At 46.3% G+C, this 72,089-nt stretch overlaps 1 protein-coding gene across 1 annotated transcript; it reads left to right on the top strand.

Moving 5' to 3' along the window:
* Positions 1-21,674: 21,674 nt before the first annotated feature.
* PIK3R3 (phosphoinositide-3-kinase regulatory subunit 3) lies at positions 21,675-49,627 on the top strand. Its single transcript, XM_075832554.1, is given in 11 exon segments — positions 21,675-22,083; positions 42,134-42,245; positions 42,329-42,427; positions 42,665-42,845; positions 42,928-43,053; positions 43,875-44,017; positions 44,095-44,271; positions 44,641-44,715; positions 44,802-44,969; positions 48,369-48,562; positions 48,565-49,627. Coding segments are annotated over 11 exon segments (1,524 nt in total). The 5' UTR covers positions 21,675-21,947; the 3' UTR covers positions 48,678-49,627.
* The last annotated feature ends 22,462 nt before the right edge of the window (positions 49,628-72,089 follow it).

The following is a 72,089-nucleotide window of genomic DNA, read 5'->3' on the forward strand; positions in this document are numbered from 1 at the left end:
CTCCGTCACCACATTATAAGTGCCCTGTCTCCTATATAAGTAAAGAGGCTCTGTCACCACATTATAAGTGCCCTGTCTCCTATATAAGTAAAGAGGCTCCGTCACCACATTATAAGTGCCCTGTCCCCTATATAAGTAAAGAGACTCTGTCACCACATTATAAGTGCCCTGTCTCCTATATAAGTAAAGAGTCTCTGTCACCACATTATAAGTGCCCTGTCTCCTATATAAGTAAAGAGTCTCCGTCACCACATTATAAGTGCCCTGTCTCCTATATAAGTAAAGAGTCTCCGTCACCACATTATAAGTGCCCTGTCTCCTATATAAGTAAAGCGTCTCCGTCACCACATTATAAGTGCCCTGTCTCCTATATAAGTAAAGAGTCTCCGTCACCACATTATAAGTGCCCTGTCTCCTATATAAGTAAAGAGTCTCCGTCACCACATTATAAGTGCCCTGTCTCCTATATAAGTAAAGAGTCTCCGTCACCACATTATAAGTGCCCTGTCTCCTATATAAGTAAAGAGTCTCCGTCACCACATTATAAGTGCCCTGTCTCCTATATAAGTAAAGAGACTCTGTCACCACATTATAAGTGCCCTGTCTCCTATATAAGTAAAGAGTCTCCGTCACCACATTATAAGTGCCCTGTCTCCTATATAAGTAAAGAGTCTCCGTCACCACATTATAAGTGCCCTGTCTCCTATATAAGTAAAGAGACTCCGTCACCACATTATAAGTGCCCTGTCCCCTATATAAGTAAAGAGACTCTGTGACCACATTATAAGTGCCCTGTCTCCTATATAAGTAAAGAGACTCTGTCACCACATTATAAGTGCCCTGTCTCCTATATAAGTAAAGAGTCTCTGTCACCACATTATAAGTGCCCTGTCTCCTATATAAGTAAAGAGTCTCCGTCACCACATTATAAGTGTCCTGTCTCCTATATAAGTAAAGAGTCTCCGTCACCACATTATAAGTGTCCTGTCTCCTATATAAGTAAAGAGGCTCTGTCACCACATTATAAGTGCCCTGTCTCCTATATAAGTAAAGAGTCTCCGTCACCACATTATAAGTGCCCTGTCTCCTATATAAGTAAAGAGTCTCCGTCACCACATTATAAGTGTCCTGTCTCCTATATAAGTAAAGAGGCTCTGTCACCACATTATAAGTGCCCTGTCTCCTATATAAGTAAAGAGTCTCCGTCACCACATTATAAGTGTCCTGTCTCCTATATAAGTAAAGAGTCTCCGTCACCACATTATAAGTGCCCTGTCTCCTATATAAGTAAAGAGTCTCCGTCACCACATTATAAGTGCCCTGTCTCCTATATAAGTAAAGAGGCTCTGTCACCACATTATAAGTGCCCTGTCTCCTATATAAGTAAAGAGGCTCCGTCACCACATTATAAGTGCCCTGTCCCCTATATAAGTAAAGAGACTCTGTCACCACATTATAAGTGCCCTGTCTCCTATATAAGTAAAGAGTCTCTGTCACCACATTATAAGTGCCCTGTCTCCTATATAAGTAAAGAGTCTCCGTCACCACATTATAAGTGCCCTGTCTCCTATATAAGTAAAGAGTCTCCGTCACCACATTATAAGTGCCCTGTCTCCTATATAAGTAAAGCGTCTCCGTCACCACATTATAAGTGCCCTGTCTCCTATATAAGTAAAGCGTCTCTGTCACCACATTATAAGTGCCCTGTCTCCTATACAAGTAAAGAGTCTCCGTCACCACATTATAAGTGCCCTGTCTCCTATATAAGTAAAGAGTCTCCGTCACCACATTATAAGTGCCCTGTCTCCTATATAAGTAAAGAGTCTCCGTCACCACATTATAAGTGCCCTGTCTCCTATATAAGTAAAGAGTCTCCGTCACCACATTATAAGTGCCCTGTCTCCTATATAAGTAAAGAGACTCTGTCACCACATTATAAGTGCCCTGTCTCCTATATAAGTAAAGAGTCTCCGTCACCACATTATAAGTGCCCTGTCTCCTATATAAGTAAAGAGTCTCCGTCACCACATTATAAGTGCCCTGTCTCCTATATAAGTAAAGAGACTCCGTCACCACATTATAAGTGCCCTGTCCCCTATATAAGTAAAGAGACTCTGTGACCACATTATAAGTGCCCTGTCTCCTATATAAGTAAAGAGACTCTGTCACCACATTATAAGTGCCCTGTCTCCTATATAAGTAAAGAGTCTCCGTCACCACATTATAAGTGCCCTGTCTCCTATATAAGTAAAGAGGCTCTGTCACCACATTATAAGTGTCCTGTCTCCTATATAAGTAAAGAGGCTCCGTCACCACATTATAAGTGCCCTGTCTCCTATATAAGTAAAGAGGCTCTGTCACCACATTATAAGTGCCCTGTCTCCTATATAAGTAAAGAGGCTCCGTCACCACATTATAAGTGCCCTGTCCCCTATATAAGTAAAGAGACTCTGTCACCACATTATAAGTGCCCTGTCTCCTATATAAGTAAAGAGTCTCTGTCACCACATTATAAGTGCCCTGTCTCCTATATAAGTAAAGAGTCTCCGTCACCACATTATAAGTGCCCTGTCTCCTATATAAGTAAAGAGTCTCCGTCACCACATTATAAGTGCCCTGTCTCCTATATAAGTAAAGCGTCTCCGTCACCACATTATAAGTGCCCTGTCTCCTATATAAGTAAAGCGTCTCTGTCACCACATTATAAGTGCCCTGTCTCCTATATAAGTAAAGAGTCTCCGTCACCACATTATAAGTGCCCTGTCTCCTATATAAGTAAAGAGTCTCCGTCACCACATTATAAGTGCCCTGTCTCCTATATAAGTAAAGAGTCTCCGTCACCACATTATAAGTGCCCTGTCTCCTATATAAGTAAAGAGTCTCCGTCACCACATTATAAGTGCCCTGTCTCCTATATAAGTAAAGAGACTCTGTCACCACATTATAAGTGCCCTGTCTCCTATATAAGTAAAGAGTCTCCGTCACCACATTATAAGTGCCCTGTCTCCTATATAAGTAAAGAGACTGTCACCACATTATAAGTGTCCTGTCTCCTATATAAGTAAAGAGACTCTGTGACCACATTATAAGTGCCCTGTCTCCTATATAAGTAAAGAGTCTCCGTCACCACATTATAAGTGCCCTGTCTCCTATATAAGTAAAGAGACTCTGTCACCACATTATAAGTGCCCTGTCTCCTATATAAGTAAAGAGTCTCCGTCACCACATTATAAGTGCCCTGTCTCCTATATAAGTAAAGAGTCTCCGTCACCACATTATAAGTGCCCTGTCTCCTATATAAGTAAAGAGGCTCTGTCACCACATTATAAGTGTCCTGTCTCCTATATAAGTAAAGAGGCTCTGTCACCACATTATAAGTGTCCTGTCTCCTATATAATGTGATCGGCGCTGTAATGTCGGTGACAGTAATGCTTTTTATTTAAAAAAACAATCTTTTTTCACAAAGTTAGGAGCGATTTTGGTTTATGCTAATGAGCTTTCTTAATGCCCAAGTGGGCGTACTTTTACTTTCGACCAAGTGGGCGTTGTGGAGAGAAGTGTATGACTCTGACCAATCAGCATCATGCACTCCTCTCCATTCATTTACACTGCACTAGCGATATAGATATATCACTATGTGCAGCCTCATACACAAGCCCTAACATTACTAGTGTCCTGATAATGAATACACATGAAATCCAGCCTGGTCGTCATGTGTACTCACAATCCTGACACTTCTGACTCTTTTTTTGTGAGATTCCGGAAAGTGAAACCAAATCTCGTTTAGCTCCGAGATCTCGCGAGATTTCGTATCCGTTGCTGGAATCTCACAAAAAAGATTCAGAAGTGTCAGGATTCTGAGTACACATGACGTCCAGGCTGGATTTCATGTGTATTCATTATCAGGACACTAGTAATGTTAGGGCTTGTGTATGAGGCTGCACATAGTGATATATCTATATCGCTAGTGCAGTGTAAATGAATGGAGAGGAGTGCATGATGCTGATTGGTCAGCGTCAGACACTCCTCTGTACAACGGCCACTTGGTCGAAAGTAAAAGTACGCCCACTTGGGCATTAAGAAAGCTCATTAGCATAAACCAAAATCGCTCCTAACGTTGTGAAAAAAGATCGTTTTTTTAAATAAAAAGCATTACTGTCACCGACATTACAGCGCCAATCTCCTTATATAGGAGACAGGGCACTTATAATGTGGTGACAGAGTCTCTTTACTTATATAGGAGACAGGGCACTTATAATGTGGTGACAGCCTCTTTATTACTAGGACCACTGTTATCTACATTACAGCGCCCATCTCCTTATATAGGAGACAGGGCACTTATAATGTGGTGACAGCCTCTTTATTACTAGGACCACTGTTCTCTACATTACAGCGCCCATCTCCTTATATAGGAGACAGGGCACTTATAATGTGGTGATAGAGCCTCTTTATTACTAGGACCACTGTTCTCTACATTACAGCGCCCATCTCCTTATATAGGAGACCGGGCACTTATAATGTGGTGACAGAGCCTCTTTATTACTAGGACCACTGTTCTCTACATTACAGCGCCCATCTCCTTATATAGGAGACAGGGCACTTATAATGTGGTGACAGAGCCTCTTTATTACTAGGACCAGTTCTCTACATTACAGCGCCCATCTCCTTATATAGGAGACAGGGCACTTATAATGTCGTGACAGAGCCTCTTTATTACTAGGACCACTGTTATCTACATTACAGCGCTGATCACATTATGTAGGAGACAGGACACTTATAATGTGGTGACAGCCTCTTTATTACTAGGACCACTGTTATCTACATTACAGCACTGATCACATTATGTAGGAGACAGGACACTTATAATCTGGTGACAGCCTCTTTATTACTAGGACCACTGTTATCTACATTACAGCGCCCATCTCCTTATATAGGAGACAGGGCACTTATAATGTGGTGACAGAGCCTCTTTAAACCCTTAGCATCCCAATAAGCGGAGTCCGGCACTTTGACCACCTCTGTAAAAGAATCATTAAAAAATATCGGGGTAATATCTAAGGGTGTTTCCACCCCAACTATCTTTTTTAGTATGATTCTAAACCCTCCCCACTAATCCCAATTTTTATGAGCCATTTTATTTGACTTAATTACTAAAATATCAAAAATACTTGTTGCCAAACCATCCTGTGCTTTAACTTGTGCATTCAAAAAAAATAAAAAAATAAAAAATATATATATTTTTCAATTTTAATAGGGAAGACAAATGTGCAGCCAGAAAGTAATGAAACAAATATGGTATATCTTCTCTTCCGGGAGTGACATGATTTTGAACTTTATACGAATCCTCTTCCTGTTCCATATCAACTCATTGAGTAATCTATTTTTTTTTTATATTTTATCCCCTATCCACACTGGGGAATTGCTGAGAATATACATAAGTTGTGGGAGCAATACCATCGTTATTAGTCCAATTCTGTCTGCCTTTGAAAGTGGAAGTCTGTTCCATGTACCAATTTTACTTTACATTTTTTCTATCAGAGTGATGACATTCAAATGCGTGTACAACCCGGGTGTCAGCCGAAAGCTTCACCCCCAGATATCTACAAGAGCCCCCTGCTGTTACCTGTTGAACTTCTGTATCCAATCTTAGGCTTGTGTCAATAGGAAGCAAAACAGATTTTCCCCAACTTCTCTCCAAACCCGAAAATCTCCCATATTCTGTAATTTCTTCCATCACTATCACCAAACTCTCCTCCGATTCCCCCAGAAACAGGAGGAGGTCATCAGTATACAATGCTATTTTGTCCTCTTCTCCTGACTCCAAACCCCTCGATCTGAGGGTTTTTCCTAATTGTTATTGCTACTATTTCAATGGCCAAAGCAAAGAGTAGGGGGAGAGAGGACAACCCTGTCTATTACCCCTTCCCAATCTAAACATTTCAGATGATTTCCCATTTATGCAGACCCGAGCACAGGGCTTAGATACAGCAACCTTACCTACTTTAGAAAGTTCTCCCCAAATCATACACCTTTAAGGTTCCCCACAGGCATCGCCACTCCGCACTGTCAAATGCTTAACCCGTTAGTGACCGGCCCATCGTGTTTCTACGTCGGTCACTAACGGGCTTTATTCCGATGCCATAGACTTTTTACGTCGCGGCATCGGAATAAAATAGCGCCGCCGGGGGGAGGTTTAGCTCCCTGCTCTCAGCTGCCGGAGGTAGCTGAGGGCTTGGAGCAGTGACTGGGGACCGCTGTTTGCGGTCCCCATACCGGCGATCGCTGGTATTCAACGAATACCGGCGACCGCCGTTACAATAAATGTGCCGATGCAAATGATGATTTTATCTCCTCTCACCATGTATGTTTGGTGAGAGGAGATAAAAAAACTGCTGCTTAGGCCCCCTGCTGCCTCCGATCGTGTCCCCCATCGTCCCCCCGTCCCTAACTGCCGGGAAAAAAAGAAAATGGCGCACACATGCGCAGTGAGTCTAAGGCAGCTATTCTGCCTGTAAATAGAAACTGATCAGGGACCCTGATAATTGGTCCCTGATCATATGGTCACTGTGATATTCCTATCACAGTGATCATAGTCCCATATTTTCACAATACAGGACAGGATTTGTGCTCTTTCCCTCCCTCCTCTCACTGTAGTTGATCTGTGAGAGGAGAGAGAGAAATACTATAGAAATCTTGTGCTGTATTATACTGTAAAATACACCACATACTTACTCGCCAGTGTTCCGATATTGTCCGTAATCACGCCAGATTACCCGTAATTACTTATCTCCGTAATTCTTTTTTTTTTTCGCTGAATTAGTTTTAGTTGCTGTAATTAACTGCGGTTTACCGTATTTTTTTATTTTTTTCCGTTAGTGTTGTGTCTATATTATATAAAAAAAAAAAATCCACAAAAAATGTAAAATACAAAAAAAAATAAAAATTTACTTGTTAGTTTAGTGTTAGAAAATAATGAACCGCAGAATGTTCTCTGCAGAGCAGGCATACGCCATGCTGTGCTCTAGCGGTTCCGGCAGTGATACGGACACTGCGTCAGAAGCAGAACTTGGCTCAGAAAGCGACACAAGTTCTGCTTCTGCCACTGGACCCCCCAGCCCTATGGTGGTGGACGCAGCGGTCAGCGGTGAAGGGTCAGGAGCCGGGCCTAGTACTGCAGTCCCTCCCGCAATGTGGTGGTGGACACAGCGGTCAGCGGTGAAGGGTCAGGAGTCGGGCCTAGTACTGCAGTTCCTCCCGCAATGTGGTGGTGGACGCAGCGGTCAAGGGTCAGGAGCCGGGCCTAGTACTGCAGTCCCTCCCGCAATGTGGGATCCTGCACTTTCTTTCTCCCCCCAAATTCCGCCATTTACAGCGACTCCAGGCATCAACTCTGATGTCACAAATTTTACCCCCTATAATTTTTTTAATTTGTTTATAGGCGATCAGGTCCTGGAACTAATTGTCCAGCAGACGAATTTATACGCCAGGCAATTTGTCACCCAAAATCCCAGTTCTTACTATGCCAGAGGATGGATCCCCACAACCGTCTGTGAAATGATTTTTTTTTGGGGAATTACACTAAATATGGGGATAGTAAAAAAACCTTCTATCCGCTCTTACTGGGCTACTAGCGCTATCCATAGCACCCCTGTATTTGCTGCTGTCATGACCCGAACGCGCTATGAGACGCTAATGCGCTTCATGCACTTCTCGGACAACTCCCAAATCCCCCAAGAAGTGACCCAGGCCATGATCGCCTCAACAAGTTGAGACCCCTCATCTCCCTCCTATCTGAGTCTTTTCTAAATTTGTACACCCCAGGCCAAAAAATAGCGGTAGACGAGTCCCTTATGGCCTTCAAGGGCCGTCTATCGTTTCACCAATACATCCCCTCCAAAAGAGCCCGATACGGAGTGAAACTCTATAAGGTGTGCGAGAGCACAACGGGCTACACCTGTGGCTTTTTTATATATGAGGGCAGGGACCGCCACCTTAATCCCCCAGGATGCCCAGAGGATATTGGCATTAGTGGGAAAATTGTCTGGGAACTCATGGTGCCATTCCTACAAAAAGGGTACCATGTGTACACCGACAATTACTACACCAGTGTCCCCCTGTATAAGTCCCTCCATGCTGCGAATACAGGGGCCTGTGGGACGGTACGAAAAAATAGAGTCGGATTCCCTCAACAGCTGGTGTCCAGGCGACTAGTAAGGGGTGCGTCACTCTCATTCATCAGTGACCAGTTGCTCGCAATAAAATGGAGTGACAAAAAGGAGGTGTACATGCTCTCCACCGTGCACGAGGACACCACAGTGGCAGTGAGAGAGAGGGGCGCTACCTCTGATAAGAGGAAACCGGTCTGCGTGGTGGACTATAACAAGTTCATGGGGGGAGTCGATCTATCTGACCAGGTCCTACAACCGTACCTGGTCAAGTGCAAAACTAGGGCCTGGTATAAAAAGGTAGCGATCTACCTTATCCAGATGGCCACTTACAGCAGCTATGTGCTGTACAAGACCCAGGGAACGCTCAGTTTCCTCCAGTATCAGGAGAAAATTATAGAGCACCTCCTGTTTGACTCCCCCGCACCTGGAGAATCCTTCGAGTCAGAGAATGTCAAAAGGCTCACTGAGCGCCACTTCCTTCACCCCGTCCCTGCCTCTGTGAACCAAAGATACCCCCAAAAGAGATGCCGGGTGTGCAGTAAACACGGAAGGAGGAGCGATTCCCGGTTTTACTGCCCCATGTGCCCTTCACATCCAGGCCTGTGCAACTACCCCTGTTTTGAGACCTACCACACCGTTTCTAATTATTAATTTTATCTATAATTTAGGGAACGCCAAAAAGGGTGGGGTGGGGGGGGGTTCTTTTTAGGGAGTCAATTTCATTTATTCATATTTTATTTTTCGTTTCTGGGCTTTCCAAGGGAGGGAGGGATTCTCACGGGGAGGTTTATTTATTTCAGACTGGAAAACTAAATTTCCCCTTTTTTGATTTTTTTTATACAATTCTTGGACAATTAAATCCAGGACTTGATCACTCACAAATGAATACAGTTTATTGTGCAGGAGCCACATCTGTCTATTCAGAACATGGACCCCACAAGTGTTCTTGAAATAAAAAATAAATGTGGGTATTGCATTTATTAGTAGATAAATCCCACCCCTGCGGCCCGCGCTGCCCCTGAATTAGTAGATAAATCCCACCCCTGCGGCCCGCGCCGCCCCTGAATTTGTGGATAAATCCCACCCCTGCGGCCCGCGCTGCTCCTGAATTAGTGGATAAATCCCACCCCTGCGGCCCGCGCTGCCCATGAATCAGTAGATAAATCCCACCCCTGCGGCCCGCGCTGCCCCTGAATTAGTAGATAAATCCCACCCCTGCGGCCCGCGCCGCCCCTGAATTAGTGGATAAATCCCACCCCTGCGGCCCGCGCTGCTCCTGAATTAGTGGATAAATACCACCCCTGCGGCCCGCGCCGCCCCTGAATTAGTGGATAAATCCCACCCCTGCGGCCCGCGCTGCTCCTGAATTAGTGGATAAATCCCACCCCTGCGGCCCGCGCTGCTCCTGAATTAGTGGATAAATCCCACCCCTGCGGCCCGCGCCGCCCCTGAATTAGTAGATAAATCCCACCCCTGCGGCCCGCGCCGCCCCTGAATTAGTAGATAAATCCCACCCCTGCGGCCCGTGCCGCCCCTGAATTAGTGGAAGTCGTGCATTTTAGCGATGGTTACAAGAATAAATTGGGGATGTATTTCCTTTTTCTTATGACTATGTCCTGCCACATACTGCTGTTACATTCCTAATTCTGTACCGTGATACGGGCATGATATTTTTTTTTTTGAGGATCTCTAATAATCGAGCTGTTCCTTATCAATACACCATGGGCTTTGTTACGGTTCTTCTGGAAATACTGACATCATTTTGGGGATTAGTGATCCTTTACTGTTCCTATAGATGGTTTTGGACACTGTCCCTTTATATATTCTGTAGGTGATTGGTTGTTTTGTGCACATAGCGGTTCCTACCTTGCCGGGCAGGGGCCTGTTATGGTGAACCGCGTCACTTGGCACGTTCGTCCATTATAAGGATTGATGGAGCCAAAGAGACGTTGTACAATCAGTCACCGAAGAAACAAAACCTTGTCATGGCCGCCCTGCCGGTTCTTCTATCCGGTGAACAGACTCGAGTTGGCCACATCGTTGGATACATTTTCCTCCATTTGTTTGAAGATATTGCCCGTCACTCCAGTACAGTTTATTTTTTCCTCTCTGACTGATTTTATATTAGGACAGAATTCTGTCCACAATGACATCATAATGGCACCAACTGCTTCTTCAGCAAGACATAGTCATAAGTACAGGCAAATACGTCTATAGCAACATGTATCCGTTATGTATACACGGCTTCACTTCTCTTCTGTGCCGCACAAATGTATTAATGTGGCATATTTCTAACAAAATAACCTTCTACCACGACTCCTCTATTTCCTCCTATAATAAATTTTTGGTCCGCATGCCCACTACACCACTAGATGAATACCTTTTAGGGGTTTAGTTGTTAAAATGGGGTCATTTCTGCGTGGTTTTTTTTTTGTTCAGGCAGCTCAATGCCTCTAAATGCATGATATGGGGCCTAGAATTTATTCAATTGTGCCCTGAAAGCCAAAGGGTGCTCCCTCTCTTTTTGGCCGAGCCACACGTCTAATAAGCAGATTGGGGCAACAATGAGAGTATTTTTGAAAACAGGAGAAACCGGGTGATAGATTTTGGGGTGTGTTTCTTCATTTTCATGTTCGATTTACAAAGAAATCTGTCTTCAAAGTTATACTTTTATGAAAAAAGTGAAGTTTAATTTTTTTTCACCTGCTATGCATTAAATTTAGCAAAAAACTGTGGGGTCAAAATACTTACTATACCCCTAGATAAATACCTAAAGGGGTCTAGTTTTCTAAATGGGGTCGTTTATGGGGAGTTTCTATCGTTCTGGTAGTTCAAAACCTCTCCAAATATACAGTGGGGCCTAAAACATTTTCAAGCAAAATAGGAGTCCTGAAAGCCTCCGGGTGCTCCCTTTCTTTCGGGCCCTGCTGTGTGTCCAGGCAACGCATTAGGGTCACAATGGGGGCATTTTTGAAAACAGGAGAAACAGGGTGATAGATTTTGGCGTGTGTTTCTTCATTCTTATGGTCGCTTTACACAGAAATCTGTCTTCAAAGTGATACTTTTATGAAAAAAGTGATTTTTTATTTTTTTTCACCTGCTATGCATTAAATTTAGCAAAAAACTGTGGGGTCAAAATACTCAGTACACCCCTAGATAAATACCTTAAGGGGTCTAGTTTTCTAAATGGGGTCGTTTATGGGGAGTTTCTATCGTTCTGGTAGTTCAAAACCTCTCCAAATGTACAGTGGGGCCTAAAACATTTTCAAGCAAAATATGAGACCTGAAAGCCTCCGGGTGTTCCCTTCCTTTCGGGCCCTGCCGTGTGTCCAGGCAATGCATTAGGGTCACAATGGGGGCATTTTTGAAAACAGGAGAAACAGGGTGATAGATTTTGGGGTGTGTTTCTTCATTCTCATGGTCGCTTTACAAAGAAATCGGTCTTCAAAGTGATACTTTTATGAAAAAAGTGAGATTATATTAATAAATACCTTAAGGGGTGTAGTTTGCAAAATGGGGTCACTTGTGGGGGTTTCCACCATTCTGACACCTATGAGCCTCTGAAAACCTGGCTTGGTGCAGGAATACCAAATGTACTTCAAAATGTATAAAATGATTACTAAACTTGTAAGTCTTCTAAATTGCTCCAAAAAAAATAATTTTTTTTTTCAAAAGTGCTGCCAAAATAGAGTAAAGAGATGGAAATATATATTTAATAAAAAAAATTGTACTGTATGTGTGTGTGTGTGTGTGTGTGTGTGTGTGTGTGTGTGTGTGTGTGTACATATGTGACATATTGCAGTTAAAAATAGGGAAAAATGATAATTTTTACAAAATGTCTTCATTTTTTCTATTTTTTTATTAATTTCCGTAAATCGTATCCGTCTACTTTTACCACTAAAATAAAGTACAACATGTGACGAAAAAACAATGTCAGAATTACTTGGATATTCAAAACTTTCACAGAGTTATTCTCTGATAAAGTCAGACATACCGGATTTAACAAATCTGGCTTGGTCATTAAGGCCTCATTCACACGGCAGGGTTTCCCGGCCGGGTGCCGGCCGTTCATAAATCGGCCGGCGCCCGGCTGCATTAGGAATAATAGACCCCTAATGGGGCTATTCACACGACCGATTTTTTGACGGCCGTCAAAAAATAGGACATGCTCTATCTTCGCCCAGGTACCCGGCCCCTATAGAAGTCTATGGGGCCGGGTAATAAACAGCCATCACCGGGATGTGTCCCGAGTGATGGCCGGGTTTTCCGGAGCCTGCGCTCTATCTCCTCCTCCTCACAGCGCTGTAGCAGGGCCGGGGTGTACAGTAGGTGGAGGGAGCGCTGCGCTGGCTCCCTTCCCCTGCTTGAAAAGCACCCTGGCCCGGCGACACCTTCGATGGCGCCGCTAGCAGCTGCTGCTACTACTGCAGCGACGCCACTATAGCAGAGCAGGGAGGTATCTATGCGCTAGCCGCACTTTAGCTCCTTGAAGGAGCGGAATCCCCGTGTTTTCAGGGATTCCGCTCCTGGACAGAGCGCTTGACGTCTCTGTCCATATCTGGGCAGTGACATCAGGGGAAACTCCTGAAGCGGAATCCCCGAACACATGGGGATTCCCCTTCAGGAGTTGCCGCTGATGTCACTGTCTGGATCTGCCCGGCCCGGCCCGGATGGAAAACTGAATGCAAACCAGCCGGGCAAAATGGCCGATTTTACCGGCCGACACTCGGGCTCGGGAACGACCCGGTCGTGTGAATCCCGCCTAAGGCCCAAACAGGCCCCGTCATTAAGGGGTTAAAATACTCATTTAATTTATCATCAATATGTCTATTCTAGAAAAAACTTTATGGGTCGAGCTGAAACAGGTTTATTCTCGTTCCTCCGGCTGAAAATGACGCTATGCATCCTCCCGTCCAATCTCCTGCATTACTTTAAATAACAGCGGACTTTGTTTCCCTTGGGACTGCTCCACCATTCTCCACCTGTCCCTCTCCTCAACCAGTGGTACATACAGGTGGTGTATACAGGTGGTACATACAGGTGGTACATACAGGTAGTGTATACAGGTGGTACATACAGGTAGTATATACAGGTGGTACATACAGGTGGTGTATACAGGTGGTACATACAGGTGGTGTATACAGGTGGTACATACAGGTGGTGTATACAGGTGGTACATACAGGTGGTGTATACAGGTGGTACATACAGGTGGTGTATACAGGTGGTACATACAGGTGGTACATACAGGTGGTGTATACAGGTGGTACATACAGGTGGTGTATACAGGTGGTACATACAGGTAGTGTATACAGGTGGTACATACAGGTAGTGTATACAGGTGGTGTATACAGGTGGTACATACAGGTGGTGTATACAGGTGGTACATACAGGTAGTGTATACAGGTGGTGTATACAGGTGGTACATACAGGTGGTGTATACAGGTGGCACATACAGGTGGTGTATACAGGTGGTACATACAGGTAGTGTATACAGGTGGTACATACAGGTAGTGTATACAGGTGGTGTATACAGGTGGTACATACAGGTGGTACATACAGGTGGTACATACAGGTAGTGTATACAGGTGGTACATACAGGTGGCGTATACAGGTGGTACATACAGGTGGTGTATACAGGTGGTACATACAGGTGGTGTATACAGGTGGTACATACAGGTGGTGTATACAGGTGGTACATACAGGTAGTGTATACAGGTTGTACATACAGGTGGTACATACAGGTGGTACATACAGGTGGTACATACAGGTGGTGTATACAGGTGGTACATACAGGTGGTACATACAGGTAGTGTATACAGGTGGTACATACAGGTGGTGTATACAGGTGGTACATACAGGTGGTACATACAGGTAGTATATACAGGTGGTACATACAGGTGGTGTATACAGGTGGTACATACAGGTGGTGTATACAGGTGGTACATACAGGTAGTGTATACAGGTGGTACATACAGGTAGTGTATACAGGTGGTGTATACAGGTGGTAAATACAGGTGGTGTATACAGGTGGTACATACAGGTAGTGTATACAGGTGGTGTATACAGGTGGTACATACAGGTGGTGTATACAGGTGGTACATACAGGTGGTACATACAGGTGGTGTATACAGGTGGTGTATACAGGTGGTACATACAGGTAGTGTATACAGGTGGTGTATACAGGTGGTACATACAGGTGGTGTATACAGGTGGTACATACAGGTGGTACATACAGGTAGTGTATACAGGTGGTACATACAGGTGGTGTATACAGGTGGTACATACAGGTAGTGTATACAGGTGGTACATACAGGTGGTGTATACAGGTGGTACATACAGGTGGTGTATACAGGTGGTACATACAGGTGGTGTATACAGGTGGTGTATACAGGTGGTACATACAGGTGGTGTATACAGGTGGTATATACAGGTGGTGTATACAGGTGGTACATACAGGTAGTGTATACAGGTGGTACATACAGGTAGTATATACAGGTGGTACATACAGGTGGTGTATACAGGTGGTACATACAGGTGGTGTATACAGGTGGTACATACAGGTGGTGTATACAGGTGGTACATACAGGTGGTGTATACAGGTGGTACATACAGGTAGTGTATACAGGTGGTGTATACAGGTGGTACATACAGGTGGTGTATACAGGTGGTACATACAGGTGGTACATACAGGTGGTGTATACAGGTGGTGTATACAGGTGGTACATACAGGTAGTGTATACAGGTGGTGTATACAGGTGGTACATACAGGTGGTGTATACAGGTGGTACATACAGGTGGTACATACAGGTAGTGTATACAGGTGGTACATACAGGTGGTGTATACAGGTGGTACATACAGGTAGTGTATACAGGTGGTACATACAGGTGGTGTATATAGGTGGTACATACAGGTGGTGTATACAGGTGGTACATACAGGTGGTGTATACAGGTGGTGTATACAGGTGGTACATACAGGTGGTGTATACAGGTGGTATATACAGGTGGTGTATACAGGTGGTACATACAGGTAGTGTATACAGGTGGTACATACAGGTAGTGTATACAGGTGGTGTATACAGGTGGTACATACAGGTGGTGTATACAGGTGGTACATACAGGTAGTTTATACAGGTGGTACATACAGGTAGTGTATACAGGTGGTGTATACAGGTGGTACATACAGGTGGTGTATACAGGTGGTACATACAGGTGGTACATACAGGTAGTGTATACAGGTGGTACATACAGGTGGTACATACAGGTAGTGTATACAGGTGGTACATACAGGTGGCGTATACAGGTGGTACATACAGGTGGTGTATACAGGTGGTACATACAGGTAGTGTATACAGGTGGTGCATACAGGTGGTACATACAGGTGGTGTATACAGGTGGTACATACAGGTGGTGTATACAGGTGGTACATACAGGTAGTGTATACAGGTGGTACATACAGGTAGTGTATACAGGTGGTGTATACAGGTGGTACATACAGGTGGTGTATACAGGTGGTACATACAGGTGGTACATACAGGTAGTGTATACAGGTGGTACATACAGGTGGTGTATACAGGTGGTACATACAGGTGGTGTATACAGGTGGTACATACAGGTGGTGTATACAGGTGGTACATACAGGTGGTACATACAGGTGGTACATACAGGTAGTGTATACAGGTGGTACATACAGGTAGTGTATACAGGTGGTACATACAGGTGGTGTATACAGGTGGTACATACAGGTGGTGTATACAGGTGGTGTATACAGGTGGTACATACAGGTAGTGTATACAGGTGGTACATAGAGGTGGTGTATACAGGTGGTGTATACAGGTGGTACATACAGGTGGTGTATACAGGTGGTACATACAGGTAGTGTATACAGGTGGTACATACAGGTAGTGTATACAGGTGGTGTATACAGGTGGTACATACAGGTGGTGTATACAGGTGGTACATACAGGTGGTGTATACAGGTGGTACATACAGGTAGTGTATACAGGTGGTGTATACAGGTGGTACATACAGGTGGTGTATACAGGTGGTACATACAGGTAGTGTATACAGGTGGTACATACAGGTAGTGTATACAGGTGGTACATACAGGTGGTGTATACAGGTGGTACATACAGGTGGTGTATACAGGTGGTACATACAGGTGGTGTATACAGGTGGTACATACAGGTGGTGTATACAGGTGGTACATACAGGTGGTGTATACAGGTGGTACATACAGGTGGTGTATACAGGTGGTGTATACAGGTGGTACATACAGGTGGTGTATACAGGTGGTACATACAGGTGGTGTATACAGGTGGTACATACAGGTAGTGTATACATGTGGTACATACAGGTAGTGTATACAGGTGGTACATACAGGTGGTGTATACAGGTGGTACATACAGGTGGTGTATACAGGTGGTGCATACAGGTGGTGTATACAGGTGGTACATGCAGGTGGTGTATACAGGTGGTGCATGCAGGTAGTGTATACAGGTGGTACATACAGATGGTGTAAACAGGTGGTACATACAGGTGGTGTTTTCAGGTGGTACATACAGGTGGTGTATCTTCCTCCTCATCTTCCCCTTTTTACTCCTCATCCTCCTCCTCATCTTTCTCCTCATCCTCATCTTTACTCCACATCTTCCTCCTCATCTTTCTCATCTTCCTCTTTTTTTACTCCTAATCTTCCTCCTACTCTTTCTCATCTTTCTCCTCATCTTCCTCATCGTCCTTTTTACTCCTCATCTTCCTCCTCATTTTTCTGCTCATCTTCCTCTTTTTACTTCTCATCTTCCTCCTAATCTTCCTCCTCATCGTCCTCTATTTACTCCTCATCCTCCTTTTTTTACTTATCTTTCTCCTCTTTTTACTCATCTTCCTCCTCCTTTTTTTACTCATCTTCCTCCTCATCTTCCTCCTCGTCTTTCTCCTCATCTTCCTCTCTTTTGACTTCTCATCTTCCTTCTCGTCTTTCTCCTCATCTTCCTCTCTTTTTACTTCTCATCTTCCTCCTCATCTTCCTCTCTTTTTACTTCTCATCTTCCTCCTTATCTTCCTCTCTTTTTACTCCTCATCTTCCTCTTTTAACTTCTCATCTTCCTCTTTTTACTTCTCATCTTCCTCCTCATCTTCCTCTCTTTTTACTCCACATCTTCCTCTTTTTACTTCTCATCGTCCTCCTCATCTTCCTCTCTTTTTACTCCTCATCTTCCTCTTTTTACTTCTCATCTTCCTCTTTTTACTTCTCATCTTCCACTCTTTTTACTTCTCATCTTCCTCTATTTTTACTCCTCAACTTCCTCTTTTTACTTCTCATCTTCCTCCTCATCTATACATACAGGTAGTGTATACAGGTGGTACATACAGGTGGCGTATACAGGTGGTACATACAGGTGGTGTATACAGGTGGTACATACAGGTAGTGTATACAGGTGGTGTATACAGGTGGTGTATACAGGTGGTACATACAGGTGGTGTATACAGGTGGTACATACAGGTGGTGTATACAGGTGGTACATACAGGTGGTATACAGGTGTATACATGTGGTACATACAGGTAGTGTATACAGGTGGTACATACAGGTGGTGTATACAGGTGGTGCATACAGGTGGTACATGCAGGTGGTGTATACAGGTGGTGCATGCAGGTAGTGTATACAGGTGGTACATACAGATGGTGTAAACAGGTGGTACATACAGGTGGTGTTTTCAGGTGGTACATACAGGTGGTGTATCTTCCTCCTCATCTTCCCCTTTTTACTCCTCATCCTCCTCCTCATCTTTCTCCTCATCCTCATCTTTACTCCACATCTTCCTCCTCATCCTCATCTTTCTCATCTTCCTCTTTTTTTACTCCTCATCTTCCTCCTACTCTTTCTCGTCTTTCTCCTCATCTTCCTCTCTTTTGACTTCTCATCTTTCTCCTCATCTTCCTCTTTTTACTTCTCATCTTCCTCCTCATCTTCCTCTCTTTTTACTTCTCATCTTCCTCCTTATCTTCCTCTCTTTTTACTCCTCATCTTCCTCTTTTAACTTCTCATCTTCCTCTTTTTACTTCTCATCTTCCTCCTCATCTTCCTCTCTTTTTACTCCACATCTTCCTCTTTTTACTTCTCATCGTCCTCCTCATCTTCCTCTCTTTTTACTCCTCATCTTCCTCTTTTTACTTCTCATCTTCCTCTTTTTACTTCTCATCTTCCTCTCTTTTTACTTCTCATCTTCCTCTCTTTTTACTCATCTTCCTTTTTTTACTTCTCATCTTCCTCTATTTTTACTCCTCATCTTCCTCTTTTTACTTCTCATCTTCCTCCTCATCTTCCTCTCTTTTTACTCCTCATCTTCGTCTTTTTACTTCTCATCGTCCTCCTGATCTTCCTCTTTTTACTCCTCGTCTTTCTCCTCATCTTCCTCTTTTTACTTCTCATCGTCCTCCTCATCTTCCTCTCTTTTTACTCCTCATCTTCCTCTTTTTACTCATCTTCCTCTCTTTTTACTCCTCATCTTTCTCTCTTTTTACTCATCTTCCTCTTTTTACTTCTCATCGTCCTCCTCATCTTCCTCTCTTTTTACTCCTCGTCTTCCTCTCTTTTTACTTCTCATCTTCCTCTCTTTTTACTCATCTTCTTTTACTTCTCATCGTCCTCCTCATCTTCCTCTCTTTTGACTTCTCATCTTCCTCTCTTTTGACTTCTCATCTTCCTCTTTTTACTTCTCATCTTTCTCCTCATCTTCCTCTCTTTTTACTCCTCATCTTCCTCTTTTTACTTCTCATCGTCCTCCTCATCTTCCTCTCTTTTTACTCCTCATCTTCCTCTCTTTTTACTTCTCATCTTCCTCTCTTTTTACTCATCTTCCTCTTTTTACATCTCATCTTCCTCTCTTTTTACTCCTCATCTTTCTCTTTTTACTTCTCATCTTCCTCTCTTTTTACTCCTCATCGTCCTCCTCATCTTCCTCTCTTTTTACTCATCTTCCTCTTTTTACTTCTCATCTTCCTCCTCATCTTCCTCTCTTTTTACTCATCTTCCTCTCTTTTTACTCATCTTCCTCTTTTTACTTCTCATCGTCCTCCTCATCTTCCTCTTTTTACTCCTCATCTTCCTCTTTTTACTCCTCATCTTCCTCTTTTTACTCCTCATCTTTCTCTCTTTTTACTCATCTTCCTCTTTTTACTTCTCATCGTCCTCCTCATCTTCCTCTTTTTACTCCTCGTCTTCCGCTCTTTTTACTTCTCATCGTCCTCTCTTTTGACTTCTCATCTTTCTCCTCATCTTCCTCTTTTTACTTCTCATCTTTCTCCTCATCTTCCTCTCTTTTTACTCATCTTCCTCTTTTTACTTCTCATCGTCCTCATCTTCCTCTCTTTTTACTCCTCATCTTCCTCTCTTTTTACTTCTCATCTTCCTCTCTTTTTACTCATCTTCCTCTTTTTACTTCTCATCTTCCTCTCTTTTTACTCCTCATCTTTCTCTCTTTTTACTCCTCATCTTCCTCTTTTTACTTCTCATCTTCCTCTTTTTACTCCTCATCTTCCTCTTTTTACTTCTCATCTTCCTCTCTTTTTACTCATCTTCCTCTTTTTACTCATCTTCCTCTTTTTACTTCTCATCTTCCTCTCTTTTTACTCCTCATCTTCCTCTTTTTACTTCTCATCTTCCTCTCTTTTTACTCATCTTCCTCTTTTTACTTCTCATCGTCCTCCTCATCTTCCTCTCTTTTTACTCATCTTCCTCTTTTTACTCCTCATCTTCCTCTTTTTACTTCTCATCTTCCTCCTCATCTTCCTCTCTTTTTACTCATCTTCCTCTCTTTTTACTCCTCATCTTCCTCTTTTTACTTCTCATCGTCCTCCTCATCTTCCTCTCTTTTTACTCCTCATCTTTATCTTTTTACTCCTCATCTTCCTCTCTTTTTACTCATCTTCCTCTTTTTACTTCTCATCGTCCTCATCTTCCTCTCTTTTTACTCCTCGTCTTCCTCTCTTTTGACTTCTCATCTTTCTCCTCATCTTCCTCTTTTTACTTCTCATCTTCCTCCTCATCTTCCTCTCTTTTTACTCCTCGTCTTTCTCTTTTTACTCCTCATCTTCCTCTCTTTTTACTCCTCGTCTTCCTCTCTTTTGACTTCTCATCTTCCTCTCTTTTGACTTCTAATCTTTCTCCTCATCTTCCTCTTTTTACTCCTCATCTTCCTCTTTTTACTCCTCATCTTCCTCTCTTTTTACTCCTCATCTTTCTCTCTTTTTACTCATCTTCCTCTTTTTACTTCTCATCGTCCTCCTCATCTTCCTCTCTTTTTACTCCTCATCTTCCTCTCTTTTTACTTCTCATCTTCCTCTTTTTACTTCTCATCTTCCTCTTTTTACTTCTCATCTTCCTCTCTTTTTACTCATCTTCCTCTTTTTACTTCTCATCTTCCTCTCTTTTTACTCCTCATCTTTCTCTCTTTTTACTCCTCATCTTCCTCTTTTTACTTCTCATCTTCCTCTTTTTACTCATCTTCCTCTTTTTACTTCTCATCTTCCTCCTCATCTTCCTCTCTTTTTACTCCTCATCTTCCTCTTTTTACTTCTCATCGTCCTCCTCATCTTCCTCTCTTTTTACTCATCTTCCTCTTTTTACTCCTCATCTTCCTCTTTTTACTTCTCATCTTCCTCTTTTTACTCCTCATCTTCCTCTTTTTACTTCTCATCTTCCTCTTTTTACTTCTCATCTTCCTCTCTTTTTACTCCTCATCTTCCTCTTTTTACTCCTCGTCTTTCTCCTCATCTTCCTCCTCATCTTCCTCTTTTTACTCCTCGTCTTTCTCCTCATCTTCCTCTCTTTTTACTCCTCGTCTTTCTCCTCATCTTCCTCCTCATCTTCCTCTCTTTTTACTCCTCGTCGTCCTCCTCATCTTTCTCTCTTTTTACTCCTCATCTTCCTCTTTTTACTCCTCATCTTCCTCTCTTTTTACTCCTCGTCTTTCTCCTCATCGTCCTCCTCATCTTCCTCTTTTTACTCCTCGTCTTTCTCCTCATCGTCCTCCTCATCTTCCTCTCTTTTTACTCCTCGTCTTTCTCCTCATCGTCCTCCTCATCTTCCTCTCTTTTTTCTCCTCGTCTTTCTCCTCATCGTCCTCCTCATCTTCCTCTCTTTTTACTCCTCGTCTTTCTCCTCATCTTCCTCCTCTTTTCCTTCGTTATTCTTTGTCCGCCGTTTGCGCCGCTTTGACTTCCCTGAACCGTTTTTTTCCCCTTTGTCCCTCTTAGTAACTGCAACAGCCATTCAGAAGCGCCGCCCAGCTGATTTGACAGTTGATTGGCTGCTGTGGATAAGGGGCGGTGTAGAGAGATGTTCTCGTCTCCTAAGCTCTCGCGCTCTCCAGGCAGACAAAGACAGCGAGCTGAGGTAACGCCCCGCCCATGGACACCTTCCAGCCAATGAGCGCTCTCCTTCGCTCCCCACCGGCTTCCACTCCAGCCAATAGTTCTCTTACTCCGACGTTTCTCTGCCTGTAACGGATTTGGCTTGGGGCCAGGTTTCGGACCGTACCAAGTGGGCTCTTCTCCTTGACTCTCGGGGGGCGCGGGGGTCCCGGTAACCTTGGCTCAGTATAGGGGCAGTGGGGGTACACAGGAGCTCCTCGGAGTTTGTCTTTATGCGTCTTCTCCTCCTCAGGTTGTGTGGAGCGGTGTGTACGGCGGGTCCCCGCCCCCTCCCCCCCCGGCAGTCGCGGTGGTAGAGTCCGCCAGGTTGCCGGTTGGCGCACGCTGCTCTTATAATGAAATGTGATGAGCGGAGAGAGGAGATGGGAGCGGGGAGCCGCCATGTACAACACCGAGCAGCGCGCCTGCAGCCCCGAGCCGCTCATCATGCCCTACTCCGCCGAGCTCATCTTCTACATAGAGATGGACACCCCGCCTCCAGGTAACCACTGAGCCCCAATGTCCTCGCATGACGTCAGCGGCGCCGCATCTCCCCTCTGCTCCCGGCGGCCGCTGCCTTACGTAATGAAGTTTGTGCCGACGGTGTCTGATAAAATGGGTGTCCCGGGTGATGACTGAGAGGGGGGGGGTTGTCCCGGGTGATGACTGAGAGGGGGGGGGGTTGTCCCGGGTGATGGGGAGGGGGGGCCGGGCTCCTGCGGATGGATATGTGACCGGTCTCGGCCGCCGCGCATTGTCCCTCAGTCGCGTCTCGGTGGCGGAGGCTTTTGTTCTATTTCTATTCGGTTACGTCATATTAACCCTGTGCGTGCAGGAGATTACTGCACCGAGTGTGATTGTCGGTGGTGACCCCCCCCAGTCATGGAGTCATTGTCAGCGATGAGACATGGGGTTGGGGGGGGGGGACGGACTGTAGGGAATGGAGGGGTTGGGGGGGACGGACTGTAGGGAATGGAGGGGTTGGGGGGGACGGAATGGAGGGGTTGGGGGGGAGGGAATGGAGGGGTTGGGGGGGACGACGGACTGTAGGGAATGGGGGGGACGGGGGACTAGGGAATGGAGGAGATGGGGGGACTGTAGGGAATGGAGGAGATGGGGGGGAATGGAGGAGATGGGGGGGAGACGGGGGACTGTAGGGAATGGAGGAGATTGGGGGGGGACTGTAGGAGATGTGGGGGGAATGGAGGAGATGGGGGGGGGGACTGTAGGGAATGGAGGAGATGGGGGGGGGACTGTAGGAGATGGGGGGGGGGACTGTAGGGAATGGAGGAGATGGGGGGGGGGGACTGTAGGGAATGGAGGAGATGGGGGGGGGACTGTAGGGAATGGAGGAGATGGGGGGGGGACTGTACTGAATGGAGGAGATGGGGGGGGGACTGTAGGGAATGGAGGAGATGGGGGGGGGGACGGACTGTAGGGAATGGAGGAGATGGGGGGGGGGAATGGGGGGGAGACGGGGGACTGTAGGGAATGGAGGAGATTGGGGGGGGACTGTAGGAGATGTGGGGGGAATGGAGGAGATGGGGGGGGGGAATGGGGGGGAGACGGGGGACTGTAGGGAATGGAGGAGATTGGGGGGGGACTGTAGGAGATGTGGGGGGAATGGAGGAGATGGGGGGGGGGGACTGTAGGGAATGGAGGAGATGGGGGGGGGGACTGTAGGAGATGGGGGGGGGGGACTGTAGGGAATGGAGGAGATGGGGGGGGGGACTGTAGGGAATGGAGGAGATGGGGGGGGGGACTGTAGGGAATGGAGGAGATGGGGGGGGGGACTGTACTGAATGGAGGAGATGGGGGGGGACTGTAGGGAATGGAGGAGATGGGGGGGGACGGACTGTAGGGAATGGAGGAGATGGGGGGGGGGGAATGGAGGAGATGGGGGGGGAATGGAGGAGATGGGGGGGGGAATGGAGGAGATGGGGGGGGGACTGTAGGGAATGGAGGAGATGGGGGGGGGGACTGTAGGGAATGGAGGAGATGGGGGGGGGGGGAATGGAGGAGATGGGGGGGGGGACTGTAGGGAATGGAGGAGATGGGGGGGGGAATGGAGGCGATGGGGGGGGACTGTAGGGAATGGAGGAGATGGGGGGGGAATGGAGGAGATGGGGGGGGAATGGAGGAGATGGGGGGGGGGGAATGGAGGAGATGGGGGGGGGGGAATGGAGGAGATGGGGGGGGGGGAATGGAGGAGATGGGGGGGGGACTGTAGGGAATGGAGGAGATGGGGGGGGGACTGTGGGGAATGGAGGAGATGGGGGGGGGAATGGAGGAGATGGGGGGGGGACTGTAGGGAATGGAGGAGATGGGGGGGGGGACTGTAGGGAATGGAGGCGATGGGGGGGGGAATGGAGGAGATGGGGGGGGGGGACTGTAGGGAATGGAGGCGATGGGGGGGGAATGGAGGAGATGGGGGGGGACTGTAGGGAATGGAGGCGATGGGGGGGGAATGGAGGAGATGGGGGGGGACTGTAGGGAATGGAGGAGATGGGGGGGGGGGAATGGAGGAGATGGGGGGGGGACTGTAGGGAATGGAGGAGATGGGGGGGGGACTGTAGGGAATGGAGGCGATGGGGGGGGGAATGGAGGAGATGGGGGGGGACTGTAGGGAATGGAGGAGATGGGGGGGGGACTGTAGGGAATGGAGGAGATGGGGGGGGGACTGTAGGGAATGGAGGCGATGGGGGGGGGGAATGGAGGCGATGGGGGGGGGGAATGGAGGCGATGGGGGGGACTGTAAGGAATGGAGGAGATGGGGGGGGGCTGTAGGGAATGGAGGAGATGGGGGGGACGGGACTGTAGGAGATGGGGGGGGGGACTGTAGGGAATGGAGGAGATGGGGGGACTGTAGGGAATGGAGGCGATGGGGGGGGGACTGTAGGGAATGGGGGGACGGGACTGTAGGGAATGGAGGAGGGGGGGAATGGAGGAGATGGGGGGGAGGACTGTAGGGAATGGGGGGGACTGTGGGGTGATATGGAGGAGGGGGGGACTGTGGGGTGATATGGAGGAGGAGGGGGACTGTGGGGTGATATGGAGGAGGGGGGGACTGTGGGGTGATATGGAGGAGGGGGGGGGACTGTGGGGTGATATGGAGGAGGGGGGGGACTGTGGGGTGATATGGAGGAGGGGGGGGGACTGTGGGGTGATATGGAGGAGGGGGGGGACTGTGGGGTGATATGGAGGAGGGGGGGGGACTGTGGGGTGATATGGAGGAGGGGGGGGGGACTGTGGGGTGATATGGAGGGGGTTCTCTGCCCGGGGGAGGGGTATTGTCCTTTCCTGTGTCCCCCGCAGAGCTGTCCTGGGTGTTGTGGTGCATTACTACCGGGAGCGGACGTGTTGGGGGGGGGGGGCTTCATCTGTTGGGTGTTTTGAATAACTTTTTTGGGGTCTCATCAGTTTTGTGCCCCCTCCTCGAGCAGTGTGTCCGTCTCAGCTCCGAGTACCTGCTGCTTCCCCCGCACTTGCTGCTGAGCGTCAGGAACGGACGATGCCTCTGATTGGCTGCGCGCTGTCTCCATTCAGAGATTACTTTTTGCCAACGGCATCTGATTTGGGATTTAGAAGAGAAATCCGGTTGGTGAGCGGAGGATTAGGGTTACTAGCGAGCACTCGCAGCAGCCTGGTGCGTGACATGTACAGCCGCGCTCCTGCTGCATGTGACTGAGAGAACAAAGCGCCGCACGTTACACCGGCCGCTCTCGTGTTGGGGATGAGATGGAATCTTGTACGACCGCGTGTCAGTGCGGCGCTAAATACTGAGAAGAGTGCGCCGACACCTTGTGATACCTTATATAACGCTCTGATACTCTATATAACGCTCTGATACTCTCTATAACGCTCTGATACTCTCTATAACGCTCCGATACTCTCTATAACGCTCCGGTACTCTCTATAACGCTCCGGTACTCTCTATAACGCTCCGGTACTCTCTATAACGCTCCGATACTCTCTATAACGCTCCGGTACTCTCTATAACGCTCCGGAACTCTCTATAACGCTCCGGTACTCTCTAACGCTCCGGTACTCTCTATAACGCTCCGGTACTCTCTATAACGCTCCGGTACTCTCTATAACGCTCCGATACTCTCTATAACGCTCCGGTACTCTCTATAACGCTCCGATACTCTCTATAACGCTCCGGTACTCTCTATAACGCTCCGGAACTCTCTATAACGCTCCGGAACTCTCTATAACGCTCCGGTACTCTCTAACGCTCCGGTACTCTCTATAACGCTCCGGTACTCTCTATAACGCTCCGGTACTCTCTATAACGCTCCGGTACTCTCTATAACGCTCTGATGCTCTCTAACGCTCTGATGCTCTCTAACGCTCTGATGCTCTCTAACGCTCTGATGCTCTCTAACGCTCTGATGCTCTCTAACGCTCTGATGCTCTCTAACGCTCTGATGCTCTCTCTAACGCTCTGATGCTCTCTCTGACGCTCTCTCTAACGCTCTGACGCTCTCTGATGCTCTCTCTAACGCTCTGATGCTCTCTCTAACGCTCTGATGCTCTCTCTAACGCTCTGATACTCTCTCTAACGCTCTGATACTCTCTCTAACGCTCTGATACTCTCTCTAACGCTCTGATGCTCTCTCTAACGCTCTGATACTTTAAGGCTCTGTTCACACGCTAAACAAAAAACGGTTGACAATACGGAGCTGTTTTCAAGGGAAAGCGGCTCCTGATTTTCATCTGTTTTTTAATCAACTCGCGTTTTTTGTGGCGTTTACGCATCTTTTTGGAATTGTTTTTCTATGGAGTCAATGAAAAACCGCTCCAAAAACGTCTTAAGAAGTGACCTGCGCGTGTTTTTACGGGGCGTCTATTTACCTGCCGTTATTTGAAAATGAGGCGTAAAATAATCGGAACAGAACGCCGTATTTCCCATTGAAATCAATGGGCAGATGTTTGGAGACGTTCTGCTTCCAATTTTTCAGACGTTTTTTGGCCGTGTGAACATTCCCTAATGCTGTAATACGTTAATTAGTGCTCTGATACCGCGCTCTATAATGCTCTGATACCGCGCTCTATAATGCTCTGATACCGCGCTCTATAATGCTCTGATACCGCGCTCTATAATGCTCTGATACCGCGCTCTATAATGCTCTGATACCGCGCTCTATAATGCTCTGATACCGCGCTCTATAATGCTCTGATACCGCGCTCTATAATGCTCTAGACCTGGGGTCTCAAACTCGGCCGTGTAAGTGGGCCACATATGGAAAAAATTTGAAGTTGACGGCCGCATTTCAACAATCTAGTTTTCCAGTTTGTGTCGCTAAATGCAGTCCGGCGGCAGACGCATGTCAAGATTGGCCAGCCCCTTTTGCTGCCGCAGTGCCCTCCGTGGATGCTGCCGCAGTGCCATATATGGACAGTGATGTCAGGGGCTTGCCCAGAGCTGGAGTCCGGGAGCAGAGCCGCTTCTAGCACTCCGCTGTGCTCCTGACATCACTGTCCAGCCCTGGGGAAGCCCTAGACATCGCTGTCCATATATGGACAGCGATGTGGGGATTCCAGTCCCGGAGCAGAGCCTGTACTAGCGCTCTGCCTGGGACTCCGCTCTGGGGAAGACCCTGACAACACTGTCCATATTGGACAGCGATGTGAGGGAATTCCACAGAGTCCTGGAGCAGAGCTGATACTAGCGGCTCTGTCCTGCGGGCCGCAGATGATAGCCTCAGGGGCCGTGTGCTTGAGACCCCTGCTCTAGTACGTTAAATAATGCTCTGATACGCGCTCTATAATGCTCTAATACTTTATATAATGTCGTGAGGTGCGCTGTATAATACTCTGATACTCTATATAATGGGAGGTGTGCTCTATAATACTCTATATAATGGGAGGTGCGCTCTATAATACTCTATATAATGGGAGGTGCGCTCTATAATACTCTATATAATGGGAGGTGCGCTCTATAATACTCTATATAATGGGAGGTGCGCTCTATAATACTCTATATAATGGGAGGTGCGCTCTATAATACTCTATATAATGGGAGGTGCGCTCTATAATACTCTATATAATGGGAGGTGCGCTCTATGATACTCTATATAATGGGAGGTGCGCTCTATAATACTCTATATAATGGGAGGTGCGCTCTATAATACTCTATATAATGGGAGGTGCGCTCTATAATACTCTATATAATGGGAGGTGCGCTCTATGATACTCTATATAATGGGAGGTGCGCTCTATGATACTCTATATAATGGGAGGTGCGCTCTATGATACTCTATATAATGGGAGGTGCGCTCTATAATACTCTATATAATGGGAGTTGCGCTCTATGATACTCTATATAATGGGAGGTGCGCTCTATGATACTATATAATGGGAGGTGCGCTCTATGATACTCTATATAATGGGAGGTGCGCTCTATATAATGGGAGGTGCGCTCTATAATACTCTATATAATGGGAGTTGCGCTCTATATAATGGGAGGTGCGCTCTATGATACTCTATATAATGGGAGGTGCGCTCTATAATACTCTATATAATGGGAGGTGCGCTCTATAATACTCTATATAATGGGAGGTGCGCTCTATAATACTCTATATAATGGGAGGTGCGCTCTATGATACTCTATATAATGGGAGGTGCGCTCTATGATACTCTATATAATGGGAGGTGCGCTCTATGATACTCTATATAATGGGAGGTGCGCTCTATAATACTCTATATAATGGGAGGTGCGCTCTATGATACTCTATATAATGGGAGGTGCGCTCTATGATACTCTATATAATGGGAGGTGCGCTCTATGATACCCTATATAATGGGAGGTGCGCTCTATAATACTCTATATAATGGGAGGTGCGCTCTATATAATGTGAGGTGCGCTCTATGATACTCTATATAATGGGAGGTGCGCTCTATAATACTCTATATAATGGGATGTGCGCTCTATATAATGGGAGGTGCGCTCTATGATACTATATAATGGGAGGTGCGCTCTATAATACTCTATATAATGGGAGGTGCGCTCTATGATACTCTATATAATGGGAGGTGCGCTCTATAATACTCTATATAATGGGAGGTGCGCTCTATAATACTCTATATAATGGGAGTTGCGCTCTATATAATGTGAGGTGCGCTCTATGATACTCTATATAATGGGAGTAGCGCTCTATATAATGGGAGGTGCGCTCTATGATACTCTATATAATGGGAGGTGCGCTCTATGATACTCTATATAATGTGAGGTGCGCTCTATAATACTCTATATAATGGGAGGTGCGCTCTATAATACTCTATATAATGGGAGTTGCGCTCTATATAATGTGAGGTGCGCTCTATGATACTCTATATAATGGGAGTAGCGCTCTATATAATGGGAGGTGCGCTCTATGATACTCTATATAATGGGAGGTGCGCTCTATGATACTCTATATAATGTGAGGTGCGCTCTATAATACTCTATATAATGGGAGGTGCGCTCTATGATACTCTATATAATGTGAGGTGCGCTCTATAATACTCTATATAATGGGAGGTGCGCTCTATGATACTCTATAATGGGAGGTGCGCTCTATGATACTCTATATAATGGGAGGTGCGCTCTATGATACTCTATATAATGGGAGTTGCGCTCTATATAATGGGAGGTGCGCTCTATGATACTCTATATAATGGGAGGTGCGCTCTATGATACTCTATATAATGTGAGGTGCGCTCTATAATACTCTATATAATGGGAGGTGCTCTCTATGATACTCTATAATGGGAGGTGCGCTCTATGATACTCTATATAATGGGAGGTGCGCTCTATAATACTCTATATAATGGGAGTTGCGCTCTATATAATGGGAGGTGCGCTCTATGATACTCTATATAATGGGAGGTGCGCTCTATGATACTCTATATAATGTGAGGTGCGCTCTATATAATGGGAGGTGCGCTCTATGATACTCTATATAATGGGAGGTGCGCTCTATATAATGGGAGGTGCGCTCTATATAATGGGAGGTGCGCTCTATATAATGGGAGTTGCGCTCTATATAATGGGAGGTGCGCTCTATGATACTCTATATAATGGGAGGTGCGCTCTATGATACTCTATATAACGGGAGGTGCGCTCTATGATACTCTATATAATGGGAGGTGCGCTCTATAATACTCTATATAATGGGAGGTGCGCTCTATGATACTCTATATAATGGGAGGTGCGCTCTATAATACTCTATATAATGGGAGGTGCTCTCTATGATACTCTATAATGGGAGGTGCGCTCTATGATACTCTATATAATGGGAGGTGCGCTCTATATAATGGGAGGTGCGCTCTATGATACTCTATATCAGGGGTCAGGAACCTTTTTGGCTAAGAGAGCCGTAAACGCCACATATTTTGAAATATAATTCCGCGAGAGCCGTACAATATGTTTAAAGGGCCATTGACAGATCAATCGCTCCAATGTTCACTTAGTACAGCAAGGAATGCTCCTCCCTGCTGTATAAAGCCACAACTGGACTGAAACAATGGTAATTAGCAGTAAAAAATTAAATAAATAACTTACATTGTGAGCTTGCGATGCATGACATCAGTCCAGCAGTCTGGCTTCTTCTTTTTCCTGCGCATGACTGGAAGCTGGCATTCTTCCCACCTGATGTTGAGAGAATGCCAGCTTTGAGGCATTCGCAGAAGAAAGAATGCCGCTTCACTAGGGGACGCAGGTGCGTGCTTGCAGACGGCGCGGCTATGCAGGGAGTTATGGGAAATGTAGTCCATGCTCCCTGCCGCTCACCACTGCCGCCAATGCTTATCAGGCCATCAAAGAACTACCAATATCAGCGTGCACCGCGGCCTGATGGAGCGCGGTGCACGGGCTGATGGAGCGCGGTGCATGCATCCTTCCCATAGACAGGTAGGAGCAGTGGCGGATTAAGTAGACCATGGGCCCTGGGCTGTTACCCAAACTTGGGCCCCCCTTCCTCACCGTAACTATTTTTAACACTACCTTTTTGGGCAAGCATTAACAGTGTTACGATTCCCCTTGTCACAGCGCGGTGTCCCTACATACTGACAGGATCACACTGTGCAGGGACACAACCTCCTGACAAGGGGAATTGTCTATCAGTCCTGGACCGCAGAAAGACTTTTTGTGAAATACAAGGATTTCCTATAATAAACATGCCAGGAGAGGTGACAGATTCTCTATAAATCTAGTGACTCACAGGTGACGACGTCTCAGATTCTAGTAGTTTTTTTCCTCTTTTCTTCTCCATCCGGTCCAGCGCTCATGACGACTTCTCCCGGCCATGACTCATTTCTGCAGAATTTGCCACTTAGACGTCTCCTCACTTTTCCAACATTTCCACACCTATAAACGAAAATAAAGTTATCATGGTGCCACATAGTGTACCCCTAAATATAATAGCACCAAACACTGCGCGCCTGAATATAATACCACACACTGTAAAACACCATACACACAGCCCCCTGTACATAGTGCCACACACAGCCCCTGTAGATATTACACACCCCCATAGATATCGCCATACACAGCCCCCTCTATATATCACATCCCCCTCGTAGAGAGCGTTACACACAGCCCCCTATAGATAGTGCCATACAGCCCCCCTGTAGAGAGCGCCACACAGCCCTCCCCCTCTTGTAAATAGCACCAAAAAGCCCCCCCTATAAAGAGCGCCACACACATACCACGGTGGATAGCACTACACAGCCCCCCCTTGCCTCACAGCGCTCCCCCTTGTATATAGTGCCTCACAGCGCTCCCCCTTGTATATAGTGCCTCACAGCGCTCCCCCTTGTATATAGTGCCTCACAGCGCTCACCCTTGTATATAGTGCCTCACAGCGCTCCCCCTTGTATATAGTGCCTCACAGCGCTCCCCCTTGTATATAGTGTCACACAGCGCTCCCCCTTGTATATAGTGCCACACAGAGCTCCCCCTTGTATATAGTGCCACACAGCGCTCCCCCTTGTATTTTTTTTTGGTAATAACATTGTTTTACCCTAAAATAGACCTTTTATTTGTGATCGTCATTGTCTACCGTAAATTTTAATATATTACATGTCTATATTAGGGTAATTGGGTCAGCGCTAGCGTTACAACAATGATTGGCGGGGGGAACGTTTTTTTTGGGGTGGGTATTTTATGTGTATTTATTATTATATTTTTTTTTTGCACTTTACTATTTTTTATTACTATGTTCTGATCCTCAAAGGTCAAAAAAGACCTTTGGGGAACTTTATATCTACTTTCTCTTTGTTTTACACCATGTTTTTCCACTGTAACTGGAGCTGCACAGCAGCCCCAGTTACAGGGGAAATCAGCCCTCTCACAGTGACGATTGTCACTAATAGGGCTGTGCTGGGTCTAGTAAGACCCAGCAACAGTCTGCCACTAACGGCACCCGGCGATCATGTGACCTGTCACATGATCACCGGGAGGAATAGAGACAGCGCCGCTGCTGCTGTCTCTATTCCTGTACACAGCGTTCATTGAGCGCTGTGTAAGAAGACATCGGAGAAGAAAGAAGCAGCGAAAGCTGCTTCTGTCTTCTCCTCAGGGTCCCCGGCAGTCACTGACAGCCGGAGACCCGACATTCAGCTGCCCGATCGCGCGGGCAGCAAGTTAAAACCCGAGCCGTAGAAAGTCTATGGCTCGGGTTTTAAGCACCCGTCCCTGACCGCTGGCCGTAAAAATACAGCCAGCGGTCGGGAACCAGTTGGGCAGGAGGATAATCCTGTACTGACCTCAGCGCCGGTGACCGCCCGCCGGCTCTTCTCTTGCTGCTTTGGAGTAACAGAACAGCCGTCCGTCGCTGTTCTGTTACTCAATGGCGGCGGCCCGCACTGTCAGGGAGGCGTGTCCTACCCCTGGATACTGGCGAATTCCCTGCTCCTCCCCATCTTCGGCCGTTAGCAGCGCTAGCGCGCTGAATAGATTTAGGAGATAATGTGCGTTTCGGGCTGCCATGGGCCCCCTGGGAGCCTCGGGCGGCCGCCCGAAACGCCCATATGATAATCCGCCACTGGGTAGGAGCCCTGTCTGCGAGCCAGATACGGCCATCAAAAGAGCCATATCTGGCTCGCGAGCCATAGGTTCCCGACCCCTGCTCTATATAATGGGAGGTGCGCTCTATGATACTCTATATAATGGGAGGTGCGCTCTATATAATGGGAGGTGCGCTCTATATAATGGGAGGTGCGCTCTATATAATGGGAGGTGCGCTCTATAATACTCTATATAATGGGAGGTGCGCTCTATGATACTCTATATAATGGGAGGTGCGCTCTATATAATGGGAGTTGCGCTCTATATAATGGGAGGTGCGCTCTATAATACTCTATATAATGGGAGGTGCGCTCTATAATACTCTATATAATGGGAGGTGCGCTCTATAATACTCTATATAATGGGAGGTGCGCTCTATGATACTCTATATAATGGGAGGTGCGCTCTATATAATGGGAGTTGCGCTCTATATAATGGGAGGTGCGCTCTATAATACTCTATATAATGGGAGGTGCGCTCTATAATACTCTATATAATGGGAGGTGCGCTCTATGATACTCTATATAATGGGAGGTGCGCTCTATAATACTCTATATAATAGGAGGTGCGCTCTATGATACTCTATATAATGGGAGGTGCGCTCTATGATACTCTATATAATGGGAGGTGCGCTCTATGATACTCTATATAATGGGAGGTGCGCTCTATGATACTCTATATAATGGGAGGTGCGCTCTATAATACTCTGTATAATGGGAGGTGCGCTCTATGATACTCTATATAATGGGAGGTGCGCTCTATGATACTCTATATAATGGGAGGTGCGCTCTATGATACTCTATATAATGGGAGGTGCGCTCTATGATACTCTATATAATGGGAGGTGCGCTCTATGATACTCTATATAATGGGAGGTGCGCTCTATGATACTCTATATAATGGGAGGTGCGCTCTATGATACTCTATATAATGGGAGGTGCGCTCTATGATACTCTATATAATGGGAGGTGCGCTCTATAATACTCTATATAATGGGAGGTGCGCTCTATGATACTCTATATAATGGGAGGTGCGCTCTATATAATGGGAGGTGCGCTCTATGATACTCTATATAATGGGAGGTGCGCTCTATGATACTCTATATAATGGGAGGTGCGCTCTGATACTCTATATAATGGGAGGTGCGCTCTATATAATGGGAGGTGCGCTCTATGATACTCTATATAATGGGAGGTGCGCTCTATAATACTCTATATAATGGGAGGTGCGCTCTATGATACTCTATATAATGGGAGGTGCGCTCTATATAATGGGAGGTGCGCTCTATGATACTCTATATAATGGGAGGTGCGCTCTATGATACTCTATATAATGGGAGGTGCGCTCTATAATACTCTATATAATGGGAGGTGCGCTCTATGATACTCTATATAATGGGAGGTGCGCTCTATGATACTCTATATAATGGGAGGTGCGCTCTATGATACTCTATATAATGGGAGGTGCGCTCTGATACTCTATATAATGGGAGGTGCGCTCTATATAATGGGAGGTGCGCTCTATGATACTCTATATAATGGGAGGTGCGCTCTATAATACTCTATATAATGGGAGGTGCGCTCTATGATACTCTATATAATGGGAGGTGCGCTCTATATAATGGGAGGTGCGCTCTATGATACTCTATATAATGGGAGGTGCGCTCTATGATACTCTATATAATGGGAGGTGCGCTCTATAATACTCTATATAATGGGAGGTGCGCTCTATGATACTCTATATAATGGGAGGTGCGCTCTATGATACTCTATATAATGGGAGGTGCGCTCTATAATACTCTATATAATGGGAGGTGCGCTCTATGATACTCTATATAATGGGAGGTGCGCTCTATATAATGGGAGGTGCGCTCTATGATACTCTATATAATGGGAGGTGCGCTCTATGATACTCTATATAATGGGAGGTGCGCTCTATAATACTCTATATAATGGGAGGTGCGCTCTATGATACTCTATATAATGGGAGGTGCGCTCTATGATACTCTATATAATGGGAGGTGCGCTCTATGATACTCTATATAATGGGAGGTGCGCTCTATGATACTCTATATAATGGGAGGTGCGCTCTATGATACTCTATATAATGGGAGGTGCGCTCTATGATACTCTATATAATGGGAGGTGCGCTCTATGATACTCTATATAATGGGAGGTGCGCTCTATGATACTCTATATAATGGGAGGTGCGCTCTATGATACTCTATATAATGGGAGGTGTGCTCTATAATACTCTATATAATGGGAGGTGCGCTCTATGATACTCTATATAATGGGAGGTGCGCTCTATGATACTCTATATAATGGGAGGTGCGCTCTATAATACTCTATATAATGGGAGGTGCGCTCTATGATACTATATAATGGGAGGTGCGCTCTATAATACTCTATATAATGGGAGGTGCGCTCTATAATACTCTATATAATGGGAGGTGCGCTCTATATAATGGGAGGTGCGCTCTATGATACTCTATATAATGGGAGGTGCGCTCTATGATACTCTATATAATGGGAGGTGCGCTCTATGATACTCTATATAATGGGAGGTGCGCTCTATGATACTCTATATAATGGGAGGTGCGCTCTATAATACTCTATATAATGGGAGGTGCGCTCTATGATACTATATAATGGGAGGTGCGCTCTATAATACTCTATATAATGGGAGGTGCGCTCTATAATACTCTATATAATGGGAGGTGCGCTCTATATAATGGGAGGTGCGCTCTATAATACTCTATATAATGGGATGTGCGCTCTATATAATGGGAGGTGCGCTCTATGATACTATATAATGGGATGTGCGCTCTATATAATGGGAGGTGCGCTCTATGATACTCTATATAATGGGAGGTGCGCTCTATGATACTCTTTATAATGGGAGGTGCGCTCTATGATACTCTATATAATGGGAGGTGCGCTCTATATAATGGGAGGTGCGCTCTATGATACTCTATATAATGGGATGTGCGCTCTATATAATGGGAGGTGCGCTCTATGATACTCTATATAATGGGAGGTGCGCTCTATGATACTCTATATAATGGGAGGTGCGCTCTATAATACTCTATATAATGGGAGGTGCGCTCTATGATACTCTATATAATGGGAGGTGCGCTCTATGATACTCTATATAATGGGAGGTGCGCTCTATGATACTCTATATAATGGGAGGTGCGCTCTATGATACTATATAATGGGAGGTGCGCTCTATGATACTCTATATAATGGGAGGTGCGCTCTATGATACTCTATATAATGGGAGGTGCGCTCTATGATACTCTATATAATGGGAGGTGCGCTCTATGATACTCTATATAATGGGAGGTGCGCTCTATGATACTCTATATAATGGGAGGTGCGCTCTATAATACTCCATATAACGGGAGGTGCGCTCTATATAATGGGAGGTGCGCTCTATAATACTCTATATAATGGGAGGTGCGCTCTATGATACTCTATATAATGGGAGGTGCGCTCTATGATACTCTATATAATGGGAGGTGCGCTCTATAATACTCTATATAATGGGAGGTGCGCTCTATAATACTCTATATAATGTGAGGTGCGCTCTATGATACTCTATATAATGGGAGGTGTTCTCTATAATACTCTGACACTTTTATATGATGTTCCGAGGCGTTTTCTGTCCGGTTCGGTGACGCGTCCAATATTTGGGGTGTTTTATGTTTCGCAGTGATTTATGTGATGTCATCTCCGCTCCATATATTGGGGGGGGGGTCGTTTGTCGCAGTTACCCGGACACTGAAGATATTACACGCTACTGCTATAAACCGATGGTCCCCAAAACATAGAACCGTCAGGACCTCAAACGCCCCCATTTATGTAGCATTGGAGGAACTTCTATAATCTGTGAATCTTCTGTGTTTTTTAGACGCAGCGTTTCAGCAGCGCGAGCGATGTCGTCATTTGTGCGCTGACGCTGATCCCCCCCCCCCCCCTCGCTTCTTATCGGTTTCAGACTCTTGTATAGTTACATAGTTACATAGTTAGTACGGCTGAAAAAAGACACATGTCCATCAAGTTCAACCAAGGTAAGGGAAAAGGGAAGGAAAAATTACTACACATAGGAGCTAATATTTTTTTGTTCTAGGAAATTATCTAACCGTTTTTTAAAGCCATCTACTGTCCCTGCTGTGACGGCTCCTGCGGTGACTATTCCATAGATTCACAGTTCTCACAGTAAAGAAGGCTTGTCGCCTCTGCAGCTTGAACCTTTTTTTCTCCAGACGGAGGGAGTGCCCCCTTGTTTTTTGAGGGGGTTTTACAAGGAACAGGATATCACCATATTTTTTGTATGTGCCATTAATATATTTATATAAGTTAATCATGTCCCCCCTTAGTCGTCTTTTTTCAAGGCTAAATAGGTTTAATTCTTTCAACCTTTCCTCATAACTTAAATTCTCCATGCCCCTTATTAGCTTCGTTGCTCTTCTTTGTATTTTTTCCAACTCCAGGGCATCCTTTCTATGAACTGGAGCCCAGAACTGAACTGCATATTCTAGATGGGGCCTCACTAATGCTTTGTAAAGTGGCAATATTACATCCCTGTCCCGCGAGTCCATGCCTCTTTTAATACACGACAATATCTTGCTGGCCTTTGAAGCAGCTGATTGACACTGCATGCTGTTATTGAGTTTATGATTTACAAGAACACCCAGATCTTTCTCAACAAGTGACTCCCCCAGTGTAGCGCCCCCTAGGACATATGATGCATGCAGGTTGTTGGTACCCAGATGCATAACTTTACATTTATCTACATTAAACTTCATTTGCCAAGTGGACGCCCAAACACTTAGTTTGTTTAAATCTGCCTGTAATTCATGAACATCTTCCATAGTCTGAACTATATTACATAGCTTGGTGTCATCTGCAAAAATAGAAATAGTGCTATTAATCCCATCCTCTATATCATTAATAAATAAGTTGAATAATAGTGGTCCCAGCACTGAACCCTGGGGTACACCACTTATAACCGGTGACCATTCAGAGAAGGAATCATTGGCCACAACTCTCTGGATACGGTCCTTGAGCCAATTCTCAATCCAATTACAAACTATATTTTCTAAACCTATAGTCCGTAATTTACCCATTAGGCGTCTATGGGGGACAGTGTCAAATGCCTTTGCAAAGTCCAAAAACACTAAATCCACAGCGGCCCCTCTGTCTAGACTTTTGCTTACCTCTTCATAAAAACAGATTAGGTTAGTTTGACAACTTCTGTCCTTAGTAAAACCGTGCTGGCTGTCACTTATAATGCTATTTATTGTCACATAATCCTGTATATAGTCCCTCAATAGCCCCTCAAACATTTTCCCCACGATGGATGTTAAGCTTACTGGTCTATAATTACCCGGGGAAGACCTAGAGCCCTTTTTGGAAATAGGCACCACATTTGCCCTGCGCCAGTCCCTTGGCACTATACCAGTCACTAGAGATTCTCTGAATATTATGAAAAGGGGGACAGAAATAACTGAACTAAGCTCTTTAAGAATTCTAGGGTGTAACCCATCTGGTCCCGGAGCCTTGTGCACATTTATTTTATTTAATTTAGCTTGGACCATCTCTACATTCATCCAATTCAGTATATCAGCCGATATATTAACAGCACTGGCACCGGCTACATCAGCTGCTCCTTCTTCTGTTGTATATACAGAGCTAAAGAACCCATTTAGTAACTCTGCCTTCTCTTGATCCCCTGTGATCAACTCCCCATTACCATTATCTAGGGGTCCTACATGTTCAGACCTTGGCTTTTTTGCATTTATATGCTTGAAGAATTTTTTAGGATTTGTTTTACTATCCTTGGCCACCTGCCTTTCATTTTGTATTTTTGCTAATTTTATTACATTTTTACAGATTTTATTAAGCTCTTTATATTTTACAAAGGCTACAGCTGTACCCTCAGATTTGTATTTTTTAAATGCCCTTTTTTTGTCGTGTATTGCCCCTTTCACAGAAGGTGTAAGCCATGTGGGGTTTAATTTGAGTCGTTTATACTTGTTACCTATAGGAATACATTTTGCACTGTAATAACTCAAAGTAGATTTGAAAATCTCCCATTTATCATTTGTTCCATTATTTGACATTAGTTCTTCCCAGTCCATATCCTGAATTGCAGCCCTCATCCTGGGGAAATTGGCTTTCTTAAAATTAAATGTTTTTGCCCTCCCGGCCGGTGTTTGTTTTTTACAGTATAGGTAAAATGTAACTATATTATGATCACTGTTACCGAGGTTTTCACGAACATTGACATTCCCAACAAGATCTGCATTATTAGAAATGACCAGATCCAACAGAGCTTCACCTCTAGTCGGGTCTTCCACAAACTGGCCCATAAAATTTTCCTGCAACAGGTTGAGGAAATGTCTCCCCTTTGCAGTTGAAGCCGAACCATGACACCAATTAATATCCCGGAAATTAAAATCTCCCATTATCACTACAGTACCCGCCTGTGCAGCCCGCTCCATCTGTTTATATAGCTGAACTTCCATCTCCTCAGTTATATTGGGGGGTCTATAGATTACACCAAAAGTAATTTTTTCAGTGTTTACCTCCCTTTCTAGTTCCACCCACAAGGTTTCAACCTCCTCACAGTATTCACCCACTATTGTCTCTTTCACACTCGCCTTCATATCACTTCTCACATACAGACATACACCACCACCTTTCCTATTTGTCCTGTCTTTACGAAAAAGTGTAAAACCCTGTAGATTTACAGCCCAGTCATGTGAAGAGTCCAGCCATGTTTCAGCAACACCAACTATATCTATATTTTCTTCCAGTATCAAGGCCTCCAGCTCCCCCATTTTGCTTGCTAGACTTCTGGCATTTGTGAACATACACTTTAACTTGCCTGTCAGTTTTTCACTTTTATTATCAGAAATGTGATTTGACATTAATCGGTCCTTTTTATTTACACTGATGTTTTGTAACGAAAGGATCTCCTTATCTTGTTGTCTAGTCCTCTCCCCACATTCTGTTTCTCCCCCACCAATATAGTCTGACCCCTCTCTAACCTGGCTACCCCTTTTTTTTCTACATTGACCTCCCTCCTCAGCCCTAGTTTAAATACTCCGCCACCCCAGCTAGAATTCTCTCCCCCAGCACAGCGGACCCCCTTCCATTTAGGTGCAAATCATCTGCAGAATACAGTTTGTACCCCAATGAAAAGTCAGCCCAGTGCTCTAGGAACCCAAATCCTTCTCCTCTACACCAAGACTTCAGCCATGCATTTAACTCCCTAAGCTCCCGCTGTCTTTCCTGTGATGCGCATGGCACAGGCAGTATTCCTGAGAATACACCCTTGGAGGTCCTTCCCTTCAGCTTGTAGCCTAGTTCTTTAAAATTATTCTTAAGGCTCCTCCACCTACCATTTATTCTGTCGTTGGTACCGACATGGACCACGACAGCTGGATCATCACCAGCCCCTCCCAGCAATTTGTCCACCCGTTCCACCACATGCCGAACCCTGGCACCAGGGAGACAGCAAACCATTCGGTTGAGGTGGTCTTGGCGACAAATAATTCTATCCGTCTTCCTGATTATAGAATCCCCTACGACTATCAATTGTCTTGGCTTACCTGCATTACCATCCCGCCGACTACTAGCTGGGCTGTTCTCCCGGCTGTTAGGGAGATCAGTATCCACTAGGGCTGCCATTTCTGAGACTGACACCCTCGCATCATCACCCAACTTGGCAATTTTGCCTGGAATGTCAGAAACCGGATCGGCCTTCCTTGTCTTTGACCCCTTTCTACTGCCCCTAACTACATCAACCCAGCTACTTACCTGATCCTGCTCACCCATGTCTTCACCCTCCAGTTGTAACCCACTAACTGCATGCTCTGTGAGCAGCAAGCTCCGTTCAAAATTGTCTATCCTCCTCAGTGTTGCATTCTGCTCCTCCAGATCTCTAATACGAGCTTCCAGGTGAACAATATGCTCACATCTGCCACAGAGATATTCACCCTGGAACTCCGGCTCCAGTCGTGCATACATATGGCAAACTGTGCACTGAAGAAAACCTCCAATCTTGCTGTCCATTATCCCAGTTACAAAAAAACAGCGAACAGGTGTTAACCAAAAAGATAAAGAAGTAGAAGAGCACTTACTTGGGCTTTAACTCCTCTTTTCAACTCCGGTTTTTGGAACTCCACTTAATATACAAACCACTTGCTATCAAGGCACAGAGCAGGCTCTACAGAGTAGTGAGGCCTGATTTATACCACCTGGTAGCAGCTAAGCCCTCCCCCTTACTCAGCTACTCAGGAAACTGCAAAGGAAAAAAAGGTTACAAATTATGTCACTTTTGCAAACTTTGTAGCAAGCAAGCAATCAATACATATATCACATACAATGGCCCCCCACTTTGTCACACACAACACAGTAAATCAATCCGGTTTTTGGAACTCCACTTAATATACAAACCACTTGCTATCAAGGCACAGAGCAGGCTCTACAGAGTAGTGAGGCCTGATTTATACCACCTGGTAGCAGCTAAGCCCTCCCCCTTACTCAGCTACTCAGGAAACTGCAAAGGAAAAAAAGGTTACAAATTATGTCACTTTTGCAAACTTTGTAGCAAGCAAGCAATCAATACATATATCACATACAATGGCCCCCCACTTTGTCACACACAACACAGTAAATCAATCCGGTTTTTGGAACTCCACTTAATATACAAACCACTTGCTATCAAGGCACAGAGCAGGCTCTACAGAGTAGTGAGGCCTGATTTATACCACCTGGTAGCAGCTAAGCCCTCCCCCTTACTCAGCTACTCAGGAAACTGCAAAGGAAAAAAAGGTTACAAATTATGTCACTTTTGCAAACTTTGTAGCAAGCAAGCAATCAATACATATATCACATACAATGGCCCCCCACTTTGTCACACACAACACAGTAAATCAATCCGGTTTTTGGAACTCCACTTAATATACAAACCACTTGCTATCAAGGCACAGAGCAGGCTCTACAGAGTAGTGAGGCCTGATTTATACCACCTGGTAGCAGCTAAGCCCTCCCCCTTACTCAGCTACTCAGGAAACTGCAAAGGAAAAAAAGGTTACAAATTATGTCACTTTTGCAAACTTTGTAGCAAGCAAGCAATCAATACATATATCACATACAATGGCCCCCCACTTTGTCACACACAACACAGTAAATCAATCCGGTTTTTGGAACTCCACTTAATATACAAACCACTTGCTATCAAGGCACAGAGCAGGCTCTACAGAGTAGTGAGGCCTGATTTATACCACCTGGTAGCAGCTAAGCCCTCCCCCTTACTCAGCTACTCAGGAAACTGCAAAGGAAAAAAAGGTTACAAATTATGTCACTTTTGCAAACTTTGTAGCAAGCAAGCAATCAATACATATATCACATACAATGGCCCCCCACTTTGTCACACACAACACAGTATGATCTAAGTTTCCTTTTGTTTTGTTTTTTATCAGCGCTTCCTCCTAAACCAGCGAAGTCGAGTCCTGTGTGTGACGGCGGGGGTAAGGACGGCTCCGGCCCGCCGGCCCTGGGGGACGCAGAGTGGTATTGGGGAGACATCTCAAGGTAAAGGATCCAGAAACGAGGCGTCCGCTGTCCCCGGCACCGGCTGGAATGTGGCGTCTCATCTCATTGGTTTCTGTCTCCAGGGAAGAAGTAAATGATAAACTGCGTAATATGCCGGACGGGACGTTTCTGGTCCGCGACGCCTCCACCAAACTGCAGGGAGATTACACGCTCACCCTCCGGTAAGTTGGCGGCTTGTGAGACGTCGTCCTGATTCTTTCCTCTGTGTGAGATTACTTCGTGTTGGTTCTGGGCGGCAGGCTGAGCGCTGTCACATGTGCGGGGCGACTTCTACACCCCCTCCCCTGTATCGTGATCGATCTTCCAGCTGGTCCGGGGTATTGCGCACGCGGCCTCTGGATGAGGATGAGTGTTATTTGCCACCCCTCCCCCGCTCATACATTTTTGGCTTTTTTTAGGAAGGGTGGAAACAACAAACTGATAAAGATTTACCACAGAGACGGCAAATACGGGTTTTCAGATCCATTGACTTTTAAATCTGCTGTGGAACTGATCAACCATTACAGACACGAATCCCTGGCCCAGTACAATCCCAAGCTGGATGTGAAGCTGCTGTATCCGGTGTCGCGCTGCCAGCAGGTGAGTGACTGCCGCCACACAAGCGCTGCGCCACCGCTGCTCGACGCTTCTGTCTGACCGGCCGCCACTCTGTTGTGCACAGGATCAGCTCCTGAAGGAGGAAAACATTGACGCCGTGGGGGAGAAGCTCCAGGAATATCACGGCCAGTTCCAGGACAAGAGCAAAGCGTACGATGGACTGTATGAGGAGTACACCAAGACGTCTCAGGTCAGTGGCTCAGACGTGGCACCCCCCCCCCCTGCTTATATACAGACCACTCCTACATGATGGCCACACCTCCTGCTTATATACAGGCCACTCCCATGTGATGGCCACCACCGCTTATCTACAGGCCCCTCCCATGTGATGGCCAAACCCCTGCTTATATACAGGCCCCTCCCACATGATGACCGTTCATGGCTGACCGGAGATTTCACTTTAATAGGACACTATTGATGAAAGCCCCAAAGGTTTTAACCCCTTCCCGGCTGCAGCCATTTTTCAGATTTCCATTTTTGTTTTCCCTCCTGCCATGACATTTTTATTTTTCCGTCAATGTGGATTTTTATTTTTGCGGGGCGAGCTGTTCTTTTTAATGGTACCATTTTGGGGTACGTGCGACTCTTTTTTACTGCGTTTACTGTGCGGGTTAAATAATGTGATTGGGATCGTTGGACGAGGATTCCAGTTCTGTATGTGTTTGTACCTTAATTAACCTGGGAGCCTTCATTAGCACCCTGTGATTGTGTCGCGGGGGCGATGGGCTGTGTGAGAAGGCTGCCCCCTGTTCCTAAGCCCTCAGATGCCGTGGTCGCTATTGACCGCGGCAATTAAGGGATTAAATTAACGGGGTCTCGCTTGTTGCGGTGAAGTGTCGGCTGTATCATACAGCGGACCCCGCGTTGTAAGGAGCAGGCTCAGCCCGCGGGCCCGCTCCATACTTCCCTATCTGTTGATGACGACGTAAGGGACAGGGTTAATACTGACCTTCCCAATTCAGTCCCTGCGGGCGGCTCCTCTCTGAGTGGTAACGTGGCTTCACATTACAGGAGATTCAGATGAAGAGGACGGCGATTGAGGCGTTTAGTGAGACCATTAAGATCTTCGAGGAGCAATGCCACTCCCAGGAGCGATACAGTAACGAAATCCTGGAACGTTTCCACCGAGAAGGCAACGACCAAGAGATTGAGAGGTGAGGCGGCGGCGGCGGCTCGGGATGTTTCATCTTTGTTCATCATATTCGCACATTTTGACTCTTCGCTCTTCCAGAATAATGATCAATTACGAGAAACTGAAGTCTCGATTGGGGGAAATTCACGACAGTAAAATGCGACTGGAGCAGGACCTGAAGAAACAAGCGCTGGACAACCGGGAAATCGACAAGAAGATGAACAGCATCAAACCCGACCTGATCCAGCTGCGGAAGATCCGGGATCAGTACCTGGTGTAAGTGTCCCCTCCCCCTCCGATGACGACACTTGCGTCCTGCCTGCAGCTTATAACACAATCTATTGTGTGATACAATGTGTAAGATTAGACCGGCAGTCCGAAGATGCGCCAAATTTATCACCGTATGAAAGAACATTAATCGACATGTAGACACTTGCTTATACCCCCTCCCCTATTGGTTGGCACGGCGTGTACCCCAGCGCATGGCATGTACCCCAGAATTCTGGCTCAATTTGAATCTGCTCCTGTGTGTCCGGTCGCCCCCCCCACCCCCATTCAGAAATGGTTTCCTGAATCCGCTCGTTGTTTCTGTGATCCGGCCGCAGAGACTTGTAATAAAAGAGGCGATCTCTTTTCTCCCGGCAGGTGGCTCAATCACAAGGGCGTGCGGCAGAAGCACATTAATGACTGGCTGGGAGTCAAGAACGAGGGTCCTGATGAGTGAGTGTCCAGCGTCTGTCCCACAGCCGCCACCACAGCAGCACATAAGTATTCAGGCCCTAACCTGCTTTTCCTCTCCGTACCAGGCCGTACTTCATATGTGAGGAGGAGGGTCTGCCCCACTATGACGAGAAGACCTGGTTTGTTGGGGACTTAAACCGGACACAAGCAGAAGACTTACTCCAAGGAAAGCCGGACGGCGCCTTTCTGATCCGGGAAAGCAGCAAAAAAGGCTGTTACGCCTGCTCTGTGGTGTAAGGGATTTCTTCTATTTATCACTTCAGTAACTGCTCCTGTCAGACCTGGTGTATACAGAAGGAATCTATGCATGCACGTCCAGACCTGAATATTGAAAGTGATCAGTACAGGATAAGTAATGTATGTACACAGTGACTCCATCAGCAGAATAGTGAGTGCAGCTCTGGAGTATAATACAGGATGTAACTCGGGATCAGTACAGGATAAGTAATGTAATGTATGTACACAGTGACTCCACCAGCAGAATAGTGAGTGCAGCTCTGGAGTATAATACAGGATGTAACTCAGGATCAGTACAGGATAAGTAATGTAATGTATGTACACAGTGACTCCACCAGCAGAGTAGTGAGTGCAGCTCTGGAGTATAATACAGGATATAACTCAGGATCAGTACAGGATAAGTAATGTAATGTATGTACACAGCGACTCCACCAGCAGAATAGTGAGTGCAGCTCTGGAGTATAATACAGGATGTAACTCGGGATCAGTACAGGATAAGTAATGTAATGTATGTACACAGTGACTCCAGCAGAATAGTGAGTGCAGCTCTGGAGTATAAGGGCGGGTTCACACGTGGCGGAATTTCACTTAAATTCCGCTGCGGACACTCCGCAGCGTTAATCCGCAGCGGTGCCGTTTGTCCATTGACTTACACTTTAATTTAGCAGTGTTCGTTTAGACGAGGCGTAAAATTCCGCTGCGGAGCATAGGCTGCGGAGCGGAATTTGGTGTCCGCAGCATGCTCTGTCTGTTGCGGAGCAGTGGCGGACTCATGGCGGAATTTCTCCATTGACTTCAATGGAGAGTCAAAATTCCGCAATGAAGTCCGCAGATCTTATGTGTGCTGCGGAGCGTATTGGTTTTACTACCATGATATTTCTTCATTCTGGCTGGACCTATGTATTTCTAGGTCTACAGCCAGACTGAGGAAGTCAATGGGGCTCCCGTAATGACGGGAGCGTTGCTAGGAGACGTCTGTAAATAGTCACTGTCCAGGGTGCTGAAAGAGTTAAGCGATCGGCAGTAACTGTTTCTGCACCCGGGACAGTGACTACCGATCTCAATATACATGTATCTGTAAAAAAACATATAAGTTCATACTTACCGAGAACTCCCTGCGTCTGTCTCCAGTCCGGCCTCCCAGGATGACGTTTCAGTGTAAGTGACGGCTGCAGCCAATCACAGGCTAATAACAGGCTGCAGCGGTCACATGGACTGCCGCGTCATCCAGGGAGGTCGGCCTGGATGCCGAAAGAGGGACGCGTCACCAAGACAACGGCCGGTAAGTATGAAAATCGTTTACTTTCACTAGGGAAAGTGCTGTCCCTTCTCTCTATCCTGCACTGATAGGGAGAAGGGAAGCACTTTTACCGCAGTCCGCAGCAGCTAGTCCGCATCAATGTACTGCACATTTTGTGCAGATCCGCAGCAGAATCTGCAACGCAGATTCTGTGCGGCATTGATGCGGACAGTTGCGGAGGAAATCCGCCACGTGTGGTCATGCCCTAATACAGGATATAACTCAGGATCAGTACAGGATAAGTAATGTAATGTATGTACACAGTGACTCCAGCAGAATAGTGAGTGCAGCTCTGGAGTATAATACAGGATGTAACTCAGGATCAGTACAGGATAAGTAATGTAATGTATATACACAGCGACTCCACCAGCAGAATAGTGAGTGCAGCTCTGGAGTATAATACAGGATATAACTCAGGATCAGTACAGGATAAGTAATGTATGTACACAGTGACTCCACCAGCAGAATAGTGAGTGCAGCTCTGGAGTATAATACAGGATGTAACTCGGGATCAGTACAGGATAAGTAATGTATGTATGTACACAGTGACTCCAGCAGAATAGTGAGTGCAGCTCTGGAGTATAATACAGGATGTAACTCAGGATCAGTACAGGATAAGTAAGGTAATGTATATACACAGCGACTCCACCAGCAGAATAGTGAGTGCAGCTCTGGAGTATAATACAGGATGTAACTCAGGATCAGTACAGGATAAGTAATGTAATGTATATACACAGCGACTCCACCAGCAGAATAGTGAGTGCAGCTCTGGAGTATAATACAGGATATAACTCAGGATCAGTACAGGATAAGTAATGTATGTACACAGTGACTCCACCAGCAGAATAGTGAGTGCAGCTCTGGAGCATAATACAGGATATAACTACGGATCAGTACAGGATAAGTAATGTATGTACACAGTGACTCCACCAGCAGAATAGTGAGTGCAGCTCTGGAGTATAATACAGGATATAACTCAGGATCAGTACAGGATAAGTAATGTAATGTATGTACACAGTGACCACCAGCAGGATAGTGAGTGCAGCTCTGGAGTATAATACAGGATATAACTCAGGATCCGTACCGGATAAGTAATGTAATGTATGTACACAGTGACTCCTCCAGCAGAATAGTGAGTGCAGCTCTGGAGTATAATACAGGATGTAACTCAGGATCAGTACAGGATAAGTAATGTATGTACACAGTGACTCCACCAGCAGAATAGTGAGTGCAGCTCTGGAGTATAATACAGGATGTTACTCAGGATCAGTACATGATAAGTAATGTAATGTATGTACACAGTGACTCCACCAGCAGAATAGTGAGTGCAGCTCTGGAGTATAATACAGGATGTAACTCAGGATCAGTAATGTAATGTATGTACACAGTGACTCCACCAGCAGAATAGTGAGTGCAGCTCTGGAGTATAATACAGGATGTAACTCAGGATCAGTACAGGATAAGTAATGTAATGTATGTACACAGTGACTCCACCAGCAGAATAGTGAGTGCAACTCTGGAGTATAATACAGGATATAACTCAGGATCAGTACAGGATAAGTAATGTATGTACACAGTGACTCCACCAGCAGAATAGTGAGTGCAGCTCTGGAGTATAATACAGGATGTAACTCAGGATCAGTACAGGATAAGTAATGTAATGTATGTACACAGTGACTCCACCAGCAGAATAGTGAGTGCAGCTCTGGAGTAGAATACAGGATATAACTCAGGATCAGTACAGGATAAGTAATGTAATGTATGTACACAGTGACTCCACCAGCAGAATAGTGAGTGCAGCTCTGGAGTATAATACAGGATATAACTCAGGATCAGTACAGGATAAGTAATGTAATGTATGTACACAGTGACTGCTGTTTATGGAGAGATCTATATGTAACATGAAGTTAGAAGTTGATCAGGGACTTCTGTGGGATATAATAGTGGGACGCCTCTTCTCCGCTGTGAGCAGTTCGGACATGTCTATAAGCTGCCGGTGAAGCTGGTTATATTCTGGGTCATGGCGGCCTCTGGTCTACTATGGTGAATGTTTCCGGCTGTATAATAATTGTCGTCTTGTCTCCTCCTACTTCAGGGCGGATGGTGACGTCAAGCACTGCGTTATATACGGTACGTCTCGAGGCTACGGGTTTGCAGAGCCATACAATCTTTACAGCACACTTAAGGAGTTGGTTCTTCATTACCAGCACACGTCCCTGATCCAACACAACGATTCCCTGAACGTCCGGCTGGCCTATCCCGTCTACGCGCACACGTCCTCCCTGTGTAGATAAGTTCCTGCAGGAGGAGGATGGCGCTGGCTATTCTGGATTTTTCTACAGTTTTTACTAGAACTCGGAGGGCATTCTTTCTACTTAGACTGCTTGTTTTGCACAAGAAGTGAATTTGTGAATGTGAAATGAAGAATGATGAGACTGCGCTGGATGGCGACGCAGATCCGAGGGCTCCGCTGCTTCCTGCCGCTGTGAGATCAGAAGAGAGTCGGGCACTGTCCGTGGATTCCTGACTGTCCGATATCATGGGACGCCGCCCTGGTCGCCATCATCCACTGAACTTCTGCTGCAGCGCCGGCTCCGTATTGGAAGGAGCATGTGAAGACCAAAGGATTCTGGAGATCCACTTTTTTTTTTTTATTCCTGTGAGGAAACCTGAACTCCTTTATAAAGTTGCTTAATTTTTCCAACCGTAAACAAAGTTTTGGCTTCCACGGCACGAACGCTCCACGTGAGGAAACGTCAATAGTTTTAACCAAATTCAACCACCAAAACTTTGTTCAATTGCTGGATTGAGCACTTACGTGGGAACCGCGTGGCGCCTGCACAGATTTCTACATCAAAACTTGAAGAAGAAGAAAAGGTGTTTGGAAAGCAGGACACTAATCTGTCGTGTTGTGGGTGGCGGTTGCCTAGCACGTTACATGACGGCATGATCCCCCGCCGCCACCCGTTACATTGTTTCTTGTTTGTCCGTTTTTCCAAAGTTTGTTACAATGGACACTTTACTTTGGGATGTAATCCCCTGATCCGGAGCTGGTGCTCCGAGTCTTGTTCATGGGGAATATAGTTTTGTTAGAAAACGTGTTGTATTGTCAGGTCAGTGCTTCTAGATGGCTCGCGATACCAAATAATCCCCGCTCCATAGGGTGGGGAACGGCAGACCTTGTGACAGCCGGGTGTAGCTCGTATATTATGTTCGCTGTCACACGTGACCCCTCCGCAGCTGCTTTATAGGGAGAGCCTTTTATTGCTGTGGGTACCATCTGGGGCTCCTCAATATTAGGACATCACTGTGGAGAGAGGGGGGATCTGACATGGCGCCCCAGCACTTGTGGAGGGGGGGGGAGTCTGACATGGTGCCCCAGCACTTGTGGAGGGGGGGGGGGGTCTGACATGGTGCCCCAGCACTTGTGTAGGTCTGTAGGGGGGGGGTCTGACATGGTGCCCCAGCACTTGTGTAGGTCTGTAGAGGGGGGGGGGGGGTCTGACATGGTGCCCCAGCAGTTGTGTAGGTCTGTAGGGGGGGGTCTGACATGGTGCCCCAGCACTTGTGTAGGTCTGTAGAGGGGGGGGGGGGGGGGTCTGACATGGTGCCCCAGCAGTTGTGTAGGTCTGTAGAGGGGGGGGGGGGGTCTGACATGGTGCCCCAGCGGTTGTGTAGGTCTGTAGAGGGGGGGGGGGGGGGTCTGACATGGTGCCCCAGCACTTGTGTAGGTCTGTAGAGGTGGGGGGGGGTCTGACATGGTGCCCCAGCGGTTGTGTAGGTCTGTAGAGGGGGAGTCCCTTGTGGTGACCTTTGCACAGTGCGGTTGGTTTTCGGGTCGCGGCTCCGGCAGCGTTCACACTATGATACTGGAGCCTCCTCTATTTAGATGCAGATTTGAGATCTGGTTTTTGGCGGCTTCGTGTCGCTTTGTGGTTTGTTCCTTCACCAGATTCCATCATTTATTCTTGTAACGAGGGGGGGGGGGACATTGTGAGCCGGAGCCATCTAGAAGCATCAGCTGCCTCTTCCAGTCTTCTCGGTGGGACGGTTGTGCGTGGTCTCCGCTCTGCCCGCTTTATACTGGTGATGGCCGTTGCACAGCGACTCTTCAGGTTTTTTTTTGCACTCATTCGGCACTTTGGTATAAAATGGGTAAAAGGCAGAAGACAAATCCTAAACCACCAAACGTAAATGCACTAGAGCAGAGGAGCGGGCGGCTGGACCTGGGTGCTGGGGGAGGGGCTGCAGGGCACTAAATGGGTAATATTATATAAAGTTGTTGATCAGTCGATTATCTGTGAGCCGGGGGGTGACGCGTCCGCAGCTGCTAGAACATTGACCTCTTATTAGTCCCGTTCCGGTCGTGAGAATAACTGCGATCTGAAATGTGCGCTTTTTATGTCTTGTTGACTTGCGGATCCTCGGCGGTCGGGCGTATTCTCTGCACTTTGCTTCTTCCAGTGATGATCGCACGAGGAGGATTTGCAGGTCAGTCTTATATTTGGATTTGTTTTCTGTCTCCATGTTTTCTTGCCAGGGGCCACATTGCATTGCTGGGGCCACACGGTTCGATGCCCACCACATACGGATTTTACTTTAGGGGTGGGTTTAAAGACCCTGGCTCCTCCCACTCCAGGCAAGCTAGCACACATGGTGTAGCTGAAATCCTCTGTGCTGGGGGATTGTACTGCCCTCTGGAAGCCTCATGCAGATGTTAAGGGACCCCGGCCCCGTCTGCGGTGATCGACGTCACAAGGCGAGAAATGTTTTTTTTTATTTTTTTCTCCTAAATAGACCGTTGAGCTCCTGGTGCGTGAAGAGTCGCACGATCTGTTTTTCTCGGATATTGGGACATTTTCTACGTCTCGCGGTGTTTCTGCCGTTTCAGGGGAATCCGAAGTGTTGGAGTTTTAGCTTTTTATTGAATAATGAAGTAACTTGTTTGGTGAATGTTTTAATTTTGGGTATTTTTGTTCCTTGGTTTTCTTTGGCTACTTCACATGTTGTCTGTGGACAGGAGCGCCGCTGCACAGGTCGTCGTTCACCCCTCACCCGCCTCTTTTTGATTTGCAATGACCCAATGCTCGTTGGTTAAATCCAAGAAGGACTCGGTCCGTTGATATTTCTATGTGTAGACTGGACTCGTGTTCAAGGCAACATAAAGGGGAGCTCCGGCAGATGTGTGCCCGCTGGGGGCTGTGCCAGGCGGCAGCGCAGGATCTTCCATTACACCGCGGGTTCTTAAACCTCTGATTCCTTGCGGTGGTTGAGACCCCGGTGGTACAATCTTCATCAGAATGAACTCCCACACCAGCCTTTTGTTTATGCTGCCATAGTCTTTTTGTTCACTGGCCCAAAGAGCTTGCACTTTAATTTCTCACTGGCCAGCTGGCAAACTCGGTGTTGTAAACATAAAATAAAAGGGGGGGGGGTGCAGCATAAGAAAGTTCATACAGACCTGGCCACGGATATTACGCAGCATAAGGACCTCGTATCTGCCGGACGCCTCCTGGAGATTTTCCATTGTTGACACTTTATACAAGAGCCGCAGATCCCCTCCCCCACTCAGGATGTGGATATAACACAAAGTGCAGAATCTGGCACCGGGGGTCCATACAGCCCCGTATTCTGGAGCCATCGTCCCCACAAGCAATGGCACGTGTGCACAGGCCGCACGCTACGGGAGAGCCCCACGGGTCTTGTATTACGGCTCGGAGGTTGTCGGTGAGTGTGAGGCCTTTACGTCTCGGTGCGTGGACCCTTAAAGGCCGTTTTACTCTTTTTGAAAGTTTTTATTTTTAAATATTCGTGTGCGCAACTTTGTAGTTACTTTTTATTAAAAACAAACCATTTTCCGTTTTTGAGATGCAGGTGTATCGCGCGCTGAGACCTGGATCCGTCAGCCCCTATAGATCTGATCACACAATCTCATGCTGTCCTCTTCATGTTTTTTTTTTTAAAGTGACAGTACGCCCATTGTCGTGGAGACGCATCCATTACATTTCAGCTGCACTCGTATGTATGGAGATGATGTGGGATGGGAGTAGAATGATTTTATTTTTACCCATTGTTTTGTACTCTGCGGGACAGAAAGTTTTTGAGTTTAATATTGAAGCTTAGAAGGAGGAATATGCAAACAGGTTTCCATGAACTCAAATCCGATAAGCTATTATGATGCAGTACAAGTTTGCACAAGTCATTCCTGGCTCGTCTGTAACGCCCGGGGTGGGGGGTGTTCTGGGGGGTATCGTGCCCACGGGATGACGCTAGGATTTCAAAGGAACAACCTTCAGCCACTTTGACGCGTTTGTGGTTGGATCAGGACACGGCCGCCTTTTCTTCCGGTTTTACTGAATCTCGGCATGTAACTTTGGTACTTCGTTACTGACTGTTCGTGTAAAACGTTCGTCTCTGTGGTGTCATGAGAACGTCGTGTAGCTTAGATTAAATGGGTTTCACAAGAAGCAAAGTAAGTTTTCGTGTTTCTCCATCTGATCATGCAGTAGATGTCAGGCGAGATTCTCATCGAATACTTGTCACCAGATGTCACATGGTGCCGGGCGAGGGCTGGTTCATGCCAAGAACATGACCACAAGGAAAAAAAATCTACAGTCTGACCATCCCGGATGACAAACTCCTATCATCTACTCCAGATTTATTCCCAGACCCGCGTGGTGTCCGCCCTGCGCCGCGCCATCTGGTGTTGACCTCTCAGTATTTGCTTTCGGTTTGGTACCATGGTGCGCTCTTGTTACAAGTGAACTTGTTTCTAATTGTTCAGTACTCTATATTGGCCGTGTTTTACCCTCCGTCATGGGGAGATCTGTGTACAGCATTTACATGGTTCCATGACTTACCTGTCTTGCAGAATTAAACAGAAGATATTTTCTTGAAAATTTGGCTGCAGCGTCTTATTTAGCGGATTTCATATTGCATATAACTCATTTTTTATACAGAACATATCCGGGATGTACCACGTGTTGCCAAAAGAGAGATGAAAATAATAATGTGAATAAGTTTAATATTCTGCGCTGATTCAATTCACAATATATCTTAATAGCAGTGTTATCCATATTGACAATCCACTACATAGTTACAGAAGATTCTGCTGCCTGCAGCCACCACTAGGGGGAGCTCACTACATACAGATATCCTGTAACTCAATGGGAGCTGTATATAACATTCTGCTGACTGTATATTTATTATTGAGTTCCATGTCTATACATTATGCAGCGAGCTCCCACTAGTGGCAGCAGCTGAAAGCAGAATTTTATCATGAAACTCAATAATATCTTTATGGCGGTTGTGACTTTTCTTATAAAGTGTCATTTAGTGTTGGCTGTTTTGACATGAAGGTAAAATATGGAGACTCCTTTTAACCTCCGGAAGGAAGATGGGACTGCATATGACTATGTTCCTTGGCTGGAGCGGTGAGTAGCAGGTGGTCAGTGCGTCTGGACTTTTGCGGTTCTGTCTGCTTCCTCTTTTGCTTGTATGGGACAAGCACCAAATTCATAAAGTCACACAAACGTTTATGAATTTTATAGAAAACATCGATCACGCTGTTCCTGGCCATTCAACCCCTCAAATGCTGTGGTTAATCACGGTCGCAGCATCTGAGGTCATATAGAGCTCAGATAGCCCCACAACGCGTGATCGAGAGGTGCCGCTGGTTGTCATAGCAGCACAGGTGCCTAATGAAGGCCCCCAGGACTGCCTCTGTTACCAGATTATAAGTGTCCCGTCTCCTACATAATGTGATCAGCGCTGTAATGTAGAGAACAGTGGTCCTAGTAATAAAGAGGCTGTCACCACATTAGAAGTGGCCTATCTTGTACATGATGTGATCGGCGCTGTAATGTAGATTACAGCAGTGTTTTTTATTTAGAAAAAAGATAATTTTTGACGGAGTTATGACCTATTTTAGCTTTATGCTAATGAGTTTCTTAATGGACAACTGGGCGTGTTTTACTTTTTGCCAAGTGGGCGTTGTGGAGAGAAGTGTATGACTCTGACCAATCAGCGTCATACACTTCTCCCCATTCATTTACATTGCAGATAGTGATATAGTTGTATCACTATGTGCAGCCTCATACACACACACACTAACGTTACTGCAGTGGCCTGACAATGATTATACATTACCTCCAGCCAGGACGTGTATTTAGAATCATGTCACTTCTGTAGCGTCTCTGTGATATTTACAGCAAGGCAAGCGTAATCTCGCGAGATTACGCTGTAAACTTGTCATTTCAAACGAGATTACGCTTGCTGTGCTGTAGTGTCGGGATTGTGTTAGCGAAGTGTCCAGATTCTGAATAGACATCACGTCCTGGCTGGAGGTAATGTATAGTCATTGTCAGGACACTGCAGTAACGTTATAGTGTGTTTATGTGGCTGCACATAGTGATATAGCTATATCACGATGTGCTGTGTAAATGAATGAGAAGTGTATGACGCTGATTGAGCACTGATTGGTCAGCGTCATACACGTCTCTCCACAACGCCCAGTTGGCCAAAAAGTAAAACACGCCCAGTTGTCCATTAAGAAGCTCATTAGCAAAAAGCTAAAATAGGTCATAACTCCGTCAAAAATGATCTTTTTTTCCTAAATAAAAAACCACTGCCGTAATCTACATTACAGCGCCGATCACATCATGTAGGAGACAGGCCACTTATAATGTGGTGACAGCCTCTTTATTACTAGGACCACTGTTCTCTACATTACAGCGCTGACCACATTAGGTAGGAGACAGGTCACTTATAATGTAGTGACAGCCTCATTATTACTAGGACCACTGTTCTCTACATTACAGCGCTGATCACATTATGTAGGAGACAGGACACTTCTAATCTGGTGACAGAGCCTCTTTATTACTAGGACCACTGTTCTCTACATTACAGCGCTGACCACATTAGGTAGGAGACAGGTCACTTATAATGTAGTGACAGCCTCATTATTACTAGGACCACTGTTCTCTACATTACAGCGCTGCTCACATTATGTAGGAGACAGGGCACTTATAATGTGGTGACAGCCTCTTTATTACTAGGACCACTGTTCTCTACATTACAGCGCTGATCACATTATGTAGGAGACAGGACACTTATAATGTGGTGACGGAGCCTCATTAAGAACATCGGGACGAAGGCATTTTTTGATTTTTCGTTTTTCCCTCCCCGCATTCCAAGAGCCGTAACTTTTTTTATTTTTCCGTCCATAGAGCGATGTGAGGGCGTTTTTTTTGCGAGAGGTGTTGGTTTCTTTTGGTACCATTTATAGTTCCATATAACGTAGTTGGAAACGGAAAACAAATGATTGGCGGGCTGAAGTTGGAAAAAACTGCGACCTTTTTTTTTTTTTGGTTTAGTTTTTACGGATTTCACAGTGCGGTAAAAACGACAACTTTGCTTTATTCCGTGGCTCAATACTATTACGGTGATACCAAATTTATATTGTTTTTTTAATATTTTACTACTTTTATTGATAATAAAGTTCTTGTTAAATAGAAAAAATGTTTTGCGTCGCCAGATTCTGGGAGCCAGAACTTTTTTATTTTTTCACCGATTGAGCGGTGTGGGGGCTTATTTTTTGCGGGCGACCTGTAGTTTTTATCATTACGATTTCTTGGTACGTAGAACTTTTTGATCACTTATTAAATTCTTTTGAGAGCTTGGTTGACCAAAAAACAGCAATTTTGGTGTTTTACATTTCTTCTGGCGTTCACCGCGCGCGTTAAATAACGCTATAGTGTAATAGTTCAGACTTACGGACGCTGCGATACCAATTTTGTTTACTTTTTTTTTTTTTAAAAAAATGTGCATTAAATAGGGGAAAATGTGAACAGGGTTTTTTTTTTTTTACTTTTAATATTTTTTTTCACTACTAAAGTCTTTATTTCACACACATTATTAGGCTCCCCCCCCCCCCAGGGGACTTGAACCAGCGATCGTTAAATACTAACGTATTGCCGTATATCGTCATTTTTACCGGCTTCTGTTATGTCCTGGAGAGTCGCAAAACAGAAACTCATCCCCGGTGCCAGAGCCACAAGAGACGGCCAGTAACGCTGCAGCCGGAAGAGCCCCCTCCCCAAAGATTCCCTGGTCTGCAATGGGGTAAAAGAGGGGGGGGGGCACAGAAATACAAGTAGATCAGACCCCGTAGAGGTTGACTAGAGCAGGTCATTGTTCTCTGTTGTCAGCCACTTCAAGCTGTGACTAGGACAAGTAAATCTAGTTTGTGATTTTGAATGTCGTTCCCCCTCTCGCTTTTTTTTACATGATCTGCTCCTCCTCTAACGCTGCTGCATTGTTAGGCCTTGTTCCCACAGTGCAGATTTGCTACAGATTTTGCATGCATTTTTTAAGCCGAAACTAAAATCAGATCCAGGAGAGGCGACCTATGTCTTCTTTTATCTAGGTCTCCTGTTTAGGCTCTTCATAAAATAAATGCAAATTGCACTGTGTGAAGGGAATTTGTGTGAGACATTGTCAGAAATCGCAGCAAATAAAGCGCCGGTTTTACTGCGATTGCCGCGGTTTTTAAAGGTGAGACATTTATTTCACAGCCGCCTCACAAACTTTTTACATGTTTTTTACCACGGGGCCAAAAATGTCTCATAAAAATGCATTTTCATAATCTCTGGACTTAAGTACATTCTCTTCAGTCTGCTGGGTGTGGCGGGGGCACGTGTACTCGAATAGCCACAGAACCTTCCAGAAGTCAGGAGTTTTCACCTCTGAAGCACAGACCCCCCCACCCCCCCCCCCCCCCCCCCCCCCGCCGCTATTTCTGTGAATGCTGCGATCACAGCGGACTGCAGCAATCCGGGGAAAATGAGAAGGGGATGCCCATGGATCAGCGTCGCAGGTAATTCCTGTGACGTGATTGAGGGACATACCATATATGGGCAGACAGCCCAGGGTCCATGGAAGGACCCCAGGGCTGTCCTACCATATGTCCTGTTGTTAGAGCATACGTAGGTCTGTCCTAACAACTGCCTGTGTACTATCCGTATATAGATGTGTGCCTGTGTGCTATCAGTATATAGATATATGTGCCTGTGTGCTATCAGTATATAGATGTGTGCCTGTGTGCTATCAGTATATAGATATATGTGCCTGTGTGCTATCAGTATATAGATGTGTGCCTGTGTGCTATCAGTATATAGATATATGTGCCTGTGTGCTATCAGTATATAGATGTGTGCCTGTGTGCTATCAGTATATAGATGTGTGCCTGTGTGCTATCAGTATATAGATGTGTGCCTGTGTGCTATCAGTATATAGATATGTGCCTGTGTACTATCAGTATATAGATATATGCCTGTGTGCTATCAGTATATAGATGTATGCCTGTGTGCTATCAGTATATAGATGTATGCCTGTGTGCTATCAGTATATAGATATATGCCTGTGTGCTATCAGTATATAGATGTATGCCTGTGTACTATCAGTATATAGATATATGCCTGTGTGCTATCAGTATATAGATGTATGCCTGTGTACTATCAGTATATAGATATATGCCTGTGTGCTATCAGTATATAGATGTATGCCTGTGTACTATCAGTATATAGATGTATGCCTGTGTACTATCAGTATATAGATATATGCCTGTGTGCTATCAGTATATAGATATATGCCTGTGTGCTATCAGTATATAGATATATGCCTGTGTGCTATCAGTGTATAGATATATGCCTGTGTACTATCAGTATATAGATATATGCCTGTGTGCTATCAGTGTATAGATATATGCCTGTGTACTATCAGTATATAGATATATGCCTGTGTGCTATCAGTATATAGATATGTGCCTGTGTGCTATCAGTATATAGATGTATGCCTGTGTACTATCAGTATATAGATGTATGCCTGTGTACTATCAGTATATAGATATATGCCTGTGTGCTATCAGTATATAGATGTATGCCTGTGTACTATCAGTATATAGATGTATGCCTGTGTACTATCAGTATATAGATATATGCCTGTGTGCTATCAGTATATAGATATATGCCTGTGTGCTATCAGTATATAGATATATGCCTGTGTGCTATCAGTGTATAGATATATGCCTGTGTGCTATCAGTATATAGATGTATGCCTGTGTACTATCAGTGTATAGATATATGCCTGTGTACTATCAGTATATAGATATATGCCTGTGTGCTATCAGTATATAGATATATGCCTGTGTGCTATCAGTATATAGATATCTGCCTGTGTGCTATCAGTATATAGATATATGCCTGTGTGCTATCAGTGTATAGATATATGCCTGTGTGCTATCAGTATATAGATGTATGCCTGTGTACTATCAGTGTATAGATATATGTGCCTGTGTGCTATCAGTATATAGATATATGCCTGTGTGCTATCAGTATATAGATGTATGCCTGTGTACTATCAGTGTATAGATATATGTGCCTGTGTGCTATCAGTATATAGATATCTGCCTGTGTGCTATCAGTATATAGATATATGCCTGTGTGCTATCAGTGTATAGATATATGCCTGTGTACTATCAGTATATAGATATATGCCTGTGTACTATCAGTATATAGATATGTGCCTGTGTGCTATCAGTGTATAGATATATGCCTGTGTGCTATCAGTATATAGATATATGCCTGTGTGCTATCAGTATATAGATATATGCCTGTGTGCTATCAGTATATAGATATATGCCTGTGTACTATCAGTATATAGATATGTGCCTGTGTGCTATCAGTATATAGATATATGCCTGTGTGCTATCAGTGTATAGATATATGCCTGTGTACTATCAGTATATAGATATATGCCTGTGTACTATCAGTATATAGATATGTGCCTGTGTGCTATCAGTATATAGATAGATGCCTGTGTACTATCAGTATATAGATATATGCCTGTGTGCTATCAGTATATAGATATATGCCTGTGTGCTATCAGTATATAGATATATGCCAGAACATTAAAGTTTAAAAAATAAAGTAATGTTAAATTAAAAAAAATACACCTTTTTTACAATAAACATTAAAATAACGCAAAACAGAATATATACACACATTCAGTATTGGCGCGGGCGTAATAACCGGCACAACAATTTTTTTTGCATCTTTTATGACGTGTGCGCTGTAAAAAAAACAAAACTTCTTTCTATCACTTATTGTGAGGCGCGATGATGAATTTAACCTCCACGTGCCTCACATTTATAGTAATTAACCCCATCATGTACCTCACACATGAACCCATTATGACTGAGAAACATGGGGTTAATTACTATTAATGTGAGGCACGTGGAGGTTAAATTCATCATCGCACTTCGCATCAGAAAATGGAAGAACTTTTTTTTTTTTTAATACTGTTGGCAAAGTATCGAATTGGTATTGAAATCGCAATAATACACGAAGTATCGGAATCTAAGTCCAAATTTTGGTATCGTGACATCCCTAGTATGTACACAGTGGTGCCACCAGCAGAATAGTGAGTGCAGCTCTGGAGTGTAATACAGGATGTAACTCAGGATCAGTACAGGAGAAGTAATGTAATGTATGTACACAGTGACCCCACCAGCAGAATAGTGAGCGCAGCTCTGGAGTATAATACAGGATATAACTCAGGATCAGTACAGGATAAGTAATGTAATGTATGTACACAGTGACTCCACCAGCAGAATAGTGAGTGCAGCTCTGGAGTATAATACAGAATATAACTCAGGATCAGTACAGGATAAGTAATGTATGTACACAGTGATTCCACCAGCAGAATAGTGAGTGCAGCTCTGGAGTATAATACAGGATGTAACTCAGGATCAGTACAGGATAAGTAATGTATGTACACAGTGACTCCACCAGCAGAATAGTGAGTGCAGCTCTGGAGTATAATACTGGATGTAACTCAGGATCAGTGCAGGATAAGTAATGTAATGTATGTACACAGTGACTCCACCAGCAGAATAGTGAGTGCAGCTCTGGAGTATAATACAGGATGTAACTCAGGATCAGTACAGGATAAGTAATGTAATGTATGTACACAGTGACTCCACCAGCAGAATAGTGAGTGCAGCTCTGGAGTATAATACTGGATGTAACTCAGGATCAGTGCAGGATAAGTAATGTAATGTATGTACACAGTGACCCCACCAGCAGAATAGTGAGTGCAGCTCTGGAGTATAATACAGGATATAACTCAGGATCAGTACAGGATAAGTAATGTAATGTATGTACACAGTGACTCCACCAGCAGAATAGTGAGTGCAGCTCTGGAGTATAATACAGGATGTAACTCAGGATCAGTCCAGGATAAGTAATGTAATGTATGTACACAGTGACTCCACCAGCAGAATAGTCAGTGCAGCTCTGGAGTGGGTGGAGTAGGACGTGTGGAGAGAGCTGCTGAGACTTCCGTGCAGGCCTTGGATCCAGGGACTTTCCTTATCCTATCTGCCCAGGCCTCATACCATCTGCCTGGGCTTGGAAAGTACCCTGAGGGGGGTTCCATCCTAGGATGGAGCCTCAGACCTCTACCTCCCGGAGCATGCCAGCGGGGGGTAGAGGGTCATCCCAGCTGGCTGGGAATATGCAAACGGTCGCGGGGGTGAGGAGATCATCTCGGGGCAAGGCTGTCCTGGCTCCCCCCGTGGCTGGAACCCTGGATAAGGGTATGGAGACGCGGTCCGGCATGGTGATAGAGGTGTTGTCGTCTGAAGAAGGACCAGCACTGTCCGGACATTTGGATGACGGTCGTGTGGAGGAATGGGGACAGCTGAGGACCGGAGAGACGGTGGAGAACTTCAGCTCCCGTCTGGCTATGCGTTTGGAGGAGTATCGGGACCTCAGGAAGTCGCTGCAACGGCTCCGTGCGGACTTGGCGGTCGCCAGAGGAAGGGCTGCAAAAGCCACAGGAGGTAAGAGGTCCCGATACCGTTTAAATGTGAAATCCTTGTTGGAGGAAATAAAAGAAGTGGAAGAGAGACGTGAGGAGATTTTAGCAGGCGGAGGGGTGTTTGGAGAAAAGTTAAAAAACGAAGAGAGGTTTGCCGAGATGGCAGCACCTATAAAAATAGAATGTATGGAGGAAGATACAGCAAAGGAAAATGTGGTGGAGACAATGGAGAGTGAGAATGTAAAGTCCAGAGAAGGCACAGATTCTGAGGCACCCAGGAGCAGTGAGGAGGAGGAGGGTGGACTCACAGCTGGGAATAATCAGGAGTGTTTTGAAACTGACAGTGAGCGGCCTCCAGGATTACTCACTCAGATCCGTAATGTGGAGTCGCCGGTATCCTTCCAGGGATTTTGTTTCGGTGCGGAGTTACCCGCAGAGGAGGAAAAGGAAAAGAAAAAAAAATTTAAGAAGAAAAAAAAGGAAAAGGAAAAAAAATCTGATAAAGGTTCATTTAAACTTGTGTATACAGCAAGATCCTTCCTGTGCTCTGAGCCAGATGACAGTCAGGATCAGGGCGCAGGTCCCGCAAGACCCACAGCTCAAGCCTCTGCAGTGGGGCTGGAGCGGGAATGCGGGGAGAGTGTTACGGGTCCGGCATTAGAACACGTGGTGGTCAAAATGGCGCCGGACGCCAACCCCTGCAAAGGGGGCGGTACAGGTGACGCCAGGGGGTGTGTCCCCGTGTCCGGTGAATGGCGAGCCCGGGAAACTGGTCTTTGATGCGAGTCAGGGGTCGGGAGAACGGGTAAACCAGAAACCGGATGTGGTGTCTGAAAGCCGGAAGTCTGTCGGTGTCGCAGTAAAGCCGTCATACGTTCCGGACAAGGGCGGTCACAGAGGGGGCTCCGGCTCTGTTGGCCACTCCTCTGTGGGAGGGGGGAGTGGTCCGGAGGCGGCTCCAGTGACGTCAGTGGCTCCTTCGTCCGCATCGCTGAAAAGTGGTGTAGGCGAGAAGGGGGCTGCTGGCGACGGTGGCCCCTTTCCCAAAAATGTTCCGCGCATAGAACAGATGGAGGTTAATGAGGCGGAGGGCACAGCGGGGACATCGCTTATAACATCTGGTGGCGTCCCTGCAAAGGTGCCTGATGATGCGGAGACTGAAGCAGTGTCTACCCACACAAAATGTACAGAAAAAATGCATAACATAGAACCAGGCCTGGCCAGAAGGATGACTGCAGGGGGACCTGGTGGGTTAAATAAAAAAGTTGCGGCTGTGGATGTGGAAACTGCTGGGGGTATGCAGGTGTCTGTAAATAAAGTTGCTGGAGTGTCTGCTGGTAATGGGGTGTTGAGTGCTGTGTCTGTGGGTGGTGGGGATGGGGTATCAACCAGGGGCAATGGGCCTGGCGCTCCTCTTGCTGTGACATCCGGCAGGTCTTATGCTGGGGTCGCAGCGGGGGGACAGCGGGCCCACCCATCTTCATCCTCAAGGTCCGGGGACGGTAACTTGCAACAACGTCTCTTGGACGCTTTAAGAGAGGGAAAGCAAACCCTAACCATAGGGGGAGTGCAGAAGGACCTGTCTTTCTGGATAGACAGATATGGTCTAAATGCCTTCCGAGAGCAACGAGGAGATCAGTGGTCGCTCCCAACAGCCGGGCAGGCTGTAGCCAGGAGGAATGTGGTCCGTCTCCGGTGGCGTGGCAATGATGCGTGCCCTCCCAGAAAGAGGGTGGTGGAGCTGCTGCTGGGGATGGGCTTCAAGGCGAGTGACATCTTTGCCTTGATACATCCTCATGGCTCGGTCGAGTTTGACATCAGCTTTGTTCACCTAGGGGGCCTTGAGGTCTTCTGGGGGAACTACGAGCTGATGGACGAGCCTGGCTGGCGAGACTTTGCTGCACAACCAATCTCTCGCCAAAGTGGTCCCAAGAGAGTGACCGTTCTTACCCGTAACGAGTCACTCTTGTATTGATATCATGACCTGGTTGGGAAGGTACGGAGAGGTAGTAGAGATGCCACGGAAGAACATGGATGAGTTTGGCATCTGGTCAGGGGCCTGGACGTTCATGGTTAAACTAAAGCGTCTGGGACAGACGGTGTCCCACATACCATCGTCTGCTTTCCTGGGAAGAGATCGGATCCTTGTCTTCTACCAGGGGCAGCCGAAGTTGTGTCACCGGTGTGGCGACCCCTCACATTTGAGTGCAGGCTGCAAGGTGCAGAAGTGTGCTCATTGTGGGGGGATTGGTCATCTAGCCGCATCGTGTGACCGTATTCGCTGCAACCTGTGTGGTGACTTAGGACACCCGTTCAGTCGGTGTCCTCGCTCTGTTGTCAATGCCTGTTCCAAACCTGCGGAGGATGAAAGGAGGGAGGCCTCTGTGGGTGAGGGTGCGGGCAGGGACGATGGGGCACAGGGGCAAGGGAAGAATGCAAAGAAGGGTCCCCCTTCTCGCCAGAGAAGGGCGGAGAAGCGAAGGAAGGAGAGGATTTGGAGGGCGCTCCAGGAAACTGGGACGACCTCTGATTCGGATCTGGATGCCCCCCCTGAAGCTGATGCCCCTTGGGAGGCCGAATTGAACGGGGAGATGAGGAGGATCCAAAGGGAGCAGAGGGCTGAGGACTCTCAGTCCTCCCACTATGAAAGTGTGGGAGAGGAAGAGAGGACTCACCCAACAGCAAAAGGGACACCGGGCAAAACCCAAGGGCCAAATACATCTGGCCCTGCCCTGGCCCAGGAAGGTAAATCCTGTACCCCCCTGGTGCGCTCTACTGATCGATACCATGCTCTCGTGGACATTCCAGCCTCTCATACTAAGAGGGAGGGCATGGTAGGGCACCCTAGAGTCGTTGAGCCTCCCCTGCTGCAGGGGCCGTTGCCCCCAGAGGGGGAGGTTGACCCGGTACTTGGGGATGAAGATGGGAATAGGGTGGTGAATATGGACTCCTCAGTTTGCAAGAAGCGAGGCAAAGAAGGGGGGTCCTCATCAGATAGAGGGGGGGGTGGGAAGAAGAAAGCCGTCTAACTCAAACATCCATGATGGCGGCACCCACTCCGTTGACGCTGGCATCAATTAACGTTGCCAGCATTAAGTCAGATAGGGCGAGATTTGCAGCCTTTGATTTTCTTGGCCGAGTTGAAGCCGACATTTTGTTTTTGCAGGAGACCAGGCTGTCACTTTTGGCAGACGTCGTTAAATCTAGGAGGGAGTGGCGACGCGGGCCCTCCTACTGGTCTCTTGCGGCTGAGCCCTATAGCGGAGTGGCGGTCCTTTTCACCGCACCGGTAACATGCCGACGGATGATTGAGTTAGAAATGGGGAGGTGCTTGATCTTAGATGTCCTCATGAGGGGACAGGAATTAAGACTAATCAATATATACGGACCCCAGAGCAAATGGGACCGTAAAAGTCTCTTCATGAGGATTAAGCCTTTCCTTTTTTCAGGTCGACAAGTTATCTTTGGAGGGGACTTCAATACTGTCATGAGACCCCGAGATAGAGGAGGTTCCGGAGATAAAAAATTGACCTACGATAGTGTAGCATTAAAAAATATAGTTAGCGATGCTCGCCTGGTGGATATCCACATCAGGCATACCCCAGGCCACTCGGGTTTCACCTATCGTAGAGGTAGTTGTAGGTCTAGGATAGACAGGTTTTTTTGAAGGAGGGAGCCATCTCTTCACCAGTGTCCGTTGTTGAGGTGGAGTTCTCCGATCACTGTATGATTATTTTCTCTTTGAACATTGCAGAGTCCCTCCAGATGGGAAGAGGTATATGGAGGCTGAATTCTACTCTCTTGGAAGAAGCGGAGATAAGACAGGCCTTTGAGGATTTTCTTCAGAGCCAGGTACCTTTGTTGGATCTCAGTGGTACTAAGTCTGAGTGGTGGGAGTTGTTTAAAGTCCGGGTGGCAGGATTTTTCCGCAGGCTCTCGAGCCTCAGGTCCATGAGTAGGTACCGCCTATATCAGGAACTGAGGAGGAAACTCGAACATCTGGTCTCAACTGGGGGTAGTGGGGAGGAGATCTCCGTGGTGAAAGCTTTGCTCAGGAGGTGTCAGTATGATAGGCACACATCTTTAGTTCTTGAGAGGGATTTCTGGAGGTACCGCTCGCCCGACCCCTACAGGAACTGTAAGATGTCAGTGAGTCGTAAGGTTGTGACAGGACTGATTGATAGTACAGGATCTCTGAAGAGATCCAAATCAGGGATCTTGGAGGTCGTCAGATCCTTCTACTCGCACCTCTTGGGGAAGCAAGATCCAAACCGAGACGAGATGTCGGCTTTCCTGGCTGAAATCATCCCTGAGCCAGGGGTAGACCCCTCTCTCGGTGTTTTGATAGATTCGATCAAGGAAGAGGAAGTGGGATTGGCGATTGATGGGCTTGCCCTCAAAAAATCGCCAGGGCCGGATGGCTTAACATCCGAGTTTTATAAGACTTTTAAAGGAACCCTAGTTCCCCTCTTGACTGAGGTGTTTAATGAGTGCCTTTCCTCGGGTACTTTGCCAATGTCAATGAGGAGGTCGGCCTTGATCGTTTTATCGAAGGGTAAAGACTCGACCCGTATTGAGAATTGGCGTCCCATAGCGCTGCTCAATACGGACAGAAAGGTTCTCGCAAAGGTGCTGTTTAATCGGCTGGTGAAGTTTGCATCCCGGCTCCTTTCGCCGGTCCAGCATTGCTCTGTTCCAGGCCGCAGCACATTTAGTGCTGTCCTCAGTGTCAGAGAGGCAGTGGAGCAGGGAAATTCTGGTCGGTGGGAGGGGTACATCCTGTCCTTGGACCAGGCCAAGGCTTTTGACCGGGTGGACCACGAGTACCTCTGGTCGGTCCTTCTGAGGTACGGCCTACCGGGGGGGTTTGTCAATTGGCTACAGACCTTATACACTGGGGCTGAGACTTTTGCGCTGGTGAACGGTTGGGTTGGAACCCCCTTTGAGGTTGGGTCTGGTGTCCGCCAGGGTTGTCCCTTGAGCCCTTTGCTATATGCGTTCGCAATTGATCCTTTTCTTAAAAGGATCGATCGTGGGCCATTGGCGGGAGTCGGGGCCGGCCTGGAGGGGCCGGAGGCCACTCAGAGGGTGGTTGCGTACGCAGACTACGTCTCCATTTTTGTCTCCTCGAGAGGGGAGGCAGAGTGGGTGATGTCGGAAGTGGAGCGTTACTCATTGGCATCTGGGTCCAAGATCAACCGGGATAAGTGCAAAAGTCTCTGGCTGGGAGGAGGAGATCCTGGTTTTGATCTCCCGGACACCCTTCCAGAGCCTCAGGGGTCTGCTAAGATCTTAGGAGTCGAATTTGGCCCGGGTGATTACCCCAAGAAGAACTGGGAGGATAGGCTGAATCTAGTTGCCCAGAAGGTCGACCAATGGAAGGGTTGGTCCTTAACCCTGAGGGAAAGGGTTCACTTGGCCAAGGCCTACCTGGTGCCCATGTTGCTTTACCTGGGCAGTGTGTGCATCTTGCCAGAACCTCTCTGGACTCGGGTCTATAGCCTGTTCTTCCAGCTGTTATGGGGGAACAGGCTCAACCTAATCAAGAGGGAGGTTACTTACCTACCAAGGACACTAGGCGGGTTAGGTATGGTTAACCCGGTGGTGTTCCTAGTGAACACCTTTGTTAAGATCAACCTGGCAAACCTCTGGCAAGAGAGGGCTCCTTGGTGGATATCCTCCTGCAGGGGGTGGTTTCGGCCTTTCTTCCAGGAATGGGAGAGAGGAGGGCAAGTGAAAGACCTGCGTACACCTCACGGACATCTCCCGGCTTATGCCACCCTGGCGCTGAAGATTGTTCGCCGGTGGGGTCTGGAGGTGTGGGAGATCAGGACCATGTCGAGAAAATTTCTTGACAGGAGGGTCCTGATGACCCACTTCCAGAAGCCCCTGGCGCTCAAAGACTGCCCAAGTAGTGACCTCGGGGTGGGATTAAAACTTTTAAATTCAGCGAGGATTCCCCAGAAGTTTTGGGATCTGGCTTGGCGTTGCTTCCATGGGAGACTGTATGTGAGGGGCAATCTAAAGTGCAGAAGCTCTGATGATCGGGATTGCCCCCGGGAGGAGTGCGGCGGAGTGCTGGAAAGCATGGAGCATTTCCTGCTTCATTGCCCTTTCAATACAGAGGTATACAAAAGGGTGGGAGCCTCCATTGGTTGGCCAGGCCTAACCAGCCTCTCCTATGCTGGGTGGGCCTATGGAGTGTTCGGAGACCTCCGTGGTAGGGACCATTGCACCTTGTTTCTAGTCAGTATAGTGGTCAGGCACTTTATGTGGAATGCACGATGTCTAGTTTCTACCCAGAAGAAAATCCTCCTAGTGGATGAGGTTGTTAGCAATATCATGGGTGACCTGGTGAAGGTGCATTCTTTGGAGGTTGGCAGATTGGGAGCATCCAAAGCCTCTCGTCTTTGGAGGGGCTTTTCCTTTTGGGTGCCTTAATGTGTCTGCCTTCATGAGGGAGGGGGGGGGTCGTCACCGGTGCTCAACTGGAGGTGGGGGTCTGCGTTCCGCTGAGGCACCAAAAAAAATATAGCGATAGGGCTCGGAATAAGGGAAAGGTGAGGGTCAGCATAGGGTCAAGAAAGGGCTAGTAATAGGGTAAGGAGATAGGGCAAGCGATAGGGAGGGTGCAGCGGTGGACGTGGTACCTTGGCCTCTGGGGGGGAGCTGGGGGGGGCTTTCCCTTCTCTCTATCTGGTGATGGGCTAGGTAAGCACAGGAAGATTTTTGTTTTGTTTAGGATTGAAATAGCAGGAAAAAGGTTTACAAGCGACCGAACTTGGTGCTTTCGGGTACGGTGTATTTTGTAAATGGTTTGGTATTTGGAAAAGTTGGTGATGTGTATTGTATTATATTGTAAAAATGTTGTTAGAATAGGGATAGACTTAAGGGGGTTAATAGATAGGTTGGGAGGGGTCGGGGGGGTTTGCCTGACCCAGCCCCGGACTATGCGGACATGGGAGGACATGGGGCGGGGGGCTGGGGTGTTGGGTGTGGTGGTGGGGGCCAGCATCTGGACTATGCGGACGTGAGAGGACATGAGGCGAGATGCTGGCTGGGGTGGTGGAGTTTAGGTAAGAAGGGTAAGGTTAAGGAAAGTCAGGATGTGTATAGTGCGATTAAAAAAAAAAAAAAAAAAAAAATTTTTAAAAAAAGATAAAAAAAAAATGAAATTGGGATTAGTATTATTATATTTTGGATTGTTTTTGTTATTATTATTATTTTATTTGCTATTATTATGGTGTTTGATTATTATCATTATTATGTTGTTTCTTTAGGCCCTTGGTTGACGCGGGTCGGGGGATTTTCTGTTGGTACTTTGGATGACGTTTATATGATGTTTGTATATATTCTAGTTATTGTTTAGTTTCGGATGAAGTGTAGATGTAAGTATATAAGAGTGGGGTGTATGTGGCCGGGTCTGGTATAGTTTTCTCTTCTCATATACAGAGATGTATATAAGAAAATTTGTTTATAAGAATTTGGTTGTCACTTTTTGGTTATATGGAATTAGTTATGTATTTGTTTTTCAGTTTATGTTTTGTAAATTTATATAAAATAAAGAGATACAGGATGTAACTCAGGATCAGTACAGGATAAGTAATGTAATGTATGTACACAGTGACTCCACCAGCAGAATAGTGAGTGCAGCTCTGGAGTATAATACAGGATATAACTCAGGATCAGTACAGGATAAGTAATGTAATGTATGTACACAGTGACTCCACCAGCAGAATAGTGAGTGCAGCTCTGGAGTATAATACAGGATATAACTCAGGATCAGTACAGGATAAGTAATGTAATGTATGTACACAGTGACTCCACCAGCAGAATAGTGAGTGCAGCTCTGGAGTATAATACAGGATGTAACTCAGGATCAGTACAGGATAAGTAATGTAATGTATGTACACAGTGACTCCACCAGCAGAGTAGTGAGTGCAGCTCTGGAGTATAATACAGGATGTAACTCAGGATCAGTATAGGATAAGTAATGTAATGTATGTACACAGTGACCCCACCAGCAGAATAGTGAGTGCAGCTCTGGAGTATAATACAGGATATAACTCAGGATCAGTACAGGATAAGTAATGTAATGTATGTACACAGTGACTCCACCAGCAGAATAGTGAGTGCAGCTCTGGAGTATAATACAGGATATAACTCAGGATCAGTACAGGATAAGTAATATAATGTATGTACACAGTGACTCCACCAGCAGAATAGTGACTGCAGCTCTGGAGTATAATACAGGATGTAACTCAGGATCAGTATAGGATAAGTGATGTAATGTATGTACACAGTGACTCCACCAGCAGAATAGTGAGTGCAGCTCTGGAGTATAATACAGGATATAACTCAGGATCAGTACAGGATAAGTAATGTAATGTATGTATACAGTGACTCCACCAGCAGAATAGTGAGTGCAGCTCTGGAGTATAATACAGGATGTAACTCAGGATCAGTACAGGATAAGTAATGTAATGTATGTACACAGTGACTCCACCAGCAGAATAGTGAGTGCAGCTCTGGTGCATAATTTGCACAGGACAATGAAAAGTGAACGGCGATTTCTGCATGTTACGTCATTTGCAGTTACCGTTGCTTCTGGGTTTATGAATCTTTTTTTGTATTTTGCTCAGTACGGACGGTGAGCGCACATCAGCTGCGAGTGTTTTTCCTTATTAGTGGAGGTATCCCTGTCCGCTGAAGCATGGTCAATGTCCTCGCTCAGCTGCATATATGGCGCAACAAAGCAGAAATATCAGAATCAGCATGGTCTTTGGACGTCTCCACATACACTCCGCTCATCAAGCGCATCAACCCCTTCCATGCTGGAGCGCCTCCTCATACAGAATTCTGCCAGGTATTGGACCTCTCCCACACTGCAGGGGTTAATATCCGCTTCTGCTGCAGAATTCCATAAAACGTCGCCCACACAACTCTCAGCTTGATGGCTGCGCCAAGTCTCCAGTGACTGTCACACAAGTACGTCCTTATTACCAGGGCACCAGTGCAGTTGGCCTTGACGCTGCACGAAAACGTTGCAGGTAATAATATCGCTTCACCTGTAAGTCATAAGAATGGATATCACTGGCCCATAACAGTGTCTAGTAATAGGGGCGCATCATTCTCTAGAGCCCACCCCATTATAATTAGACCGCAGGCTGGTAGACACAAATGCTCACTCCGCCTGCCGTTGTTGACGTCTTGGGCTCCAGACTTCACCTTGTGGCTTTATTTCTTTGTGTTTGCATCTGGAATCTCAACTACTACAAAAGAAACACAAGGCACGCGGCAAAGGTCACAAATTCGAACTCTTCTCATTACAATTTGGACAGAAGTTCAGGCCTCAAATCTACCAGGACGTCGCCCTGACCCGACCCCAAGACGCTCTGGAGTAACCTTCAAATCACAAGACGGAGCCGCACAGTAACATCCACCGGGGGACGTCCACAGTCCTGTCCAGACGTAACTGCCTAATGCAAAGTCTGAATTGCCCCCACCTACTGTGTGCCATTAATAATACTGGTGTCTTATGTGGTAGATGTGCCCCCCCCTCCCCCCGCCGTCACCAGGGCCCGGCTGAGACTGCTACCTCTCTCCCCCGTCACCAGGGCCCGGCTGAGACTGCTACCTCTGCCCCCCCCCCAGGGCCCGGGTGAGACTGCTACCTCTGCCTTTCCCCAGGGCCCGGGTGAGACTGCTACCTCTGCCCCCCCCCCCCCAACCAGGGCCCGGGTGAGACTGCTACCTCTTCTCTGATATCACTGGCACAGCACAAGTTACATGTTACACAGGACCCTCCTCTGATATCACCTGCACAGGACAAGTTACATGTTACACAGGACCCTTCTCTGATATCACCTGCACAGCACAAGTTACATGTCACACAGGACCCTCCTCTGATATCACCTGCACAGCACAAGTTACATGTTACACAGGACCCTCCTCTGATATCACCTGCACAGCACAAGTTACATGTTACACAGGACCCTTCTCTGATATCACCTGCACAGCACAAGTTACATGTTACACAGGACCCTTCTCTGATATCACCTGTACAGGACAAGTTACATGTTACACAGGACCCTTCTCTGATATCACCTCTCACAGCACAAGTTACATGTTACACAGGACCCTCCTCTGATATCACCTGCACAGGACAAGTTACATGTTACACAGGACCCTTCTCTGATATCACCTGCACAGCACAAGTTACATGTTACACAGGACCCTCCTCTGATATCACCTGCACAGGACAAGTTACATGTTACACAGGACCCTTCTCTGATATCACCCGCACAGGACAAGTTACATGTTACACAGGACCCTCCTCTGATATCACCTGCACAGCACAAGTTACATGTTACACAGGACCCTCCTCTGATATCACCTGCACAGCACAAGTAATAGGTTACACAGGACCCTCCTCTGATATCACCTGCACAGGACAAGTTACATGTTACACAGGACCCTTCTCTGATATCACCTGCACAGCACAAGTTACATGTTACACAGGACCCTCCTCTGATATCACCTGCACAGCACAAGTTACATGTTACACAGGACCCTTCTCTGATATCACCTGCACAGCACAAGTTACATGTTACACAGGACCCTTCTCTGATATCACCTGCACAGCACAAGTTACATGTTACACAGGACCCTCCTCTGATATCACCTGCACAGCACAAGTTACATGTTACACAGGACCCTCCTCTGATATCACCCGCACAGCACAAGTTACATGTTACACAGGACCCTCCTCTGATATCACCTGCACAGCACAAGTTACATGTCACACAGGACCCTTCTCTGATATCACCTGCACAGCACAAGTTACATGTTACACAGGACCCTTCTCTGATATCACCTGCACAGCACAAGTTACATGTTACACAGGACCCTCCTCTGATATCACCTGCACAGGACA

Source organism: Rhinoderma darwinii, chromosome 7 (genome assembly GCF_050947455.1).
Source record: "Rhinoderma darwinii isolate aRhiDar2 chromosome 7, aRhiDar2.hap1, whole genome shotgun sequence".
Taxonomy (NCBI): domain Eukaryota; kingdom Metazoa; phylum Chordata; class Amphibia; order Anura; family Rhinodermatidae; genus Rhinoderma; species Rhinoderma darwinii.